General features: G+C 41.3%; 1 long non-coding RNA gene and 1 pseudogene across 1 annotated transcript; one reads left to right on the top strand and one right to left on the bottom strand.

Annotated features, from left to right (window-relative positions):
- Positions 1 to 32,434: 32,434 nt before the first annotated feature.
- Positions 32,435 to 54,044, top strand: LOC140209467 (uncharacterized). The gene is made up of 3 exons (XR_011888989.1): positions 32,435 to 32,569; positions 50,006 to 50,066; positions 52,084 to 54,044. It is a non-coding gene; the product is annotated as an uncharacterized lncRNA (long non-coding RNA).
- Positions 41,618 to 49,921, bottom strand: LOC140209593 (translationally-controlled tumor protein homolog pseudogene; annotated as a pseudogene).
- Positions 54,045 to 72,089: the final 18,045 nt, after the last annotated feature.

Here is a 72,089-nt window from a genome sequence, read left to right as displayed (position 1 = left end):
AGTTACAGAACCTGGTCCTCTATACCTCCCTCTGCAATTGGATCCTCGACTTCCTAACCGGAAGACCACAATCTGTGTGGACTGGTGATAACATATCCTCCTCGCTGACAATCAACACTGACACACCTCAGGGGTGCATGCTTAGCCCACTGCCCTACTCTCTATATACACATGACTGTGTGGCTGGACGTAGCTTAAATACCATTTATAAATTTGCTGATGATACAACCATTGTCAGTAGAATCTCAGGTGATGACGAGAGGGTGTACAGGAATGAGATATGCCAACTAGTGCAGCAATAACCCAGCACTCAACACCAGTAAGACAAAAGAGCTGATTGTGGACTTCAGGAATGGAACACATACCAATCCTCATAGAAGGATCGGAAGTGGAGAGAGTGAGCAGCTTCAAGTTCCTGGGCATCAAGGTCTCTGAGGATCTAACCTGGTCCCAACATAGCTATAAAGAAGGCAAGACAGCGGCTATACTTTATTAGGAGTTTGAAGAGATTTGGCATGTCAACAAATACACTCAAAAACTTCTATAGTTGTATCTTGGAGAGCGTTCTGACAGGCTGCATCACCGTCTGGTATGGAGGGGCTACTGCACAGGACTGAAAGAAGCTGCAGAAGGTTGTAAATATTGTTAGTTCTATCTTGGATACTAGCCTACAAAGTACCCAGGACATCTTCAGTGAGTGGTGTCTCAGAAAGGCAGTGTCCATTATTAAGGACCTCCAGAACCCAGGACATATCCTTTTCTCACTGTTACCATCAAGTAGGAGATACAGAAGCCCGAAGGCACACACTCAACAATTCAGGAACAGCTTCTTCCCCTCTGCCATCTGATTCCTAAATGGACATTAAATCTTTGGACACTACCTTACTTTTTTATAATTTACAGTATTTCTGTTCTTGCACGTTTTTTTTCAACCTATTCAATATATGTAATTGATTTACTTGTTTATTATTATTATTTTTAATTTTTTATTATTATTTTTTTCTCTGCTAGATTATGTATTGCATTGAACTGCTGCTGCTGCTAAAGTTAACAAATTTCTCGTCATGTGCCAGTGATGATAAATCTGATTCTGATTCTGATTCTAGACTATTGCAACCATTGTGAATACATTTTCCTTCTGTGTTTCCAAACAATAAGCATACCGTACTCTAGAAATGACCTAGCCAAAGGTTAATAAAGTTGTACTATGACCATTATGTTCTTACATTCTACACCCTGGCTAACGAAGGCAAGCATCCCCTGTATCTCCTTCACCACTTTATCCACCATATGGACTCGTATACCAAGATCTTTCTGCTCTTTTTGTGCTATCATGCCTATGTAAATCCATTAACTTATATATGCAACCACCAAAATGCTTGCAGCTATTTTTGCTATTTCTTTTCTGTATATTGCCTGTGTTCTCTGAATTCTTAATCTCTCCTGGACATTCACTGAATGGAAAAATGAGGAGCACTTACAAACGGTGTGAAATTTATTAAAGGGCTCCTCAAATTTGCCATTTAAATGCAAATGTTAAGTGACATTATCAATAAAAACTTCAAGTAACAATTGCTGTTCACAACCAATACTATGCATCCTGATTTAATACTAACATGGCAGACTGCTCATACTCAATGTTTGTCTCCTGTGAACCAATCTGATGGCCTGTGTCCCCATAAAAATACACAGAGACTGTTCCTGAAGCACCGATGTCTGGTGTCAAGATGGAAGAAAAGCAAGAAGAGGAAGAAACTAAGCCAGAAACTGTGGAACTAAAACAAGAAATTAAACAAGATGTTAATTGGACCTCTTTGGGGAGCTGGATTGTTACTCTCACCTAGTTCAGCACTGTGAATGAAAAAATGCATCTAGTTCCAATGGTGGCAGTAGGGAACAGAAACTCTAGGCAGTTTCTAGAGTAGGTTACATGGTCGACACAACATTGTGGGCTGAAGGACCTGTGATGTGCCATAGCTTTCTATGTTTTTTTTCTGGCAATGGTAGCAATATTTTAGCACCATTCCTGGTGACCAAGATGTTGGGTAGTGTAATAGCTGGTGCACTGTGCATATGCTACAAGTATACAGTACAGAAGCCGGCTGGTGGCATGCTGGCATCAGCGCCCAACTTTGCAGTGAAGGCTCCAGAGTTCAAATCCAGCCGGCTCCCTTGCATGCTTTCCATCCGTGCTGGGTTGAGCGTCGAGCTAGCAACTCGGTCTCATAAAAACAAGAAAGCCTGCTAAAAAACTTCCGTCATGACGGTATCCCGATGACTCCACTCAGAGTTAGGGGCTTTCTTCTTCTTCATGCAGTACAGACCAGTTAGTTAGAGCTAACTAACATTAGGTGGATTGAAGTGGCTAAGTTCTGAGGGCAGGTGTTAATTTAGCTTAAAATGAGGATTCCTAAGATCAGTTAACTGTTAGTTGATTGTGTAAATCCTCATTCTAAGCTAAATTCGCACCTGCCCTCATAACTCAGCCACTTCAATCGACCTAATGTGCAACTATGCACACTTCCAAAACCTGGATTCAACAGCAGCAACGGAGGCCACTAACTCCCTTCCAAAGCCAACCACCTCAACCAATCTGCTTAATGTTAAAAGATCTTCGGTAACCTACAAGTTTGTTGAGAAATAAGTTGTTTTGTTCGTCATACAGAGGTTTTCACTTTGGCCAAAGACAGGAGGAATTTTCTCGACCCTATGGGCCACAGTGATGGGCATTTTGATGTGGAACCAATGGACTAGTTACAGAGAAAGCCAGCAGAATGAACCACCCAAGCAGGAATACCTATTGCGACAGGGGAGGGGGAGAAATCCCCTGAACAGGAGGCCCAAACTACCGAGGAAATTTAATACGTGTATCTAATTGAGAAACAGTCACTAGAGAGGTTGTGTTTCACCAAGAAGGTGGTCAGAGAAATCTGCCAATTGCTGCAGGCACAGCTGCAACCACACAGCAAGACCACTACCACTCTGCGATTGAAGTAGAGGTCACAATAGTGTTGGATTTCATTGCACAGTATCGGGCTAGACGGCAGCTGCTGGTATTTGTCACACATCCCAGTGTGCAGTCCACCAGTCCATCACAGAGGCTCCTGTTCACCAGGACAGCAGAATTTATCTCCTTCTAAGGACAAACAGCAGGTGGCATGAAGCTTTGCCAGCGTCCTTGCTTTGCCCATCAGTCAGTAAGCCCAAGTGGAGGAACAACTGCAATCAAAGCTCACCCTCCGCACCCATCCTCCACCTCCTCCACTGCAAACCAACAACCATCTATGAGCCATGTCCTGGGATCTGAGGTCCTTGGAGCAGTATACTGTAAGTAGGTGGCATTGGCCGCATCTCCATGGAAAAAGAAACATACCTCACCTGTAAACCTGCCATCAGTGATCCACAGTCGGAGATTCCAACGTGGTCAGCTTGGTGTATCCAGGCTGAAGCCATTATCCTCAGACAACCTACTGTGCTCTCAATGGTGATCTGAGGGTTTCTTTAGTTGAATGATTAAAGCCACCACTATGTCATCTTACAGTGGACATTTAGAAACAACGACCTTAGAACTTATAATATTGTGAACAATCGATAGGTGTGTTGAAGCAATGAGTGGACACATCTAGAGAAATACTGCTGTTGCTGTGTCATCCAATATCCCCTGAGCTCAGCCATTGCCAACAGATAGGGAACAGGAGGAGGAGAAGGAGAAAGAGGGTCAAAGACAGCTCTATTCTGGCCAGGAAAAGACCTGTTATTTGGGGTAAATTTCAGCTATTCCATTTGAACACCCATGTCTGTTGCTGCACTCAGCTTACCCTCGCTCTAAACATCGTCACTCATGTCTTTTCATCCAATGAAAGAACAATAATTAATGCAGATGTCATCTACCCATTCTGTTCATTCCTTCCATATGGGCCTGTGCCTGTATTCCACTGCTATGCTCCCCTACTATTTGCAGCATACATCAGGGAACTTTGTGGATCTGGAGTCCAGGAGGCAGTGAACATGACTTCCTTCTGCAGATGGATCCTCAGCTTCCTCATCAGGAGACCACAGTCAGTGTGGATCATTAAATAACATCTCCTCACTGACAAACAACAGAGGTGTACCTCAATGATGCGTGCTTAGCTGCTACTCTACTGTCTCTACATACAGTACATGAGCAAAGACCCTCACCACCTGGGACATGCTCTCGTCACATTACTCCCATCGGGGAGGAGGTACATGAGCCTGAGGACCCACACTGAATGTCTTAGGTAGGGCTTTTTCCCTCTGCCATCAGATTTCTGAATGGTCCGTGAACCCATGAACACGACCTCATTATTCCTCTTTTCCACAATTTATTTATCATTGTAACAGCATAATTTTTATGACTTGTACTGTACTGAAGCCACAAAACAACACATTTCATAGCTCCAGGTGCACCGAGCTGCAGCTCCTCAGAGAACGGGTTAAGGAACTTGAGCTGCAGCTCGAAGGTCTTCTACTCACACAGGAGACCGAGGACCTGATAGATAGGAGCTCCATGGAGGCAGTCGCCTCTAACTTGCAAGAGGCAGATACCTTGGTGACTGCCGGGAGAGGGAAGGGAAGGAGGCAGCCAGCACAGACCGTTCCCCTCAATCACAAGTATACCATGTTAGATAGTGTTGACCTACCCGTGGGGGCGGGGGGAGGTGATGGAGCCACAGCAATCAGGTCTCTGGCACTGAGTCTAGCAAGGTGGCTCTGAAGGGAAAAAGGGGGTGAAGGGGACTGTACTAGTGATAGTGGATTCCATAGTCCGAGAAGCAGACATGAGGTTCTGTGAATGTAATAGAGACTCCCAGGTGCCAGGGTCTGGCTCGCCTTGGATTGAGTCCATAGCGTTCTAAAGGGGGAGGATGAGCAGCCAGAAGTGTTGGTACATATTAGCACCAATGACAGGCATGAAAAGCCTGAAGAGAGAAGGTCCTGAAGAGAGAGTTTAGCGTGCTAGGTAGAAAGCTGAAAAGTAGGTCCTCCGGGGTAGCCAGTATGGGTAGGAATAGGATGATGGCTGACATGTGGCTGAGAAACTAGTACAATGGGCAAGGTTTTGGATTTATGGATCGTTGGAATCTCTTCTGAGGAGGGTATGACCTGTACAAAAGGGATGTGTTACACCTAAACCAAGGGGGGACTAATATCCTTGCAGACTGGCTTGCTGGAGCATTTAGGGAGGATTTATACTGATTTGGCAGGGGGATGGGAACTTAAGTGATAGGGCTGAGGATAGGGTTGTTGGTTTATCGAATTGACTTTATTACTTACATCCTTCATATACATGAGGAGTAAAAATCTTTACATTACGTCTCCACCTAAATGTGCAATGTGCAATTATAGTAATTTATAATAAATATTATGTACAACAGGATAGTCAATACACATAAAAATATGGTTGTGTCAGCATGAATTAAGGAGTCTGATGGCCTGGTGGAAGAAGCTGTTCCGGAGCCTGTTGGTCCTGGCTTTCATGCTGCAGATGGTAGCAGCTGGAATAGTTTGTGGTTGGGGTGACTTGGCTCCCCAATGATCCTTTGGGCCCTTTTTACACACTTGTCTTTGTAAATGACCTGAATAGTGGGAAATTCACACCTACAGATACTGTCTGCACCACTCTCTGCAGAGTCCTGTGATTGAGGGAAGTACAGTTCCCATACCAGACAGTGATGCAGCCAGTCAAGATGCTCTCAATTGTGCCCCTTTAGAAAGTTCTTAGGATTTGGGAGCTCACACTAAACTTCTTCAACCGTCTGAGGTGAAAGAGGCTCTATTGTGTCTTTTTCACCACAAAGCCAGTATGTACAGACCACATGAGATCCTCGGTGATGTCTATACTGAGGAACCTAAAGCTGTTCGCCCTCTCAACCCCAGATCCATTGATATCTATAGGGGTTAGCCTATCTCCATTCCTCCTGTAGTCCACAACCAGCTCCTTTACTTTTGCGACATTGAGGGAGAGGTTGTCTTCTTGACACCACTCTATCAGGGTGATGACTTCTTCTATGTAGGCTGCCTCATTATTATTTGAGATTAGGCCAGTAAGTGTAGTATCATCTGCAAATTTAATTAGCAGATTGGAGCTGTGGGTGGCGACACAGTCATGGGTATACAGAGAATAAAGGAGGGGGCTTAGTACACGGCCCTGAGGGGCACCTGTGTTGGGGGTCAGAGGGGCAGAGGTGAGGAAGTCCAGCTACACAAGGCAGTGTGAAGGCTGAGGTCCCTGAGCTTCTTGTCGAGCCTGGATGGAATTATGGTGTTGAATGCCGAACTGTAGTCCAAGAACAGCATTTTCACATAAGCATCCCTCTTCTCCAGATGTGTAAGGACAGTGTGTAGAGCTGTGGCTATTGCACCATCTGATGATCTGTTGTGTTGGTAGGCAAATTGTAGGGGATCCAGTGTGAGTAGCAGCGTGCTGCAGATATAGTCCTTGACCAGCCTCTCAAAGCATTTGCTTATCATTGAGGTGGATGCGGCAGGACGCTAGTCGTTCAGATATGTCACCATGGTCTTTTTAAGTACAGGGACAATGGTGGATGTCTTGAAGCAGGAGGGCACTCTACACAGGGAGAGAGAGAGCTTAAAAATGTCTTTAAACACACCTGTCAGTTGTGCCATGCACATCCTGTGTGCATAAACAGTGCGTAATGAGACTTTGAGGTAGGACAGGTGATTTTAGGGCAAAATTGCAGTCAGTGGGATGAGTTGCAGTGTAAACGGAGGACAAAATTGAAAAGAGTGATGTATACAGGATTGAAGGCATTATATTTGAATGTACATAGTATATGGAATAAGGTAGATGATCTTGGAGCATAGTTAGAGATAGGCAGGTATGACATTGTGGACGTCACTGAGTCAGAGTTGAAAAAATATTATAGTTGGGAGCTTAACATCCAAGGATGTCTATTGTATTGAACGGACAGGCAGTGCCTCACAGGTAGATAGGGTAGTTAAGAAAGCTTATGGGGTGTTAGCTTTCATAAGTCGAGGGATAGAGTTTAAGAGTCGCGACGAAATGATGCAGCTCTATAAAACTCTGGTTAGCCCACACTTGGAGTACTGTGTCCAGTTCTGGTCGCCTCACTGTAGGAAGGATGTGGAAACACTGGAAAGGGTACAGAGGAGATTTACCATGATGCTGCCTGGTTTAGACAGTATGCATTATGATCAGAGATTAAGGGAGCTAGGGCCTTACTCTTTGGAGAGAAGGAGGATGAGAGGAGACATGATAGAGGTGTACAAGATAATAAGAGGAATAGATAGAGTGGATAGCCAGGGCCTCTTCCCCAGGGCACCACTGCTCAATACAAGAGGACATGGCTTTAAGGTAAGGGGTGGGAAGTTCAAGGGGGATATTAGGGGAAGGCTTTTTACTCAGAGAGTGGTTGGTGCGTGGAATGCACTGCCTGAGTAAATGGTGGAGGCAGACACACTCGTGAAGTTTAAGAGACTACTAGACAGGTATCTGGAGGAATTTAAGGTGGGGGGGTTATATGGGAGGCAGGGTTTGAGGTTCGGCACAACATTGTGGGCCAAAGGGCCTGTAATGTGCTGTACTATTCTATGTTCTATGTTCTATGTTCTATGAAGTCAGAAGGGATGGCATGGCTCTGAACAATCTGAAGGTAGGTAAGTCATCTGAACCAGATGGACCAAACCTTAGGGTTCTGAAAGAAGTGGCTGAAGAGATTGCAAAGGCATGAGTAATGATCTTTCTAAAATCAATGTATTCTGGCATGGTTCCAGCAGACTGGAAAATTGAAAATGTTATTCAACTCTTCCAGAAGGGAAGGAGGCAGAAGAAAGGAAATTATAGGCTAATTAGCCTGGCCAGTGGTTTGGAGTATGTTGGAGTCTATTATGAAGGATGCGGTTTTGGGGTACTTGGAGGCACATAATAAAATAGGTCAAAGTCAGCATTGTTTCCTTAAGAGAAAATCTTACCTGACAAATCTGTTGAAGTTAATTGGGAAAATAACGACCAGAATAGTTAAAGGAGCATCAGTGAATGTTGTGAACTTGGTTTTACAAAAGAACTTTGACAAGGTGCCTCACACGAGGCTGCTTAACAAGATAAGAGCCTATGATATCACAGAAAAGGTACCAGCATGGATAGAGCACTAGCAGGTTGGCAGGAGGCAAAGAATGGGAAAAAAACGGAACATTTTCTGATTGGCTATCGGTGACTAGTGGTCTTCCGCAGGGTCCAGTTTTGGGATTGTTTCTTCTTACGTTGTATGTCAGTGATCTGGATGATGGAATTATTGGTTTTGTGGTCGAGTTTGTGGATGATAGGAAGATAGGTGGAGGGGCATGTAATGTTGGAGAAGCAGGTTTGCAGAAGGACTTAGACAGATTAGGAGAATGGATAAATAAATGGCAGATGGAATACAGTGTTGGGAAGTGTGTGGTTGTATACTTTGCTAGAAGAAATAAAAGCATGGACTATTTTCTAAACAAGGAGAAAATTCGAAAAACCGAGGTGCAAAGGGACTTGGGAATCCTCGTGCAGGATTCCCTAAAGGTTAATTTGTAGGTTGAGTTAATGATGAGGAAGGCAAATGCAATGTTAACACTTGTTTTGAGAAGACTGGAATAAAATGCAAGGATGTACTGCTGAGCCTTTATAAGGCACTGGAGAGGCCTGACTGGAGTATTGTGAGTAGTTTTGGGCCCCTTATTTAAGAGAGGATCAGCTGACTGACATTGGAGAGGGTTCAGAGAGGTTCATAAGAATGATTCAGGAGTGAAGGACTCTTATAGTATGAGGAGCGATTGATGTCTCTAGGCTTGTACTGGCTTGAATTTAGAGTGATCTCATCGAAACCTATCCAATGTTGAAAGACCTCGATACAGTGGATGCGGAGAGGATATTTCCTATGGTGAAGTGCATCTAGAGCCAAAGGACACAGCCTCAGAATAGAAGGATGTCCATTTAGAACAGAGATGAGAGGGAATTTTTTTAGCCAGAGACTGGTGAATCTGTGGAATTCATCGCCACAGGCAGCTGTGGACAACATGTCATTGGGTGTATTTATGCAGAGATCGATACGTTCTTGATTAGTCAGGGCGTGAAACATTATGGGGAGAAGGCAGGGGAATGGGGTTGAGAGGGATATGGATCAGCCTTGATGAAATGGTAGAGCGAATGATGGGCTGAATGGCCTAATTATGCTCCTATGCCTTCTGGTCTTATGACAGTGATAGTAAACCTGATACAGATTCTGAAGCTGCTCTGGGAATGGAAGGCCCTGTTTCTGTCAGCCCCAGTAGCAGCAGTAGCCAGTGCTAGCAGGTTAATGAGCAGTGTAAAAGGATTGGTAGAATGTGAGGTTAAATGCTGTCACTGTGTGAGAGCTCAGCAGATCAGCAGACTCCACACTGGCACATCAACAATCCTGAGTAATCAATTGAAAAGCCCCAGATGCCCCGTTGCATTGAAGTTGCTGGCATTGTAAACAAGCTTTGGGCAGTGGATGTTTGTGTCAGATAGTGCTAAATGTGCAAGAAGTGGCTGCAAAACGAGAGTCATTTCCAAAAGCTGTTCAACGGAGATTGCTGTTTGAGGAGCGGGTTGGTAAGCAATGATGCATGAGCAATGTGCGAAGATAATGGTCAATTGTTCAGAGTGGGCGAGAGTAGCTGCTTTCTCTGAGGTTGACCACATGTAAACTTCTTCCTGCACTGTTTCCTGGTCCTTAGCTCATGACCTCTGTTATCAGCTTCCTAAACACTCACTACTCATTGCATCTTAAAGAGTACATTTCCTTCTGTGGGTAATAGATTTTGCTCCTCTCCCATTTATGTCCCAAGAGCAGTACAAGATAAACAGAGAACTTTCTATATTCCAGATTCAGCAATCATGAGTAGTGATCTGTGCAATGACTTCCAGCAACATTTGCAGTCACTATGCACCTCCCCATTAAGATGAGCAGGCACCAATTCAATTATCACTGGCTGGTTCTAATTGGTGCTCACCAACACATTTATTTCTACAACCAATAGCATGATTGGTGCTGGCTAATTATTAACATTAATAGTAATGAGGTATGTGCATGAATTTTCCATGCCACCAGTTCAGACAATATCAGGCCTCCCACACATGCCCAGTCTGACACTTTCTGAGCTTCATTCCCCCTTCCCCTATGACTTTCTAAACCAGAATGCTGTCCCTGGCACATTGAAAAAAAATGACAATGACTGCTAGATATAATGCCTACATAAAAACCTTGAGTGACTCAAACAAGCTCACTTTAATTGTCAACTCATATACGGTACAGTCGTTCAACTGTACTGTCGTGGATTTGGGATTTCCAAGTTAATATCTCTTGTTGTTTAGAGCTTTAATCAGGAGGTTATCCTGGTGATCAGTCATACAAGTAGTCTCATTACCTGTCTGATAGATAATAGTGAGCTTGGGCTTGGAAATAAGCAAACCCTTAAGAAAATAAATCTTCCTTAATTCCTATCCAACTTGTAAATGGAAATGCAAACTGGATGGTATGCGTGATTATAATTTAACTAGAAGCGGGGTAGTTTAGTGATGTGCACTGATTATTATGTCACTGTAAAATTATTGTTTTGACCTTACATTTATGAGGGATAATTATATCTAAGGAGGCCTTTTTATATCCAAAAGCTAATAAAATATTCTGAATACTGGTAATGATTAAAAGTATGAAATATTTATTTATTTAGAGATACAATGTGGAACAGGCTCTTCTGGCCATGCTAGCCACATCGCCCAGCAACCCCCAATTTAGCCCTAGCCTAATTATGAGACAATTTACAATGACCAATTAACCTACTAACCAGGACATCTTTGGACTGTGGGAGGAAAACTGGAAGACCATGAGAAACCCCGCGCATTCCGTGGGGATGATGCACAGACTCCTTACAGATGGCATCAGAATTGAACTCCAAAGTTCAACACCCCAAGCTGTAACAGCGCCGCGCCAGCTGTGACACTCCCGTGGTGCCCAGTTAAAGGGAATATGTTGTGGGAGTGGTTTCCAAGCGGTAGCTGTTAGTCCAAATTAAATGGTTGAGGAAATAGTTTATCTCTAAAGCATCTGAATTTCTCCCTAACCATTTCTTGGGACTTCTCAGTATTTAATCTTATGTTGTTCAAGGTCAAATGTACATTTGAAGTGCACTTCTCTAGAATGGAATAAGAGGACGCAGGGGCCTCGGGAGACAGGTAAGTGAGTAACAGTCAGGAGAGGGAAGAGCAAGAGTACGATACTATAGAGTACCCCAGTGGCTGTCCCCCTTAACAATAAGCATTCCTGTTTGAGTACTGTTGGGGGTGGGGAAACGGCCTACCTGGGGGAAGCAACAGTGGTCGTGCCTCTGGCACAGAGTCTGGCCCTGTGGCTCAGGTGGGTAGGGAAAGGAAGAAGATGGCAGCAGTGACAGGGGACTCTATAGTTAGGGGTCAGACAGGTGATTCTGTGGACGTAGGAAATAAACACAGATGGTAGTTTGCCTCCCAGGTGCCAGGGTCCGGGATAATTCTGATCGTGTCCACAATGTCCTGAAGTGGGAAGGAGAACAGCCTGAGGTCATGGTACATACTGGTACCAATGACATAGGTAGGAACAGGGAGAAGGTCCTGAAAACAGACTACATGGAGTTAAGAAGGAAGTTGAGAAGCAGGACCGCAAAGGTAGTCACCTCAGGATTACTGCCTGCGCCACGTGTCAGTGAGTATAGGAATAGAATGAGCTGGAGGATAAATATGTGGCTGAGGGATTGGAGCAGGGGGCAGGGATTCAGATTTCTGGATCACTGGGACCTCTTTTTGGGCAGGAGTAACCTGTACAAAAAGGATAGGTTGAACTTGAATCCCAGGGTGACCAATATCCTGGCGGGGAGATTTGAAAAGGATATTGGGGAGAGTTTAAACTAGAATTGTTGGGGGGTGGAACTGAACTGAAGACATGGAGGAAGAGGCAGTTGGCTCACAAATAGAGAAAGCTTGGAGACAGTGTGAGAGGGAGGTTAGGCAGGTGATGGGGAAGGGACGCGCTCAAACCAATGGCTTGAGATGCGTCTATTTTAATGCAATGAGTATTATGAACAAAGCAGATGAGCTTAGAGCGTGGATCAGTACTTGGAGCTATGATGTTGTGGCCATTACAGGGACTTGGATGGCTCAGGGGCAGGAATGGTTACCTCGAGTGCCAAGGTTTAGATGTTTCAGAAAGGACAGGGAGGGAGGCAAAAGAGGTGGGGGCGTTGCACTGTTGATCAGAGATAGTGCACGGCTGCAGTAAAAGAAGTCATGGAGGGATTGTCTAAGGAGTCTCTGTGGGTTGAATTGAGGAACAGGAAAGAGTCAATAACTCTACCGGGTGTTTTTTATAGACCGCCCAATTAGTAACAGGGACATCAAGGAGTAGATAGGGAGACAGATTTTGGGAAGATGCAATAATAACATAATTGTTGTGGTGGGAGATTTTAATTTCCCAAATATTGATTGGCATCTCCCTCGAGCAAGGGGTTTAGATGTGATGGAGTTTGTTAGGTGTGTTTAGGAAGGTTTCTTGACACAATATGTAGATAAGCCTACAAGAGGAGAGGCTGTACTTGATTTGGTATTGGGAAATGAACCTGGTCAGGTGACAGATCTCTCAGTGGGAGAGCATTTTGGAGATAGTGATCACAATTCTATTTCCTTTACCATCGCATTGGAGAGGGATAGGAACAGACAAGTTAGGAAAGTGTTTAATTGGAGTAAGGGGAAATATGAAGCTATCAGGCAGGAACTTGGAAGCATAAATTGGGAACACACGTTCTCAGGGAAATGTACGGAAGAAATGTGGCAAACGTTTAGGTGATATTTGCATGGAGTTCTGCATAGGTACGTTCCATTGAGACAGGGAAAGGATGGTAGGGTACAGGAACCATGGTGTACAAAGACTATTGTAAATCTATTCAAGAAGAAAAGAAAAGCTTACAAAAGATTCAAAATACTACGTAATGATAGAGATCTAGAAGATTATAAGGCTAGCAGGAAGGAGTTTAAGATGAAATTAGGAGAGCCAGAAGAGACCATGAGAAGGCCTTGGTGGACAGGATTAAGGAAAACCCCAAGGCATTCTACAAGTATATGAAGAGCAAGAGGATGAGATGTGAGAGAATAGGACCAATCAAGTGTAACAGTGGAAAAGTGTGTGTATGGAACCGAAGGAGATAGCAGAGGTACTTAATGAATACTTTGCCTCAGTATTCACTATGGAAAAGGATCTTGGTGATTGTAGGGATGACTTACAGCAGACTGAAAAGCTTGAACATGTAGATATTAAGAAAGAGGATGTGCTGGAGCTTTTGAAAAGCAACAAGGTGGATAAGTCACTGGGACTGGACGAGATGTACCCCAGGATACTGTGGAGGGCAAGGGAGGAGATTGCTGAGCCTCTGGCGAGGATATTTACATCATCAATGGGGACAGGAGAGGTTCCAGGGGATTGGAGGATTGCAGATGTTTTTCCTTTATTCAAGCAAGATAGTAGAGATTATAGACCAGTGAGTCTTACCTCAGTGATTGGTAAGTTGATGGAGAAGATCCTGACAGGGAGGATTTATGAACATTTGGAGAGGCCTAATATGATTACAAGTAGTCAGGATGGCTTTGTGAAAGGCAGGTCGTGCCTTACAAGCCTGATTGAATTTTCTGAGGACGTAGCTAAACATATTGAATAAGGTAGAGCAGTAGATGTAGTGTATATGGATTTCAGCAAGGTATTTGATAAGGTACCCCATGTGAGGCTTACTGAGAAAGTAAGGAGGCATGGCATCCAAGGGGACATTGCTTTGTGGATCCAGAAATGGCTTGCCCACAGAAGGCAAAGTGTGGCTGTAGACAGGTCATATTCTGCATGGAGGTCGGTGACCAGTAATGTACCTCAGGGACCTGTTCTGGGACCCCTACTCTTCATGACTTTTATAAATGACCTGGATGAGGAAGTGGAGGGATGGGTTAGTAAATTTGCTGATGACACAAAGGTTGGGGGTGTTGTGGATAGTGTGGAGGGCTGTCAGAGATTACAGCGTGACATTGATAGGATGCAAAACTGGGCTGAGAAGTGGCAGATGGAGTTCAACCCAAATAAGCGTGAAGTGGTTATTTTTGGTAGGTCAAATATGATGATGGAATATAGTATTAATGGTAAGAATCCTGGCAGTGTGGAGGATCAGAGGGATCTTGGGGTCCGAGGACACTCAAAGCTGCTGTGCAAGTTGACCTTGTGGTTTAGAAGGCACATGGTGCATTGGCCTTCATCAATCGTGGGATTGAGTTTAGGAGCCAGGAGGTAGTGTTGCAGCTATATAGGACCTGGTCAGACCCCACTTGGAGTACTGTGCTCAGTTCTCGTCACCTCACTATAAGAAGGATGTGGAAACCATAGAAAGAGTGCAGAGGAGATTTACAAGGATGTTGCCTGGATTGGGGAGCATGCCTTATGAGAGTAGGTTGAGAAAACTTGGCCTTTTCTCCTTGGAGCGATGGAGGATGAGAGGTGACCTGATAGAGGTGCATAAGATGATAAGAGGCATTGATCATGTGGATAGTCAGAGGCCTTCTCCCAGGGCTGAAATGGCTAGCACAAGAAGGCACAGTTTTAAGGTGTTTGGAAGTAGGTACAGAGGAGTTGTCAGGGGTAAGTTTTTTACGCAGAGAGTGGTGAGTGCGTGGAAAGGGTCTCCAGCGACAGTGGTGGAAGCGGAAATGATAGGGTCTTTTAAGAGACTCCTGGATAGGTACATGGAGCTTAGAAAAATGGAGGACTTTGGGTAACCCTAGGTGATTTCTAAGGTAAGGATATGTTCGGCACAGCTTTGTGGGCTGGAGGGTCTGTATTGTGCTGTAGGTTTTCTATGTTTCTAAGAGTTATCAACTGATATGATTGATCTACTGATATTGAAGTATGATATGAATTTACTTCAAACCACCCCACATCACTACACTTTGTGCTGTTCCATATTTAAGAGCCTCTGTCCGACATGCTAGACTATTCAATGCAGCACACATTTGGAAACGGTGCAGGATTGCAGAATCATCTCCGATGGTGCCCATTTGTCACAGCTGGAACATGGAAAACCACAATGATTTTGTGCTGGAATATAACTAAATATGCTAAACTGTGCTTGCTGAACAGCTGAGTGATTCTGGGGTCCATAGAATTCAATAATGGTCTGTCTTAGGAAACCAGTTCCCATCCATAACTCCGAGAACATAGAGGAGTACAGTACAAGCAGGGGTCTTTTGTCCCACAATGTTTTGCCTACCAATATAAACATATTCCATGATCAACCTAACCCTTCCCATCCTAAACAGTCCATAACCCTTTATTTTCCATACATCCATATGTCTTTCTTTCTGGGATTTAACAACTTGAGTTACAGGGATAGATTAGCACTTTATTACCTGGGGCACTGGAGAATGAGGTGAGAATTTATTGAGGTATATATATAAAAAAATTAGGAGCGGTATCAATAATGTGAATGCATGCAGACCTCCCCCCACCCCCCTACCCCTACCCCAGGTCAGGTAAGACTGGAACTAAAGGTCATAGTTTAGGATGGAAGGTGAAATATTTAAGAGAGGGGAACTATTTTCACTCTGAGGGCAGCACAGGTGTGAAGTGATAGATTAGGGTTCAGTTGTAACACTTAAGAGAAGTCTTGGATAGATACATAGGTGAGAGAGGTATAGAGGGCAATGGTCCAGGTGCAGGTAGATGGGTCTAGGCAGAAAACCAGGCCAACAGGGACTAGATGGGTGAAAAGCCTATCTCTGTGTTGTAGTATTCCGTGACTCTACATTACAATCTCAGAGTCTTTTAAATGTCCTATTGTATCAACCTCTACCACTACCACTGTAACTGTGTTCCAGGCACCTACCCTCTGATACCTCTCCTAAATTTTCCTTCACTCACCTTAAATAGATGTGACAGCATTAATATGTCCTTATGACTTTAAATGGAATGGTGCCAGATAAATTGTTAGTATTTGAAACTGTGAGCTGGTAGTATATATCAAGAACAAAATCATTTTGTGTCAGTTTAGAATATTTCCTTGTAATACAGATGGTAGAAGTTAACATGTACTTTAAGTAAATTTTTGCAAACAGTGGATAAAGTGTAAATGTTTTCCTTCCCTAATTATCTCCTATGAAAGTATAAATTCTTGTTGAAGTTGTAAACGTTTGTTTGCTGAATGACTCAATGTGCACAAGCTAGATGTATGTTCCTTTCTCCACCTGTAATCCAGTGGTTTGTTTCCTCATGGTTGTTATAGGCACGCCTGGTAATGGAGACAAGTTCCCACTACATATTAACTGTTCTCAATGGCATGCGACTCAAATAGCCTCTGACGACCAAGTCCAGCTCCTGGCCTTCATGTATGGCTTAGCTACTAAGCCCAGGAGAACTGTGTCCTTTGACAGAAGAAAGGGCAAAAGCGGGTTACTGGTGCCTCAAACCAGTTGCTTTGGGCAGATGGGGCTTGTCAGCTGTGGGTGGCAGCTCATCTAGGAGAAGGTAAACACTGATCTCAAACCTCCGCTTCTTGCGACTATGTTCGCTCTGGGAAAGGCTTCGGGAGTAAACCCCAAGGGAAAATCCGGAGCTGGAGTTCCTAAGGCAATCCTATGCTGAGTTCAAAATTGACAGGCGAAATGTATCGGTCTCTGCCATCCTTTGGGTTCATTAGTTACGTGGAGAGGAGGAGCTTGCTGCACGGGCAACAGCTTGCTCTCCATATCATACTGCTCTGGCTTACATATCTAGACAGCTGGGATGCAACATCCAAGGGTGACCCTGACTGACGGAGGCCTCACTAATCCAGTGGTTTAAACAATAGGTCAGAAATGGAGATGCTTGATCTCTGTTGCTCTGTGCCACTGAAGCAATGAATCTCTGAAGGTGCAACTTGTCCATTTTCTTTTTGAGTATTTATTCGATTAGATTAGCTTTACTTGTCACATGTATATCAAAAAATCGAAACAGTCTGAGGATCTGTTTAGGGCAGTCCACAAGTGTTGCCATGCTTCAAGCACTGACATAGCACACCACAATTTATAATTTCTATACAGGTGGGAGGAAACCAGAGCTCCAGGAGGAAAACCACGTGGTCACGGGGAGAATGTTCAAACTCCTTATAGACAGCAGCAAGAATAGAGCCTCGATCATTGGCGCTGTAAAGGGTTACACTAACTGCTATGCTACAGTGTCTGAATTGTTGTTAAAAATATACGACCATTACCTCAAGTAACGAAGTAACTTTATCTAAGTGAACAAGAGGATTGGTAATAATTATTCCTCATATTTGCTCAGATTCAATCAGAATTCCTTGTAAAGCAATTGATTTTGCAGAAGACAAAATTTAACATTATAGCTGGTCAGAACAGTTTCCATTTGGTATGAGGAAGCTTCCAGGGTCAGAAGCTGTGCTCCAGAGATGGGTACAAAAGTTAAATATTTGAATGAAACTATAGACCTCCAATAAATTTCCCTACTTCAAATTTAACTGCGAGCTTCTGGACTTCCAGCCTTGGGTTGTAGATGGGAGGGCAAGCACTGCTCGGGAGTCTGGAGGATCAGGTATGCTTTCTATCTTCTTTGTCTTCTCGTGATCAGACCACCCAGCGTCTGAACTGGAACACCCTTCATCCACCCTGTTAAACCCCTGAAGGTTGACTCTGCCTCCTCAGCGCTCTATCTGCTCAGCAGCCAACCAGTCTCTTAATGTTAAAATAAAATCAGACGACAGTCACATAGTCAGTGAAACAGGTTCATGGTAGCCCTATACATTAATTCAGTACAGTCTTGTCAATATTCAACTCAGATCCTGTTTAGGCCCCAATATCTAACATCCCAAGGAATATGCTTTAGTAGATGTTTTTCTGATCTCTTTCACTGTCATACAGCTTTATCTTCACCTCCCCACATATTGAGAATTGTAGATTCTGCTGACCATAAGTTTCCCTTCATTAATTTTAATCGAGCTGAAATACTGTCATTTTTCAATATGTATGCTTAGTTAATGGGAGTGCAAAGAAGGAAGAACGTCATATTGTTTCATTTGAGCAAACACCCTTTAAAATATCTCTTAAACTTCACTACCAACTAAATCAATTATATGAGATAATCTATAGTTTCTATTAAGATTTCTTTTTATTAATTAGGTACTTCTTTTCCTTCTCTTGCTTGCAATGAAAGTGACATTAGACACATGTCCATATTCCAGCCAGTCCTGCTCTGAGCAAACAACACTTCGAGTAAAATAATGCCTTTAAAACAGTAAAACATTCCAGACTACTTAGAGGGCACAGAAGGGGATAGTATACTAGGGGTGATTGATAAGTTTGTGGCCTAAAGTAGAAGGAGTCCATTTTAGAAAACCTAGCACATTTATTTTTCCTACATTTACACACTTAGTCCAGCGGCCGTGGAGCATACGGATCCCTTCTTTATAGAAGTCGGCGTCTTGGACCTCCAGAAAGTGGTCCACAGCAGGGGTGATCGATAAGTTTGTGGCCTAAGGTAGAAAGAGATGAGTTATTAACTTCAAACTTTCTGCATTTTCTCTCAAAGAGTTGAACTGCACGTGTTTGTAACAAGAGCTGTATAACTCATCTCCTTCTACCTTAGGCCACAAACCTATCAATCACCCTTGCTGTGGACCACCTGGAGGTCCAAGACGCTCTTGTTACATACACGTGCAGTTCAACTCTTTGAGTGATAATGCAGAAAGTTTGAAGTGAATAACTCATCGCCGGCTACCTTAGGCCACGAACTTATGAATCACCCCTGCTGTGGACCACTTCTACAGAGAAGGGATCCGTATGCTCCACGACTGCTGGACTAAGTGTGTACATGTAGGAGGGGACTATGTTGAAAAATAAATGTGCTAGGTTTTTTTAAAATTGACTCTTTCTACCTTAGGTCATGAACTTATCAATCATCCCTTGTAGAAATAGGCTCTTCAGCCCTCTGAGTCCATGCTGTTAACCACACAATCCAACTTCAATCCACTGTTTATTCTCCACGTTTTCATGGATTCCTCGCAGATTCAAGCACTCACCTTCACGTTAGGGGCAACTTACAGTGGCTAATTAACCAACCAACCTTCAAACAACTGGGATGTGAGGAAAAATTGGAGGAGCTGGAGCAATCCCATACTGTCACAGTGAGAAAATGTAACCTCCACACAGACGGCATTGGAGCCAGGGGTCTCCGGCTCTGTGAGGCAGTGGCTCTACTGATTGTGTACTATGCTAATATCACAGTGTTCATAGAGAAATGGATATAGAACCATATCAGCAAATATTAGCAGTCTTGAGTCAAAGTCACAGCTTCCGAGGAGTACTTTAGAAGAAGATAGCGAGACAGAGAAAGAAGGAGAATCCCAGACAAAAGCAGTGAAGTTGTAAATGAGTGAGGAGAAGATGGGCGGTTATCAGGAGCTAGCCCCCGAGTCAGGATGTAGATTCAGGGTTAACAATTTTCCCTGATCGTATCTATGCTTCCATAAGCTAAATTCGGGAAACAGAATAAGTTGAATTATACAACTTCTCCCTTGTACCAAGGTGCTACAAGTTGGAAATGCACAATATTGTGCCAGAATCAGCACATTTATTGTCTTTGCTTTGCTGACAAATGAACACAGAGCAAAGCTACAATTATGTCAAATTTTCTCTAATTATAAGATCTCATATCTTAAATCAACAGACAGTGACTACTGATGTTATTTGTTTACTGAAAAGTATTTTTGTCTTACGTTACAACATAGGTTGAAGCGTAGGAACGTGCAGAGAAACCAAAATGACCTGACATCTGATTATTTAGGGACGTTGGATTATTTAAGGAACATGGGAGGGATACAAGTGACATCACTCATGGTACTATATTTAGTCACCAGTACAAAACAAGGAAGTGGTGTACCGTGGAAATAATTCAATAAGGAAAATACATTCAAGGATGAGAACTTCTGGTCTTGGCACATTTCACAGTCTACATGGAAAATGATTGTTCTCCACACTCACTTTTAAAAATAAAAAGGAAAGTTAATCCAACATTGATGTACTGCCTCAGTCAATTCAGTGAATGCAATAGTAATAAATTAACATTAATTTCTTTATTTGTAATATATTCAATACATTTAATTGCAATTCTACTTAATGGTCATGTTTCTTATATTTGCAACCCTTGTTTAAATGTTTTATTCTAAGGCACTATTTTTGAAGTGTCCTTGAATTTTTTATTTGACTTTGACCAGGTAGAAATTTAAACCTTGTGGAAGAAATATTTTGCTTGTGATGCATTGCTCACACACTGATTTTTTTTTTTGTCTTTTGCTATGGGAATTGAAACTATTCTCATCATTTTAATACTATCTTTAGCCAGTTTTTAAAAATTTACTCAGACGAGTATGATCTCAGTGATTTTGTGGAAGGATATTTTGAATTTGAGTGATTTTGGATTCTCTGAGAAATAGTAGAGTAGGGAGAATATCAGGAATGATATCTTATCTCAGAGTTTTCCACAGGTTCTCCAAAGTCAACTTCCACAGGAAATCACATTGACTTCATTTCTTGTTCCCATTTCCCTTCTGTGATGACATCACTTTAAACGTCAGATTGTGGGATGATGCCAAACATCCTAAATCTTTGCTAGTTCTACCTCAGTGGCAATGCAAACCAGCTAAACCACATGCCAGGACCAGATCATGTTAGAACATCAGCCTGGCATCTTTGTATGAATCTCCTTTTCTACTGTTCCCATTGTAACACCAACATGTCATGACAAATTCACTCTGTCCTCCTTAAAACATGAGTAATGATTGTCTGGGGTCACACGCCTGTCCTCAATATGGAGATCAGTTTGACCCCAGGAGTCTAATTAAGGTAAGGAACAGAGATGAAGTCTGCAGAGGTGTTTTCATTGACACCCATCAACAGTGTTAAAAAGCCACCCCACTATCTGCACATTATGGATACAGTTTATACTAAGCCATAGGTTCATGTTAGCAACCCACCATCACTTCTTTGACAACACTTCCAACAAAAACAGTACAGTACACACTGTTCGTTTGTCAGCTGCACATCCTCCTGAGTTCAACTTGTATCACCATTCCTTAAAAACTAGGTTAACATCCTGGAAATCCTCATCTAATATTTTCAGCACACAGACAATGGTACTTTGAGAAATATGTTCACAGACACCATTTCAAACTTTGCTGGTGATCCCAGAAATGAAAAACAAAGTGGTTTTTTTAGCAGCATAGTTTCATCAGATGCCGTATATATCAGCCAATCTCATGCTTGCCACCCAAGAGGTCCATTTAAGCTAATCATATTTGCTGCATTTAATGCATGTCCCTGCAAACACATCTAATCCATGTACTTGTCCAAATGTATTTTAAGTATTGTTAGTTCGACCATATCTTCTGGTAATCTTTTCCATGTACATTCCACCACCCTGTGTGAGAAGAAGTTGCCCCCCCCCAATGCCTTTTTAATCACCCCACTCTCACAAACCTATGCTGTCTAGTTTTGATTCCCTTCCATAGGGAAAAAAAAATGACTGTGCAATATGAGACCTTATAAGACTGTGTGCTTTCGCCTCCGACTTCTACGTGGTCTGACTGTCTGATAGGTCGATAACTAGTCATCCTAAAAAGAGTCAAGAATCCATATTTAGTAAATCTCAATTTGTAATACAGAGCAACATGAAATGTCCTTGTGACTGCTAGATCTACAGTATAATATAATAATCTTACAACATAATTTTACCTTTATAATTATGTGCTTTAAATTTGTTTGGTGCTATAATTTAATTATATAAATATTGACAATATTATTACAGAATGATTACATCAGCAAAGTTTAAATTTTATTTCTGTAAATCTATTTACAAATTGCACAATGCAGAGTTTTGGAAACCACGTTTGGCAGAAGGACTTTTCATAGGGATGCCCTCAGAACTTAATGGCACATCACCTGCATCCTCTCTTAATGATTCGCTGACATTCCCCTCAAGACAGCCTTGAGCTGCCTGTCACGGATGTTTGATTGGCATCATCCTAATGTAGTGAGAGATTTGCACACTATTTGATGGAAGTTATGAAAAACATCTGCAACGACAACTGTCCATAATATCACAGTTTTTACTGCACAGTACTTGGGCCGATATGGTATCTGTGCAAACCTACAACTCTTCTGACATAAAATGTTAATGATACTCTTCCTATGAGTTAATGGATTATTATGAGATAAAGGAAAAAGTCACAGCTATTGTACGCATGGGAAAATCCTTCCTTAAGAGAGAATATTTTTTCAGTTACACTGCAGTACAAAATCTTCCTCATATGGTTTCTTGTTACTTTACAGACTGCTGACTTTTCCCAACACAACAGTTTCCTCAGGGGAATTGACACTGTGGCACTGCTATCTTTCAAAACATTTTGGATGTATTTATGACGACATACGTTGAAGAATTGCTTATTTTCAACAAAACTGGGAATACTAACTTTAAAAAAACTTGCATCTGTCTTGTGACAACATAGTAAAATCAAAAATACAGGAGAACCAGCAGATCCTGGAAATCGAGAGCAAAATATATAAAGTTCTGGAAGAACTCAACAGGTCAGGCAGCATCAATGGAGGAGAGTAAACAGTCGATGTTTCGGGCCAAGACCCTTCATCATGACTGGAAAGAAAGGCGGAAGACACCAGAATAAAAAGTAGGGGGAGGGGAAGGAGTACAAGCTAGAAAGGTGAACCCGGGTGGGTGGGGGAGGGGAGTGAAATAAGAAGCTGGGTGGTGCAAAGTGGAAAAGGTAAAGGGCTGGAGAAGGAGAAATCTGATAGGAGAGGAGAGACTGGCCATGAGAGAAAGGGAAGGTGAAGGGCACCAGGGAGAGGTGATAGGCAGGTGGAGAGAAGAGGTAGGAGACCAGAATGGAGAATTGAAGAAAAGGAAAGGGGAAAGGGGAAAAATCACTGGAATTGGAGAAATTGATGTTCATGCCATCATGTTGGAGGCTACCTACCTGTCCAAACTGAGAGTGGCCCCATCACAGGAGAAGAGGAGGCCATGGACCGACATGTTGGAATGGGAACAGGGATTGAAATTAAAATGGTTGGCCACTAAGAAATCCTACTTTTTGTGGATGGAACAAAGGTGATCATCAAAGCAGACCCCAATCTATATTGGGTCTCACCAATGTAGAGAAGACTGGATCAGGAGTACTGGATACAGCAGATGACATCAAGAAATTCACAGATAAAGTGTTGCCTCACCTGGAAGAACTGTTTGGGGCTGTGAATGGAGGTGAGGGAGGAGGTGAATATGCAGGTGTAGTACTTCTTCCACTTGCACGGGTAAGTGCCAGGAGGGAGATTAATGGGGAGTGTCAAATGGACAAGGGAAACATGGTAGGAGAAATCCCTCTGGAAAGCCAAGTGTGGGGAGGGAGGTAAAGATGTACTTAGTGGGGTAGGGTCCCATTCAAAATGGCAGATGTTGCACAGAATGTCGTGTTGGCTGAGAAGGCTCATGGGGTGGTAGGTGAGGGCAAGAGAAATTCTATCCCTGTTATTGTGGCGGGAAAATGTGGTGAGTATGGATATCCAGGAAATGGAGGAGACACAGATGAGGGTAGCATCAATGATGGAGGAAAGCAAACATCATTTTTTGAAGAGGGAACACACTTCTGAAGGTGGTGGAGGGAACTGGTTAGGTCTGTTATCGAGAAATGCCTTCTTAATGGGGGTGGAGTGTATAGGGACTGGACATCCACGGTGAAAATGAGGCAGTCATGGTCAGGGAATTGGAAATTGTTGAAGATATTAAGAGCATGTGAAGTGTCATGGATGTAAGTGAGAAGGAACTGAACCAAGGGGAATAAAATGGAGTCAGGGTATGAGGACACGAGTTCAGTAGGGTAGGAGCAGGCAGAAACAATGGGCCTATCCAGACAGTCAGGTTTGTGGATCTTGGGTAGGAGATCAGAAAAATCAAACAACATTGACTACAACACTTTAAATAAACTGGAAGAAAAATGTGTAGATCCTCTACTGATCAAAAATCAGACAATTGCAAACTTTGTTCAAAAAATAACAGTGAAAACCAATGGAGGTGGGAGACAGGCAGATTCCTCTTGCTGAAGCTGGTACATTAGGATTTAATCTTTTTTCTAGGCACACTAAGGCAAATTATCAATGACTTTTGTGGCTAACCTTCTTGCATTTTATGCTGTTTATTAGCTAATAGGGGAAAATATTAACTCTTACTGTCTTATCTTATTGTAATATGGAATGTTAATCATAGTCGATCTAAAAAATCAAAGTTGACCAAAAATTTGGCATAATGACATTATCTTAGTACATTTAATAGTTTTAAGATATTCAGTGTTATTGAATTTGCTACATTCACTATTTACAATTGAAAGATGCCTTCATAATCCTCTTACATGAATAGGGATTTCATGTCTTTCAGTCAAGAGCTCACTACTTCAAAAATGGAATATAAAATATTCCTAACATATTATCTGCATGCTTTAATTTTTTCAGTTGAAGGTAATAGAAGCATAGATCGCCTTCAATAATTGAAACCATTCCAGACAGTTCACTTGATAAACAACATTTAATCATATCATGCTATTATCTCAAGAATGTCTGGTGATGTTCTAACAAAGTCCAATTAATCAAGTTATCTAAATTGCACCATATCTATCTGCACTCCTACATATTCTGTCCCATGCCTTTAAGTTACCTTTTCCAAAACAGTTATTTTATTTGTAAATGAGTTGAACATGTACCAGGTATTCTGTACCATCAGTAGAGGGAATTAATTCCCATCAATCTGTTATCTTATTCTCATACATCAGGAGCAAAATGCTGTCTTCTCACAATTTGTTTCCAATTTTATTGAATTTGCTACATTCACTATTTACAATTGAAAGATGCTTTCATAATCCTTTTATATGATTGGGGATTTCATGTCTTTCAGTGAAGTATTCTCTACTTCAAAAATGGAATATAAAATATTTAGCATATAAGTAAATCTACATTTGCCTATATTACTTAATCAAAACCTGTGTGGATGAGTATGTGCCTTTGAGCACATATCAGAAATACCCAGCTCAAAAGCCATGGATGAACAAGGAGACTCATAGTCTACTGAGGGCTAGATCTGTGGCATTCAGGACCGATGATTCAGGACTATGAAGGAAGTCCAAGTGTAATCTATGGAAGCTACCTTACGAGCGAGAGAACAATTCCAATTGAAGTTAGAGATGGAATCAGATGCACATCAGTTCTGGCAGGGATTACAAGCCATTATTTCCTACAAAGCGAAACCTGACATCATGAATGGCTGTGATGCTTCTCTCTCAGATGAACTCGACACCTGCTATGCATGGTTTGAAAGGGAGAATAAAACTACATCTATCCAAATGGCTGCACATTCTGGTGACCCTGTGACCCGATCTCTGTCTTGAAGACCGATGTCAAAACATCTTTCAAGAGGGTGAACTCTTGCAAGGCATCAAGCCCTGATGGTGTACCTGGTAAGGCTTGGAAAACCTGTGCCAGCCAACTGGTGGAAACATTCAAGGACATCTTCAATCTCTCACTGCTGCAGTCGGAGGTTCCCACCTGCATCAAAAGAGTGACAATCATACCAGTGTCCAAGAGCAGGGTGAGCTTCCTCAGTGACCTTCACCCAGTGGCACTCATATCTACTGTGATGAAGTGCTTTGAGAGATGGTCACGGCCAGAATCAACTCCTGCCTAAGCAGAGACCTGGACCCACTGCAATTTGCCTATTGTCACAAAACTGCAATCTTACTAGCTCTTCACCTGGCCTTAGATCACTGAACAATACCCATGTCAGGCAGCTGTTTATTGACTACAGGTCAGTGTTCAACACAATCGTTCTAATCAAAAAGCTCCTAAACCTGGGCCTCTGTATCTCCCTCTTCACTTCCTCACCGAGTGACCACAGTTTGTGCACACCGGAAATAACACCTCCTCCTCGCTGACATCAAAACTGGTGCACCTCAAGGATGTGTGCTTAGCCCACTGCTCTGCTTTCTCTACGCCCACAACTGTGCAGCTCAAACTCCATCTATAAACTTGCTGATGACACAACTATTGTTGGCAGAATTTCAGATGAGAGATGAGAAGGCGTACAAAGGTGAGATAGATCAGCTGGTCGCACAATAACCTTGCGCTCAACATCAGTAAGATCGAGGAATTGATTGCAGACTTCAAGAAGGGTAAATAGAGGGAAGACACACCAGTTCTCATCGAGGGATCAGCAGTAGGAAGAGTGAGCAGTTACAAATTGGGGGTCAACATCTCTGAGGATCTATCTCGGGTCCAACATGTTGATGCAATTACAAAGAATTCATGCCAGTGGCTATATTTCATAGGAGTACAAAGAGAATTGATAATGTCACCAAAGACACTCACAAATTTATACAGGTGTACTGTGCAGAGCATTCAAACTAGTTGCATCACACTCTGCTGTGGTGAGGCCACTGCACAGAACCGTAAAAAGCTGCAGAAATTGTAAACTCAGCCAGCTCCATCATGGGTACTAGCCTCCTCAGCATCCAGGACACCTTCGAAAGACGATGCCTCAAAAACGTGGCATCCATCATTAAGGACCCACATCACCCAGGACATGCCCCCTTCTCATCAAGGAGGAGGTACAGGAGCCTGAACACGCACACTCAATGTTTCAGGGAACAGCTTCTTTCCCTCTGCCATCAGATTTCTGAATGGACAATGAACCCATTAAGCCTTCCTGGGTACTTTTCTCTTATTTTTGGCACCACTTATTTAATTTATTTTTTATATTTAATTTTTATTGTAATTTATTGTTTTTATTACTACGTATTGCAATGTATGGCTGCCGCAAAACAACAACTTTCAGGACATATGCTGATGATAGTAAACCTGATTCAGATTCTACTTATGAACAATGAAAATACTGAAAAAACACTTTATTTCACCGATTATATTGTGTACAAGTTTTTTCTTCATTTCAGGACACGATTTGTCAGCATCACTTATTTTTTCACATGCTTATTTCTGCGAAATTGCTTCCCTGAAACTCCATATAGTTATTTTTGACTTGATTAATGAATGTAGTTCCAGTCATCTATGGCAGCCTATTCCTCAATACCATACCTGCTTTAACTACTTGGACAGTTCATTCACATTTGTGTTAATACATGTCTTTAGAAAAGTGGTTAAAAGTAGCTTTTCAAATCTTTCATGAATGAGATTTTTGTTCGTCTGCAGTGTAGACAGTGTAGTGTTTCTAATACAAGCAGAAAGCATGAATGTCAGACCACATGAGTGTTTGGTGAGAAGAGCAACATCAAGAGAGGTGCTTTTGTGGATCCCTAACACTTAGACTTGCTCTGGTAGTAAAATGGATCTAAAATTAAAACTTTACGGGCAACAATTAGACATAATGTTGACAGCCAGGTGATTAATTTTGCAGACAAAAGTGTAGCTTTCAGGAAAGATGTTTCAAAATCTAAAGTATTTTCAATGGCACTGGTGCTCTGGAGTACATCTGAATCCAAAGCCCATTGCAGTGTTTTATCCCTGAGGAGCTGGGATTCTACAACTGTGTCAGGGCTGGGAATTCTTGGTTCACAATTCTTCCTTGTTTTTTTTAATTCCATAGGCTCCAATGTTTACTTCTCGGCTGAAAACCTGGTGGATAATTCATGACAATATTCCCACCATATGGCAATGATCAACATTTTTTTACACTTTTTTCTGGCATTGCCAAAATGAATCCTTCAGCTTGCAAATTTCTGTGCTAAAGCAGACAACAAAAACAGCTCTGAAAGTTCCTTTGGGTTTTGTAAGGTCACACATTCAGATGAACTTTTGTCAGTGTTAAGAATAATGTACATGTTACGCAGCTGCATTTTATTGTTGATGTGGTTGGTGAAATAAGTTAGCGCTAAAGGTTTATAGTGTTGTGAAGACCAAGTATGTGTTTTGACACTTGAATAACTTATTTTTAACTCAATTTTCGTATCAATGATGAAACTTCAGACATTCCACTTTCTGAATATCCTGCACCACAGTTTCTGACAACTTGAATTAACTTTATGACCCTCTCTAAAGGTTTATGGTTTTCTGTTCTCTTATCTGTCGATACCCAAATCCGCCCTGTGACCATATCTTCTCTGAAGGACTAGAAATGCAAGAATTTTATGATGGTGTGAATATAGAGGGAGAAGCTATTTTAAAATAATGGTCTCGACTTCAGCAAGGAGAAAAATATTTGCCGTTTAATTTTGAAAATTCTGTCGTAATGTTGAAAAGAAAAATACATATTGCTCCAAGTCAGACTTCTTATTAAATTTGTGTGTGTTACCCTGAGATAGTTTCTTCATCCTATGCAGATAAATAATGCTCTCAGGATCAGGATTTTAAAAGCTGACTCTTGAAAGAGCCCTGACATCCTAGAATAAAAGTTTTGCCAACAATATCTTTACTTTTCAGCACAAAAATTCAAAGAAAACACATGCTGTTCCTAATTTTCCTGTCATAAAAGGTTAAACAGGGTGTGATTACAGATTTTACTCTAGAGGACAAATAAAATGTACTAATGCTATCTCTGTATCTTCCTAGAAGGCCACAATCCGGTTGTGGTTTGCAGGCTTGTGTGCCTCAATGACCTGAAGAGTTACGTTGGCTAGAGTCAGTGTTTTATGCTTTGGCTCTTGGCAGGGTCACCCATTCCTGGCAGGTCAAGGGGTAAAGGCCAGACTAAGAGTGGTTCACCGGTCCTCCTGGTTCAGGGCTTCAGCTGATAAAACAACTTTTTTACAGAAACAGCAATGTAGAATCCTTCTGCACCTGAGTGTGATGATATTCCTGAGTCCCCACCTGGGACTTGCATGAATGACAGTAGTGAAAACCAAGAAGAAGCTACTGACATGATGAAGGAATCCCTGAACCCCATCAGAGGTGGAAGACCTTCATTGCTGCCCTCAACACCAGTGGCGCAATGGGCAATAACTCTGTATAATAATTGCATATTTCTGGTATGGTTTGTCTCCTTAAAAGAATTAAAAGGAGTACATGTATTTCTCAGCACACTGTCCTGATGTGTATTGTGATATTCGGAGTCATTGTTACAAATCAAAGTGCTGGGTTCAATCTTGACCTCGGGTGCTGTCTATGTGGAGTTTGCACATTCTCTCTGTGGTGGGTTTAGTCTAGGTGCTCTGAGTTCCTCCCACATCCCAAATATGTGCTAGCTTTAGTGGCCACTTCAAATTGCTCCTACTGTGTAAATCAGTAGCAGAATCTGGGAAGAGCTAATGGGAGTAAGGGAGGCGAAAATGGAATTATTTAGGAGTTTTAGATTGCTGCTTGGTCAGTGTGGACTCAGTGAGCCAAAGGCCTGATTCTATGAGAAACAGGCTCTGTGACCATCCATGTCCATGATAATCATTACGTACCTATATATATAAGACCATTAGATATAGGATCAGAATTAGGCCATTTGGCCCATCGAGTCTGCTCTGTAATTTCATCATGGCTGATCCATTTTCCCCCTCAACCCCAAGCTCCTGCATTCTCCTCATATCCCTTCATGCCGTGACTAATCAAGAATTTATCAACCTCTGTCTTAAATATACCCAATAACTTGGCCTCCACTGTCGCCTATGGCAATGAATTCCATAGATTCACCATTCTCTGGCTGAAGAAATTCCTCCTTGTCTCTGTTCTAAAAGGATGTCACTCTATTCTGAGGCTGTGTCCTCTGGTCCGGTCTATCAGCAATATACTAATCCCTTTCACCAACACTTTGACTGTTGCCATCTATGCTTTGCCATCTTCTTTTTTCTTGTACTGTCATCCCTTCTGTTATTTAATCTTTCTGCAATATTTTCACTTTGCTACTTTGATATCCCCTCCTGTCATTGTGTCCTCATTTGAAAGAGCTTCATATTAACATATTCCAGGTGTGATAAAATATCACTTCCCTGAAACGCTAATGTAACCCTCAGCCTCGGCCAGCACGTGTTCGTCTAGGGGAAAACAACTCCTGGCCCCGCCAAAATGAGAAATCTCGTTTGTGTGGATGCTGCGTGATGTGTTGCCCGGTTACAAATCCGCAGTGCAAAATATCAAACAGTGCACAATATGCGATTAAGTGATTGAACTTTATAAATCTTAATCTGAATAGAGGGTTAGTAAAGAAAATAAAAAGTAAAAGGGTCCATTTTAAGGAAAAAGTCTATTATGCATCGTTGGAGCTCACTGTTCACTCATTTGTTCCCGTCGACCTCCGAGCGTAGCCGGCCCTTGGACCCTCGCTCCTCAGTCCACTCCGTCCGGTGGTCTTCCAACTCTTCATTCGCATCCTCTCTCTCCATCGCGCCCAGCCAAAAGACCGCAAGTATCCGGCTTCCAGACACACAAGAAAGAACAACATTTCCTCATTGGCTCACCCCTGCATTCCAAAGCCCCGTTATCTCTAGCCGTAACCCAAACATTGCTGCGACAGAGAAGCCACTTCCTTAGCAGTGGAACATTACATAGAAGCCATTACATTAGCCTTAACAGTGAAACCTTACAGCGTGTTACGCTAAGAACATTTTTCATGCCAGAGATGCTGCTTGAGCTGCTGAGTATTTCTACCACTCTGTTTTTATTTTGCTAAACTATGAAGTACACTAGAACACTCAGACTTGAATGTGAAGACAATGTAGGAATACATTTCAGCAAGAAGAATGATCAGACTATCTGCTTACAAATGCTTTTGTGAGTTTTAAGTACCACTGACCAGAATCCTTTAACAAAACACTGACATTCATACAAGCTGATTAAAAAAAATACCGGACCCAACTGAGGTATACAAAATCATGAGGGGTATAGATAAGGTAAATGCAAGCAGGCTTTTCCCACTGAGGTTGGTGGGACTACCACCAAAGGTCATAGGTTAAGGGTGAAAGGTGAGAAGTTTAAGGGAACATGAGGGGAAACTTCTTCACTCAAAGGGTCATGAGAGTGTGGAATGAGCGGCCAGCGCAAGTGGAGAATGCTAGCTCGGTTTAATGTTTAAAGACAAGATCGGAGAGGTACATGGATAGTAGGGATATGGAGAACTATGGTCCCGGTGCAAGTCGATGGGAGTAGACAGTTTAAATGGTTTTGGCATGGACTAGATGAGCCGTAGGGCCTGTTTCTGTGCTGTACCTCTCTATGACTCTAATTTCCTTTGATGGCTTAGTGGTATTACAGGTAGGACAACACATCATAAGTCCAGCAATCCAGGTTTGATTCTGACCTCTGATGCTGTCTCTGTAGATTTGCATGCCTTCCCAATGATTTTGTAATCTACCAACAATGAGCTGATTGTCAGGTTAACTGATTACTATAAATTTTCACTCTTGGATTTAAGGGGCGTATCTGAGAGAAAAGCTTACAGGGAAACAAGTAGGATGATGAGATTTTTCTGAGAACTAGTATAGTCTTAATAGGCTGAATGGCCTTCTTCTATATTCTGGATGTGGAGGCATTGCTGACTTACTTACAGGTATGCCATAATATAATCTAACATCTGGCAATTGAGTAATATTAGGAATCAGAGGTGAATATTTTACAATTCCCGGCATTTGCTGTGGAAAAAGAGTTTACCTTTCTGTAACATAATTCTTTATTTGAAGTCCATATTCAAAAATATCAGTTTTTCTTTACCATTTAACGGCAACTCCTAACATAATGACCTCACTAAATGAGCAAAATGATCACCAAATATGATTGTTGCACAGAACCGTGTCCATTGGGACATAAGAGATTGTGTTAACAGTCATGGAGATATTTTTGGGATAAAGGAGTCTGTGAACGATTGTATGTGACAAAGGAAGGTGGAATTCACATGAATTCATACAATGAGTTATTCAATTTAAAGTTATTAGCAATAAAAGGACATTTTAAGCAGTGTACTAAAACTGGGCTTTCCCCACCTCCTGTGAGTTTTATAAAGTCGCTGTGCACAGTACAATTCATTTAATTTTCACACAAAAGGAGAGAAAGTTCATGAAAAAAGGTATTAAAATTTGACTAATACCACTGATCAACACTGCATCATTCCCTCAAGTACTTCAGAAATAAAATATACAAATGTGGGCAGGGAAAAATCCTCTAAATGACCACCATGATGAATAGTGACACCCTTTCCATGGTGCCAAACCACCAAGAAAGGAAGTCAGTAAATGCTGTAACGTGTCTAACCTTTTAACAGTAAGCATGAAACCCAATCTACTTCCACGAATTTGCCTTGTTCTTGCTTAGTTTATCTGGCGGGTTGCCAATTTAACCATTAGCGTAAGATCCTCAGAATACAGTCATTAGAAGTGGCTGTCAAGTGCACTTCCTTTTTTATTTGTTAGCATTGAAAAGTCTGTAGCAACATCATTTAAAAGCCATGGCTACCTTGAGAGTTTACTCTTCATCATGGAGGAAGCATAATAGGTAAGTGAAGTGAATATATTTGTTCCTTTGTCTTGTAACTTGCCCACCATATTTTGTAGAATTATTTCAGACAATCTCCAACTAGGAAAAAGAAAAGTTTACAATTGCATAAGTGATTCTGCAGATGCTGGAGATCCAGAGTAGCACAAACACACAAAATACTGGAGGAACTCGGCAGGTCAGAGAGCATCTATGGAGAGGAATAAACAGGTGACGTGGCTGAGGATTTGTCTGTGATCTTATAGAAAGGACGTAGCGTCAAAGCCTTTAGTGTGCATGAACATATGAAAAATTGTATTTCCTTAAGAACTATTTTGATAAAGGAGGGAAAGGACCTTTTATTCATTTGTTCAACTTTGGAACCTGGGCTTCATTGGAAGGCTATCATTTATTTCCCATCCATATTACCATGAAACATAGAAGCAGAATTAGGCCATTCAGACCATCAAGTCTGTTCTACCATTCCATCATGGCTGATGCCGGATCCCACTCAACCCCATATATCTGAATTCTCGCCATATTCTTTCATACCCTGATAGATCAGGAAACGATTAACTTCTGCCCATATGCACAGACTTGGCCTCCACCACAGTCTCTGGCAGAACATTCCACAGGTTTACTACTCTCTGGCTAAAAAAATTCCTCCTTACCCCTGTTCTAAAGGGTTGCCCCTCAATTCTGAAGCTGTGCCCTCCATTTCTGGTTACCCCCATCATAGGAAACATCCTCTCCACATCCACCGTATCTAGCCTTTCCAAGAATGGGACCTGCTCTCAGGGCCTCATGACTGGCCACTTTTTGATACCTCAAGGATGTGACCTGGAAGACTAGCACACCTTCAGGGTGCTGGGTTTTTGTGGCTCTGGAACTGGGCTGATTCAAGGCCAATGCCCCTGACTGAGGCATTGGGGAGAACACAGAATGTTAGGAGCAGCGGGTTAGCTGACCTGTGTGTCCAGAGACCTGAGCTCTCAGGATGCAGAGCTTGGAAAAAGCAACGCAACAGACTATTAACATCATAAATCAGCGAGTTGTTTATTATGTCTCCCCTCTCACTGTGACATGGGGACATCTCTTTTTCCCTTATTAGGGAGAGAGAGAGCCTGTGGCATGTTGAATTATCGGGTGAACGAATAGCCTTTGGGGTACTGCAAGTCTGTGTACTTATTAATGCTTTGCTGCACGCTTGAGTGCTCAGTAGGGGGTGCTGATGCTTTTTTTGCTGGTGGGGGAGGGGGGTCATTGCCTTGTTGCTGCTTGTGCGTGGGAGTGGGGAGCTTTGGGTTTCTAACGTTTAACTGTCATTCATTCTTTGTGGCGCTCCTCTGTTTTCGTGGATGTTTGTGAAGAAGAAGAATTTCAGGTTGTATATTGCATACATTTCTCTGACATTAAATGTACTATTGAACTATTGAAGTGCAGCCTGACCAATACCTTATAAAGGCTCAGCATTATCTCCTTGCTTTTAAATTCTATTCCCCTTGAAAGAAACGCCAACATTGCATTTGCCTTCTTTACCACAGACTCAACCTTTAAATTAACCTTCTGGGAGTCGTGCACAAGGACAAAGTTATGCACATCTGTTGTTTGAAACTTCTCCCCATTTAGATAATTGTCTGCACTATTGTCCCTTTTACCAAAATGCATTATCATAATTTCCCAACACTGTATTCCATCTGCCACATTTTGGCCCATTCTTCAAATCTGTCTAAGTCCTGCTGCAAACATATTGCTTCCTCAGCACCACTTACCCCTCCATGTATCTTCATATGATCTGCAAACTTTTCCACAAAGCCATCAATTCCACTATCTAAATCATTGGTAAACAATGTGAAAAACAGCAGTCCCAACACTGACCCCTGAGGAATACCACTAGTCACTGGCAGCCAACCAGAAAAGCCCCCTTTTATTCCCACTCGCCGCCTCCTACCTGTCAGCCATTTTGCTGTCAATGCCAGTATCTGTCCTGTAACACCATAAGATTTTATCTTTTTAAGTAGCCTCATGTGTAGCACCTTATCAAATGCCTTCTGATAATCCAAGTAAATGACATCCACTGCCTCTCCTTTGTCCACCCTGCTTGTATTAGATTAGATTAGACTAGATTCAACTTTATTGTCATTGTGCCGAGTACAGATACAAAGCCAATGAAATGCATTTAGCATCTGACCAGAAATGCAAAGAATAGCGTTATTTACAAAATAACTGCGAATAAAAATAGTGCTACAGCACACAAATATAAAAGTACTGAGACAGTACAATATGGAGGCAATACTGCTTAGCACTGTGATGTGAGGTTCAGCAGTGTCACAGCCTCAGGGAAGAGGCTCTTCCTGTGCCTGCTGGTGCGGGAACGGAGGCTCCTGTAGCGCCTACCGGAAGAGAGGACAGTAAAAAGTCCATGGTTAGGGTGAGATGCATCCTTGATAACACTTTTTGCCCTGCCCAGGCAGCGTTTATGGTAGATGTTCTCAATGGTGGGCAATTGGGTGCTGATAATCGGCTGGGCAGTTTTCACCACATGCTGGAGTGCTTTGTGGTCCGATACGGGACAATTGCCATTCCACACTGAGATGCAGTTGGTGAGTATGCTCTCAATGGTACAGTGGTAAAAGTCCATCAATATCCTGGGACAGAGGTGAGCTTTCTTCATGCACCGCAGGAAATAAAGGCGCTGTTGCGCCTTTTTGATCAGGATGGAGGAGTTCAGGGACCAGGTGAGATCCTCAGAAATGTGGACACCAAGGAATTTGAAGCTTGATGCACACTCCTCCACTACAGTTCCGTTGATGTAGGTGGGGACGTGAGTGTGACTCCTGGCATGTCTGAAGTTCACAATGATCTCCTTGGTCTTCTGGGTGTTAAGGGCCAGATTTTTATCATCACACCATGCAGCCAGGTGCTGGACCTCATCCCTGTAGGCCGTCTCGTCATCCCCTCTGATCAGACCAACCACTGTGGTGTTGTCTGCAAACTTGATTATGGAGATAGAACCATGTACAGGAACGCAGTCATAGGTGAAAAGGGAGTACAGAAGAGGATTCAGCACACAGCCTTGAGGCACACCGGTGTTCAGGGCGAGAGTGGAGGAGGAGAGGTTGTCTAACTTAACTGATTGGGGTCTGTTAGTCAGAAAGTCCAAGGTCCAATTGCAGAAGGATATGGTGATACTAAGCTGGCAAAGTTTGGTGATCAGCTTGGAGGGGATCACAGTATTGAATGCCGAACTAAAGTCAATGAACAGCATTCTGACGTAAGAGTTGGGGCTGTCCAGGTGGGTCAGGGCAGAGTGAAGTGCCGTGGAGATGGCATCCTCTGTTGACCTGTTGGTGCGATAGGCAAATTGATGGGAGTCCAGGATAGTGGGCAGACCAGATTTCAGATGTGATAGAACCAGTCTTTCAAAGCACTTTGCAATGATGGGGGTGAGTGCAACTGAATGGAAGTCATTAAGGCCCGTGGCAGTGGAATACTTCGGCACTGGCACGATGGTGGCGATCTTGAAGCTAGTGGGAACAACTGCCTGGGCCAGGGACAGATTAAAAATGTCTGTGAAGACCCCGGCCAACTACCCTGCACAGACTCTGAGCACAGGGCCAGGTATTCCATCCGGACCAGCTGCCTTCCGTACATTCGCCCTGCTCAGGGTGGCGCAAACATCGGAGGTGGAAAGTGAGAGAGGCAGTTCACCAGGTGGGAGATCCGCTTTGAGGGTGACCTCCTTGTTCTCTCGGTCAAAGCGAGCGTAGAAGTAATTGAGCTCGTCAGGGAGGGAAGCACAGCTGGGAGGGGGCACAGTACTAGGTGGTTTGAAGAAATGACCTGTATGCCATGCCACATGTGCTGGGGGTCCGAGGAGTTGAAATGCTCCTCGATTCTCTGTTTATATGTGTTTAGCCTGAGAGATTCCCCTCCTCAGGTTGGCCCTGGCTGAGCTGTAAGCCTCCCGATCTCCAGACCTGAAGGCTGAATCTCTGGTTTTGAGCAGGAGGCAAACTTCTCTGTTCATCCATGTTTCTGATTGGGGAAAACTTTTATTTGTCTTTGTGATGCCACTATCTACACACTTGTTGATGTGCTCAAGGACAGAGTTGGTATATGAATCACCGTTAACCTGAGAGTCTGTGGTGGCATGGGCAGCAAACGCAGCCCAGTCTGTGTGCTGGAATTGGTGCTGAAGAGCAGATCTTCAACCAGATCTTAATTACCTCAAAGAACTCCAACAGATTTGTCAGGCAAGATTTCCCTTGACGAAATAATGCTGACATCGTTTGTCTCCAAGTACCTCAAAACCTCATCCTTAATCCTCATCCATGTTGTCCTTGAGAAGTTGGTGATGATCCACCATGTTGAAACACATAGTTCTTATGGTGAAAGTGTTCCCACAATGCTTATGGGTATGGAGTTTCAGGATTATAAACAACAATACTGACAAACTTACAATATATCCTCATATCACAGAGATATAAAATTAAGAGAAGCCTGCAGTCGTTAAATGGTAGATCACTCAGTGCAGGAGACCCAGCCCCTGATACTGGTTTTCTTTATAAGTCTTTGTGGTGACAAGGAGACGAAATAGAGAGGATGGTCAAGTGGAGTCACAACAACGGAGAAGTTGAACAATAAAGGGTACATAAGTCACCCGGGCTGGATGAACTCCACCCTAGGGTTCTGAAAGAGATAGTGGTAGAGATTGTGAGGCATAAGTAATGATCTTTCAAAAATCATTGGACACTGGCATGGTGCCAGAGGACTGGAAAATTGCAAATGTCACTCCACTCTTTAAGAAAGGAGCAAGGCAACAGGAAGGAAATTATAGACAAGCTAGCCTGACCTCAGTGGTTGGGAAGATGTTGGAATCAATTGTTAAGGATGAGGTTATGGAGTACTTGGTGACACAGGGCAAGGTAGGACAAAGTCAGCATGGTTTCATTATGGGAAAATCTTGCCTGACAAACCTGTTGGAATTCTTTGAGGAGATTATACATACTATAGATAAAGAGAATATTGTGAATGTCAATTATTTAAACTTTCAGAAGGCCTTTGACAAGATGCCACACATGAGACTGCTTACCAAGTTAAGAGCCCTTGGCATTATGGTAAAGCTACTAGCATGGTTAGAGCATTGATTGATTGGTAGGAAGCAGCATGTGGGAATAAAGGGATCCTTTTCTGGTTGGCTGAGCGTGAGTAATGGTGTTCCGTAGGGGTCGCTTCTTTTTATGCTATATATTACTGATTTGGTTGATGGAATAGATGGCTTTGTTGCCAAATTTGCAGATGATACAAAGATTGATGGAGGGGCAGGTAGTGTTGCGGAAACGGGTAGACTGCAGAAGGACTTAGACAGATTAGGAGAATGGGCAAGAGAGTAGCAAATGAAGAACGATGTTGGAAAATACATGGCCATGCACTTTGGTAGTAGAAATAAATGTGCAGACTATTTTCTAAAAGGAGAAAATCCAAAACTCTGAGATGCAAAGGAACTTGGGAGTCCTTGTAGAACACCCTGAATGTTAACTTGCAGTTTGAGTCAGTGATGAGAAAGACAAATGCAATGTTAGCATTCATTTCAAGAGGTCTAAAATACAAAAGCGGAGATACGATGCTGAGGCTTTATAAGGCACTGGTGAGGTCTCACCCTGAGTACTGCAAACAGAAAAGATGTACTGGCATTGGAGAGGGTTCAGAACAGGTTCATAACGATGATTTTGGGAATGAAAGGGTTATCATATGAGGAACGTTTGATACCTCTGGGTCTGTACTTGCTGGAATTTAAAAAGATAAGGGGGGATTTCATTGAAACCTTTTGAATATTGAAAGGCCTAGACAGAGTAGATTTGGAAAGGATGTTTCCCATGGTGAGGGAGTCTAGGACAAGAGGGCACAGCCACAGGATAGAAGGACGTCGATTTAAAACAGAGAAGCAGAGGGTGGTGATTTTGTGGAATTTATTACTGCAGGCATCTCTGGAAGTCAAAACGTTGGGCGTATTTAAGGCAGAACTTGATTGGTTCTTGATTGGACATGGCATCAAAGGTTACGGGGAGAAGGCTGGGGAGTGGAGCTGAGGAGGGGGAAATAGGATCAGCCATGATTGAATGGCAGAGCAGACTCGATGGACCAAATAGCCTCATTCTGCACCTATGTCTTATGGTCTTATGGTCTTAAATCCTCATTGAGTTGTCATCGGTGGAAAGGGTGAGCAGTTTCATGTTTCTGGGCATCAGCATCTCAGAGGATCTATCCTGAACCGACCATATTGATGCTATCGTGACAAAGGCAGACCAGAGGCCATACTTCATTAGGAGTTCGAGGAGATTTGGGATGTCACTAAAGACTCTAGTAAATTTCCTCAGACATACCATGGAGAACCTTATGACTGGTTGCATCACTGTCTGCTATGGGACGCCAATGCACAGGATTGTAAGAGGCTTCAGAAAGTTGTTGACCTTGCTAGCTCCATCATGGACACAAGAGACCCCACGATTGAGTACATCTTCAAGAGGTGTCATCTACGATCAATGCCACCTCAAGAAGGCAGCATCTATCATGAAGGACCCATGCCTTCACTGGCATGTACTCTTCTCATCAGGGAGAATGTACAGGAACCCGAAGGCTCATACTTAGTGTTTCATGAACAGCTTCTGCCCCTCTGCCAAGAGATTTCTGAATAGTCTATGAACCCATGAACATTACCTTGCTAATCCTCCTTTGCACTATTTATTTATGTATTTTTATTGTTTGTGAGAGTAATTTGTTATGCCTGCACTGCACAGCTGTCACTAAACAACAAGTTTCATGATTAATGTCAGTGACGATAATTCTGATTCTGAGTCTCCAATCAATAGTGACCCTAAGGTTATTGTCGACAGGGATTCAGCAAAGGAAAAGCCATTGATTATCAAAGGTGGTTAAGTCCTTTTTTTTACTGGAGATGGAAATACCTTGCAGTGACTGTTTTGTAAATGTTATTTGCTACTTTAGCTTGTGTCCTAATGTTTTCTATATTGGGCTGGAAACATGGGATGCTTCATTTACTGAGAAGTTGGGAAAAGAATTTAGCATTGTACAATCCTCAGAACATTCCCACTTCTGACTTTGGGTTGAAGGAAAGCTCTTGGATGAAGTAGCTGAAGATATCTGGGTCTAGGGCGATGCCTTGACCGACTCCTGCAGAGATGACCTGGGGCTGAGATGATAGATGGTTAGCAGTCACAACCATCTTCCTTCTATGTGGTTTGACTCCAAAATTGATGAGCTTTCTCTTTGATGCCCATTGACCACGCAACCTTTATGCCACACTCAGACAAAGGACGCTTTGATGTAACGGGCAGTCGCTCTCACCTTCTTGCTGGAATTTAACTCCTCGTTCCACTGTTGGAACAAGTCCACCATGCGCTCTAGGGCTGAGAAGTCCTGTGGCATTCCTATCTGAACACTTGTGAGTAAGTTATTGGCGAGCAGGTGCTGATTGATAGCAATGGAAAATTCCATCACTCTTCTGCAAGCAGATTGATCATATGGTAATTCGGCAAATTGGATTTCTCCTGCTTTTTTTGTGAAAAAGATCTAGCTGAGTAATTTTTCATATTGTCAGGTGATACCAATGTTATAATTAGAGGTGCAGCTAGTTCTGGAGTACAGGTCTTCAGTCGTACAGCTGGGATGTTGTCTGTTCCTGCAGCCTTTGCATTGCCCTATGCTTTCGGCCATTTTGTGATATCACATGCAGTATATTGGATTGGCTGGACACTGGTTTCCACCATGGTGGAGATCTCAGGAAGAAGCCAAGGTGGATCAGCTGTTCCGTTCACACCTGCATGCTAGGGCCCACCAAGGTTGATGATGAGATATTCAGCTGTCCTGGATTAAGAAGAACACATAGCAGGCACTTAATTCTCATCATCTTAGGAAGTGAAGAGGTTCAAGGGAAGGCAGCATTGTGTCTGGCAGTGAAGGTTACCTGTTAGCACTCTCTTGCCTTTGATGTGAAGAATGGGCTACGTTTCTGGGGCTGGGTGCATCTGTAAATGATATCATAGCTTCACACACTGCTGTTGGAGTATTTTTATCTTCTCTTACAAACTCTTCGAAAATCAATGAGCAGGAGCTGTGAAAACACTTTTGGTTTCTGTGATGCTTTGCTGAACATACTCTCTCATTTCTGAAATCTGGGTTTGACTCCTATCCTGGTGAGATCAAAAACCCTTGTCACTGAAGACACTACTGAAAATACAACTAGAAATAATGCTGGGCAGATTATCTTCAATACTAGTGTCTGTGAGTCCACAATTTAAACTGGCTACCAAGATAGCACTTCCCTCCAAAGGTTGCCAACAATCCCAGTATGTTCTGGTGCCCTTAAAATTTCAGAGGAGATTCCAGAATAAGCAGTTTATGCAGGAAAATCAGAGGAATAGTAGCAATTCTGTGTTTCAGCTTTCTTTGAGTGTTAGCTTAGGAAGTATAAAAGGTGTGAAGAAAAAATTTTTAACATTTTAACATTTAATCTAATCAGGTAAAGAAGATCCTGATCACTTTCCAGCTCCTGTAGAAAGACAATCTACCTTGAAAATAGATCAAAATAAGGGAAAACTACTGTTGAAATAAGGTCTAAATTGTAATTTTTCTTGCAGTTTAACATTCTTTATGCTCGCTTACGTGTTTATATAATCACCTGCTTGTTCTTAAATGCTCAGCTGGTTTTCATTAATTTGTAGTATTGCTGGTTCTTTTTCTTTTGTAGTTTATTTGTTTGTAAGGCGCAAGTTCACAGCAGTATAAATCAAGCTGCTCTTGTTGTCTCATAGGCTGTTCTTATCAAAAGGATACCCTGATCTGTCCAGTTTGAGCCTGTTTTCAGTATAAAGATAGACTATCAGGCAAGATTATTTGTTCTTTCTTTTCTTCTAACTTACAGTAGAGCAAGTTGGTTACAGTTAGAGTTAGCTACCTCCACCTGTGCTTTACTATTGTATTTTTTGTTATGAACATCAAATACAATTGCTATAAACACAAAATTTTCACCTCATTTTTTTTCAGTGATACCAGTTCCAAGTTTATTGCAGGTAATATGAACATTAAGTCATTGTGACTGACAAATTCAACATGATGAGTTGCAGGCAAATTTAGCATTTTTCAATTTCCAAACCATCCTTGAAGAAAACCATATATGGAGTACCTTCAGAACGGTAATTTAGTAATCCAACCATTCCACCGATATCCATACTCTCACCTATGTAAAACTTATAGTCTGCAAAGTTTTTTAAAATATCTGCAACTACACCCTTAGTACTGTCAGTAAAATTTTCCAATGCTTCTGGGTTTTCTTTTTGAATTCTTTCTTTCAGGCGTTTCATGTACTCCTTTATGGAATTTCTGCAATCATTTTTGCTGAAATAATTGATATTCCACATATTGATTGGGACTCCCATACTGTTAAAGGTCTAGACAGGTTAGAGTTTGTAAAATGTGTTCAGGAAAGTTTCCTAAATTAATATTTAGAGGTACCAACTGGAGAGGATGCAATATTAGATCTCCTATTAGGAAACGAGTTAGGACAGGTGACGGAAGTGTGTGTAGGGGAACACTTTGGATCCAGTGATCATAACACCATTAGTTTCAACTTGATCATAGATAAAGATAGATCTGGTCCTTGGGTTGAGGTTCTAAACTGGAAAATGGCCAAATTTGAAGAAATGAGAAAGGATCTAAAAAGCGCGAATTGGGACAGGTTGTTGTCCGGCAAGGATGTGATTGGTAAGTGGGGGGCCTTCAAAGGAGAAATTTTGAGGGTGCAGAGTTTGTATGTTCCTGTCAGGATTAAAGGCAAAGTGAGTAAGAATAAGGAACCTTGGTTCTCAGGGGATATTGGAACTCTGATAAAGAAGAAGAGAAAAATATATGACGAGTATAGGAAACGGAGCAAATAAGGTGCATGAGGAGTATAAAAGTGCAAAAAAATACTTACGAAAGAAATCAAGAGGGCTAAAAGAAGACAGGAAGTTGCTTTGGCAGTTATGGTGAAGGATAATCCAAAAAGCTTCTACAGGTATATTAAGAGCAAAAGGATAGTAAGGGATAAAATTGATCCTCTTGAAGATCAGAGTGGTTGGCTATGTATGGAACCAAAAGAAATGGGGGAGATCTTAAATGGGTTTTTTGCATCTGTATTTACTAAGGAAACTGGCATGGAGTCAATGGAAATAAGGCAAACAAGTAGTAAGATCATGGAACCTATACAGATTGAAGAGGAGGAGGTGCTTGCTATCTTGAGGCAAATCAGAGCAGGTAAATCCCCAGGACCTGATAGGGTATTCCCTTGGACCTTGAACGAGATTAGTGTTGAAATTTCAGGGGCCCTGACAGATATATTTAAAATGTCGGTATCTACTGGCGAGAGGCTGGAGGATTGGAGGATAGCTCATGTTGTTCCATTGTTTAATAAAGGCTCTAAAAGTAATCCGGGAAATTATAGGCCAGAAAGTTTGATGTCAGTAGTAGGTAAATTATTGGAAGGAGTACCAAGAGATAGGATCTACAAGTATTTGGATAGACAGGGACTTATTAGGGAGAGTCAACATGGCTTTGTGCGTGGTAGGTCACGTTTAACAAATCTATTAGAGTTTTTCGAGGAGGTTACCAGGAAAGTGGATGAAGGGAAGGCAGTAGATGTTGTCTACATGGACTTCAGTAAGGCCTTTGACAAGGTCCCACATGGGAGGTTAGTTAGGAAGATTTAGTCGCTAGGTGTACATGGAGAAGTAGTAAATTGGATTAGACATTGGCTCAATGGAAGAAGCCAGAGAGTTGTAGTGGAGGATTGCTTCTTTGAGTGGAGGCCTGTGACTAGTGGTGCGCCACAGGGATCAGTGCTGAGTCCAGTGTTATTTGTCATCTATATCAATGATCTGGATGATAATGTGGTAAATTGGATAAGCAAATTTGCTGATGATACAAAGATTGGAGGGGCAGTGGACAGTGAGGAAGGTTTTCAAAGCTTGCAGAGGGATTTGGACCAGCTGGAAAAATAGCAGATGGAGTTTAATACAGACAAGTGTGAGGTATTGCACTTTGGAAGGACAAACCAAGGTAGAACATACAAGGTAAATGGTAGGGCACTGAGGAGTGCAGTAGAACAGAGGGATCTGGGAATACAGGTACAAAATTCCCTAAAAGTAACATTAAAAGTAGATAAGGTTGTAAAGAGAGCTTTTGGTACATTGGCCTTTATAGATCAAAGTATTGAGTATAAGAGTTGGAATGTTGTGGTGAGGTTGTATAAGGCATTGATGAGGCCGAATTTGGAGTATTGTGTGCAATTTTGGTCACCAAATTACAGGAAGGATATTAATAAGGTAGAAAGAGTGCAGAGAAGGTTTACAAGGATGTTGCCAGGACTTGAGAAACTGAGTTACAGAGAAGGTTGAATAGGTTAGAACTTTATTCCCTGGAGCATAGAAGAATGAGGGAAGATTTGATAGAGGTATATAAAATTATGATGGGTATAGATAGGGTGAATGCAAGCAGGCTTTTTTCCACTGAGGCTAGGAGAGAAAAAAAAACAGAGGACATGGGTTAAGGGTGAAGGGGTAAAAGTTTAAAGGGAACATTAGGGGGTAGGCTTCTTCACACAGAGAGTGGTGGGAGTGTGGAATGAGCTGCCAGATGAAGTGGTAAATGTGGGCTTACTTTTAACATTTAAGAAAAACTTGGACAGGTACATGGATGAGAGGTGTATGGAGGGATATGGTCCAGGTACAGGTCAGTGGGACTAGGCAGAAGAATGGCTGGGCACAGCCTAGAAGGGCCAAAAGGCCTGTTTCTGTGCTGTAATGTTCTATGGTTCTATGATTCTAAGTTTCTTTGAGATGGTGATTCAAAATAATGTCAACTCCACTAATCGTTAGTATATCAGACAGCTCAGCAGGACGTTCTTGGGAAGCATTGCCACCAATTACAAGTCATTAATCCCTCCTTCTGTTCTGCGAAAATACTTCCCCTCCACCTCGTAACTGATACCCTTCGGGCCTTCCTTGATCTAATAGATGTCGGAGAACATCTCATCTCCTGAAACGATACACCAAAAGAGCCTCGTGACGATGGAAGGCCCCAACGGCCCCACAATCCTGACCGAAAAAAGCTTCACCCAATTCTTGATGCCTGAAAAACCATCTTGACCATATAGTCTCCAGCCTCAACACCACAAAACTGCTAGAAATCTGACACACAGAGAAATAAATGTTGAAAATATTCAACGGGTCAAGCAGCATCTGTGGAAAGGAAGTTAACATCTTGGATCAGAGACCCTTCATTGAAAGTCATGCAGAGTTTTCAGCCTGGAACATTAACTCTGTTTCACTTTCCAAAGGTGATGCCCGACCTGCAGAGTGTTTCCAGCATTTGCTAATTTCATTATTGAAGATGGTGCACCATTTGACCTACAGAAAGGGCAGTGCTGAGTTATGGGCAAGGCTATTGAAATAGGTATTTTAGGGGAGATGAAACTGCCAGGAATGGGTTTGGAAAAATTCACTGCAACTGTGACATGGGCTCTTCTATATTGTGGATAAATTATTACAGCAGGATAACTCAACAGGTAGCTGCAGCGTGATTTAAAATATTCTTGCACTTTTTTGCACCAACAATTTAAAGCCAGAGTGACTGTTCGATTATCTCTGTCAACAAAACGTGTCACAGGCAGCATACTTCTAAATCAGGCGCTCCCAACCTGGTGACCATGGACCCCTCGGTTAATGGTAGTGGTCTACGGCATAAAAAATGTTGGGAACCCCCCGCTCTAAATGCACACCAGTTTGGATGAAAACTTGCATCTCAAAAAGACAGAGGAAAACAGCAGTATCATGTTGGTGTTAAGCAGATCCCACTGTGTTCAGCTCAATACCGAGATGTTGTATTCGATTAGGAGGCCTTGTGAAAACCTCAAAAATTTGTGGTTATTATCAAAAGTGCAACAAAGCATCCAGCAGCCAGCAGGGGCAACACTTTTCACATCACATGACCCAGTTTAACATTGTGTTTTTTTGAAGTAATGATGAGGGTAGTTTTGACACAAAGAATGTGGATTTAGATAAAATGAGAAGGTTAAAAATGTAAAAAACATCAGGACTATTACGGAGGAACTGACTGTTCAATTGCCTGACTTTTATTTCACTCTGGTGAGGAAAGTCCATCTGTAAAACATTTTTAGAAGAGATCGCCTATCTTCATTTTCAAACTTCAAAGTTTAAAGTAAATTTATTATTGAAATATGTATATGTCACCATATACTACCCTGAGGCATTCAGGGAAATACAGCAGAATCAATGAAAAATTATACTCAAAGACTGACAAACAACCCGTGCAAAAAAAAACTGCGCAATTTAAAAAAAATAATTAATTAACAATACTGAGATCATGAGTTGTAGAGTCCTTGAACGTGAGTGTGCCTGCTCTGACAATCAATCATAACTGATTTATTTTCCAACCCCATTATCCAGACTTCTTCCTGTAACCTTTAACAAAATCAAGAGGCTGTCAATTTCTGCTTTAAATACACCCAGTGATGGCATCCATAGCCCAAATTCCATAGATGCACAATTCTCTGGCTGAAGGAGTTCTCCTTCATCTCAGTTTTAAAGGGACATCCTTTTATTCTGTGCCCTCACACTCTAAATTCTCCTACTGATGGACTAATAGTCTTTCTGACTAATAGATAGGATACCAGCCAAATAGATAGGCCTTCAAGTAGAGAATTGTACTTTCAAATCATCCTCTCCTTCAGCATCCCTTCCCTGTTTCTCTTATCCTGATCTGAGCTCATCATATGGTGTCTTTCTCAAGGCTCTGAGACCCTTAAGAGCTAGGAGATTATATCTCTGTAACCACCTACCATGTGAAGTGCAGATATTTCCCAAAGTGATTCAGTGAGGAGGACATCTAAGTTATCACAAAAGGCATTGTGAAGCAGCAAGTGTCCATGATAAATTCTGCTGCAAATTCATTAAGTAAGAGCCCATAGACTGTGGGTGACAAAATCAAAGCTGAATAATGGAAAATTATTTCTTCTAAAACTGATTCAAATAGTATTACTGTAACCAACTGTGTGTACCAGAAAGGCACCCACTTAGCACAACGTGGGTGAACTTTGGTCTAAGGTGATCTTTTGACTACGAGTGATGATGAAGAGCTGAGCCAAGAGACATTGTTACTTCATTTCTATAACAAGGGACACTGCACTGTCAGAACAGCAATTCTGTACTCTCAATTGTATGAGAAAGTTCTAAAGGCATCATTTGAAGAGGGGCAGGGAAGGTCCCTTATCCCCTAATCAATGTTCACTTCATAATGAAACAGATTATCTGATCAATGTTCTCCATTTTTGAGACGCTATATTCTACAAAATTCATCCTATGCTCCAGGTTGATGCAATACTGGTCTTCATAACTGAATAGTTAAACTTACAAACTCAGGTTTTCTACATTCTGAACAACTTTCTGTCGTAGTTCAGTTCTTTCCACTAAGAATTTCTTTTTGAATCAAGGAATCGGGGACTTCCTTTCAATATTTTAGCTTATAATTAATTTAATCCAATCACTAAACGTAGTCATGCAAAACAGTAATAGGCTTTGCAATCTAGTTTTAAGTAACTGCTTATAAAACAAAGATCCTACTTTTGCTATATAAAATTCTACCTTCATTTGATTATGCTATATAATTTTAAACCTTGTTTTATTATTTAGAAGATAATACAGAAATTAAGTTTTGAAGTTTGAGAGGTTGGTCATGACTAGACTGAACTCCTGCCTCAGCAAGGACCTGGACCCATTGCATTTTGCCTATCGTCACAATAGGTCAACGGCAGATGCAATCTCAATGGCTCTTCACATGGCTTTAGACCACCTGGACAACACAAACACCTATGTCAGAATGCTGTTCATCGACTATAGCTCAGAATTTAACACCATCATTCCCACAATCCAGATTGAGAAGTTGCAGAACCTGGGTCTCTGTACCTCCCTCTGCAATTGGATCCTCAACTTCCAAACTGGAAGACCACAATCTGTGTGGATTGGTGATAATGTCTTCTCCTCGCTGATGATCAACACTGGTGCACCTCAGGGGTGTGTGCTTAGCCCACTGCTCTACTCTTTATATACCCATGACTGTGTGGCTAGGCATAGGTCAAATATTATCTATAAATTTGCTGATGATACAACCATTGTTGGTAGAATCTCAGATGGTGACAATAGGGCGTACAGGAGCGAGATATGCCAACTAGTGGAGTGCTGCCACAGCAACAACCTGGCACTCAATGTCAGTAAGATGAAAGAGTCAGTTGTGTACTTCAGGAACAGTAAGTTGAAGGAACACATAGAGGGATCAGAAGTGGAGGGAGTGAGCAGTTTCAAGTTCCTGGGTGTCAAGATCTCTGAGGATCTAACCTGGTCCCAACATATCGATGTAGTTATAAAGAAGACAAGACAGTGGCTATACTTCATTAGGAGTTTAAAGAGATTCGGCATGTCAACAAATACACTCAAAAACTTCCATGGATGTACCATGGAGAACATTTTGACAGGCTGTATCACTGTCTGCTATGGAGTGGGGGTGGGGGGGTTGCTATTGCACAGGACTGAAAGAAGCTGCAAAAGGTTATAAATTTAGTCAGCTCCATCTTGGGTACTAGCCTAGAAAATACCCAAGACATCTTCAAGGAGTGGTGTCTCAGAAAGACAGCGTCCATTATTAAGGACCCCCAGGACCTAGGGCATGCCCTTTTCTCACTGTTACCATCAGGTAGGAGATACTGAAGCCTGAAGGCACACACTCAGCAATTCAGGAACAGCTTCTTCCGCTCTGCCATCCGATTCCTAAATGGACATTGAACCCTTGGACACTACCTCACTTTTTAAATATCTATCTGTTTTTCATCTATTCAATATACGTATACTGTAATTGTTTTACTTATTTATTTATTATTATTATTTTATTTTGTTTTTTTCTTCCATATTATGTATTGCATTGAACTGCTGCTGCTAAGTTAACAAATTTCACGAAACATGCCAGTGATAATAAACCTGATTTTGATCCTGAAGTAAAACAGGACAGAGGAATGAATATAGGTGATAACTCCGAATGAAGCACTGTTAATGTAAACTTCCTAGCAAGTGGGTATCCTCTTGCTTGTCTAACCCCAGTGATTTCCTGAACCTACCCCAAGGACCTCTGAATGCTTTTGCCAAGCACAATGGTGCTAATTTCATGTTCATGTGAGTCCACAAGTACAAAAAAGCTACCACTTAGGCAAATACTGAAACTAATCAGTTTAGGAAGGGAAAGAATTAATAAGTAGTTGTTTCTTATAAGGAACAATTCCACATCCCTATTTAAATTGATTTACCTAAATAAAATACACATTGCATTAAAGTGGAAACAGCTGGTTAGGAATTGAATACTGTCAACTTGGTCCCCCTTCATCATCCTAGTAAATAGTCAATTTTAGTGATTGGGGCAATAAACTTAAGGGATACAATCTGAACAAATTTTGTGTGATTTTTCCATGCTCGTGCCAACATGGAATAAAAATCTATGGTGTGAAAGTTCAAAGATGCGCCTCCACTTTCTTCTGGTCGTACCATATGAGCATTGGTGCTTTCTGGAGGCAATGTGATTATTATGGCTTCCAGGGCATATAAGCTCATTACGAAAAATGGGACTGCACAATTCCTGCTGCATTCAGATCAGCTCATCCTCATCAGACACATGTAATGACATTGCTTCTATTGCCATGTTCTGAGGAGCAGCTGTCATTCCCAACACATTTGCCCAGTGATGGAGGTTAAAGAAGGTCTTCTTGAACAGGTCCCAGCTTGGAACTGTGAGCTCAACTCAAAGAAGTCCCCTTTAATTTATATATTCAGTTGCTCTTTTTTGGCTCCTCTAGCCAGCTTCACAATAGAAGCCCAATCCACCACTCCACCAGCTCAAAAAATTCACCCAATCCAAAGCCGGCCACTGATCTCCTGTCTTCTGGCCTCAATTATGGCTACTGACAATTCCATCCCATGCTCTTTGACAACATCTAGAGTCCTCCAGATTATCATGGTTGACCCCAAATTCTGATCACTGTCCACACCCCCAATCATCACCAAACCCTTGCACTGACTTTTCCACTTCAGGTGCAATACCATCCACACCCAGACCCAGCTTTTCTCCCAAGAGCTGATCATGACCTTAGATTTTCCCACTTTGTGGCATTTTGTCTGCTGTGGAACAGTATATGAAAGAAAGGCCTTACCCTTGTGAGCACCATTTCAAAAGCCCCAATACTCTGGGCCTAGGATTCATCTGGACTTTTGCAACTAAAATGCTTGCTAATATGTCATAAATATAAGTTATGTGAACTTATCCATGGTGTTTTCTATTATTCAGCATGAAGTCACCTCTGATAAGCAAACTCTTGATTCCAACTGGAGAGTTCAAATTTAAGCAGGTAAATGTATTCAATGCAGCAGCCTGGTTTAAGTTTATTGAATCCATCAAATGCCCTCTTGTGATTCTGCACTTTTGAGTATAGTTGAAGCCAAGTTCTTAGAGTAGGCCTCAAAACCAACCAGTTTAGTCCACAACAAGGAGCAGCAAAGATCAATATCAGAGTCAAAATTATATACAAACAATTATTCCTGCTCAGGTTTTCAGTACTGTGACTTTTGCAATAAAATTCAACACAAAGTTGGTTCTCTGCAGAATGGACTTGATGGCTGAATTTCTCCTTCAGTGCTATTAGGAACTACAGAATGAGAGGGAGAGGACTTTTCCCAGTTAACGCTTTTAATCCCAATTCTGCTGCTGAATTTCCCATCCAGAATATTGTTTCTCTTCCACTTACTCATTCCAGGCGTCTCCCTCAATCCAGACTCTGTAAAGATGTGATGCAAAACTCTCCCACCTCAGTTCTAAACGCACTGAGTTCTATTTATTCTTCCCAGTGGTGTGCACTGATCTGCACTGACAAACCTCAGATTTAAACTCTAAACTCAAAGATTCTGCAGTAGCTGAAAATCCAGAGCAACACATACAAAATGCTGGAGGAACTCAGCAGTTTAGCAGCATCTGTGGAGAAGAACAAATAGTCAACGTTCTGGGCTGAGACCCTCCATTGGAATTGGAAAAGAAGAGGAAGAAGCCAGAATAAAAAGATGGAGGTGTGGTGGGAGAGGGGAAGGAGTACATGCTGGCAGGTGACAGGCAAGACTGGATGGCGGGGAAATATGGTGATGAAGTGAGAAGTTGGGAGGTGATAGGTGGAAGAAGCGAAGAGCTGAATGAAGAAGAAGAAAGCTGATAGGAGAGGAGAGTGGACGATGGAAACAAGGGAAGGAGGAGGTGCACCAGTGGGAGGTCATAAGAGGGTGAGTAGAAGAGAGGGGGTGAAAGGGGAGCCAGAATGGGGAATGTGTAAAAAATATTACCAGAAGTTAGAGAAAGTCTCCTCTTTTTCTTTAGAATCTCCTCTTTGCTTTTCCTATACCTCAATCCTGCAAAGTATTCAATAACACCAACATGATCATCTTTGAACTTAAATGCTCTACTATTGGCAGTTATTTTCATCTTTTCCTTCCGATAGTGAAGGAGGCCATTTGGCTCATCAAGTCCATACCTGTGCTCAGAGCATTCCCATCAGTCCCAATGCCCCGCTTACTCCCCCTTGCCCTCTTCTCTCTCACTAATGCCCCATTAACTCTCAGTCCTTGTTCAACTGTCAATAGCCCTTTAACCTACCAGCTTCAGGATATGACAGGAGGAAGCCCATGCAGTAACAGGGATAATGTGTGTACAACACATGCACATCACTAGAAATCAGTATCAAACCCAGGTTGCTGGAGTTACAGAGCGGAAGCGCTAACTGCTTCCTCATGAGATTCAACATTCTGGAATTTCCCATCACCACCAGCACCAAACTTTTCTTTCCTTGTTAAAGATGTCCCTTAAATCTGTTTGTTTGCTCAGATTTTTGTTTGTCAATCAAAAATCTCCCAGTGTGTATCGGCACCATTTTTTTTAGACTACCCTCTGGTGGAGCAGATGCCCAACTCAGAGTCTCTGGCCCACGATAATCAAAGCAGAGGAGAAGCATCCGGTGAGGAACTGGGAATTGGGAGTCTGCACTGGGAACACGCTGAACCTTCAGTATTCCTGCTCAATTGTCTTTGCCCAGCTGTAACAAAATCTGCAGCTCCCACATTGGGACCTGCCACCTCTGAACCACACAACTGGAGCAAGAGTAGCTCATCCTTGATCTGAAGGACTGTCTAAACAAATCTGACTATTGTACTTCTCTGTCTGTATTTGTTCCTGATGTGGAGCATTTCCTGGGTACATTTTATTCAAGATTATTCAACGGTATTTGTTCTGTTAATCTTTCATTCGCTGATAGTATATAATGATTACCTTTAAATAACAATGGAAACTAATCCTCAATTTGTCCTTACTTCCTTTTCTTACCACAGGACATGTGACCCACCAGTGCAAGATGCAAGATACAGGAAACTTGCATACTGGTCTTGAATAGGAGCCAGCTCGGAAGTTAATGATGGTGGCTACTTGCCAGAATATAACAATAGGAACATTACTAAAGATGTTTGTGCATTGGAAAATCTCAAACCACAGAAGCTGAATAGTAATAAACATTATCAACCCAAGAGGTCCTCATGTAGCAGTACTATAAAGCATCATTGCATGGTTCTGTTCTCTATTCAGTTCCTCATCATCCTTCTGCAGGGAAGTTAAAGTGTTAATCAACTTTTATTAAATCAAATTGGTTCAAATTCACACTCAGTTGTAAAGAATATGCATATTTGAAAATGCTGTTGTCAATCCTTCCATACAATTCCAGTGTTACATTGTCTGAGAGGTCAATGCACCTGAACAATCTAATTAAAAGTGCTTTTCTGTTGAGTAATATTGGGCAAAAACAAGTACGTAGTTTCTCTGAGGTAGTATTGGGTTAAGATTCAAGATTGCATAGTCATTTCCAGTGCAAAAGTGTAAAGCAGAACAAAATAATTGTTACTCCGGATCCAATGCAGCACAATAAATATAAATACATAAAATGGCTTATACACATAGTTTGTATATACATAAGGTGATACTAGGTACTGGATGTCTGTTAAAAAAAAAAGGTGACTGACAAGAAATGATTAAGAAGTCCTGGTAGGAGAAGTGGAGGGGTGTGTTAGTGGGTGGAGGTGTTGATCAGTCTTACAGCTTGGGGAAAGTAACTGTTTTTGAGTCTGATAGTCCAATACTTGAGATTTAAATCTTCAACAACTGGGACTCAACCAAAATATCGATTTGATTATGTTAACTGTGCAATACAGAGAATTTAAAAATGTCATTAATTCTCTGTATCAGGCAATGATTATATTAAAGAAGTATTTCACATAAAATGTTGACAGAGATAGTAGCACCCAAATTAGGACATGTGCTCAATTATTAATGTGTTGGTGAATAAACAAGGAACACATACGCTTGACAGAACAAATACTACAAATCTCACGTGGAATGACAGAGAAACAGATTTTAACCTGAGCGTTCCATGTTGTGAACTCACGTTCCCAAGACATTTCTTAGTGGATTGTCTGCACAGTTGCACCCTATTGAAGTGCCTTCTATTGTTTGGTTTGGAGGTGGTAAATCTTAGAAGCCACAGAAATTTAGCTCCTGGAATGACAGACACTGTTAGAGCCTAATCCATCAACATATGAATACTGCCTGCAGTGCGGAGAAAATAGATCACGAAAATGGGAGGTTCACTGTTGTCAGAAATATTCACAGAGAATGTCTGTTTTTGTTTATCTCATTTGTTCTGAAAAGTCAGCATAAACTTTTCTGGCTCCAAGGAGAGAAGGAAAAGAAAGATAATTTAAAAGCAGAGAAGATGAATATTAGTCTCACAAATTAATATTGCTAATAACTTCATTGGCCTGATGCACTAGTGGATTTGTCAACCTGCTGTCTAATTTCCATCTCTAAGATTTAGATCCATTACCTAAATTAGCACTTCGGTGTGCTGGTGAAGAAGTGCTGCATTATTAGAGGTATTGCTTTTCAGATAAGATGTATAGCCAAGAAACTTATTTCCAATAAAATGAATGCTAAGGACCTGACCACATAATTTGTAGTCCCAGAGTTACCATTTATCCCGAGTCAATCTCACTGATGTAGATTGGAGTAGAACTACAAATTTGGTCACTGGTGCAAGAGCATTGCTGCAAGAGGCTTTACTCTACTTCTGAAATTTAGTTCTATTGACATCAATTTTTAGCATAAGTAATCAAGAAATTCTGCTCCTATTATCTGCTCACCCATCTGTTTTACTTGTGGTGTTTTGCTGTTTGTAAGTTGGCTGGTCTATTTGGCTACATGACTGTAGAGTTTTTACTTCAAAACCACTTCATTTTGGAAAATATAAAAGATACAATAAAATAAAAAATAAATATTTTTAGTCTACTTGTTAATTTAATTTTTTCAGTAAATATAGTGTCATAGCATACTATGCCATTTTAGGAAAGACTACATTGACAGAAGAGAAAGGGTAAGTGCCTTTATCTATCATTAAATGATACAATAACAAAATGGTTACAGATGTCCACTTTGAAACTTGTAATTTCATTCATATTATTTTGTTGTGGGAGTGTAATCCTGCAGCTATGACCAGGCTGAGGTACTGACCTCACCCTTGACTTGACATCCTTTGGCAATGCACCCTGACAAAGGCTTCCTTCTCACTTTAACAGTGCCAATGGACGTACTTGTCTAACATAATAAACTGATGTACCAGTTGTACTTTTCATCTGGCTCCGCATCTTTATGCCAGACTGAACTGGATGAAGATCATAAAAAGTTACTTCAAAATTCCTGAAGTTAATAAACCTAGTTAAAATTTCATTGCGCTTCTGCCTGTTAAAACATTACTATGATGTGATATTTTTTAAATATTAAAAAAATCAGGTACAGTACATTTTCAATTTTGTATAAATAGGGTAGTTATTTACCACCAATGGAGATAACTTCATTCAACTTCACTTGCCCCATCACTGAACCGCTCCCACAACTTGTGGACTCACTTTCAAAAACTCTTCATCTCATATTCTTGCTATTTATTGCTTATTTATTTATTTATGATTATTACTTCTTTTTCTCTCTTTGTATATTTTGTTCTCATTTGCACATTGGTTGTTTATCCATCCTGTTAGGTGCCACATTTCACTGATTCCATTATGGCTTTTAGCTTTTCTGAGAATGCCAGCAAGAAAATGAGTCACAGGGTTGTATATGGTGATGTACATGTACTTAGACCTCAAGACCATAAGACATAGGAGCAGAATTAGGCTATTCAGCTCATCGAGTCTGCTCCGCCATTCCATCATGGCTGATCCTGAATGCCACTCAATCCCATACACCTGCTTTCTCGCCAAATCCTTTGACGCCCTGACCGATTAGGAAATGATCAACTTCCACCTTAAATATACCCAAGGATTTGGCCTCCACCGCAGCCTATGGCAGAACATTCCACAGATTCACTAAAAAAATCCTCCTTACCTCCATTCTAAAAAGTCACCTCTCAATTTTGAGGCTGTGCCCTCTAGTTCTGGCTGCCTCCACCATAGGAAACATCCACTCCACATCCACCCAATCTAGTCCTTTCAACATTCAATAGGTTTCAATGAGATAATAAACTTACTTTGAATTATTGTTCTTGACATAAAGCTGAGGAGCCAGATGTGAAGTGTATCTGCCACCTCAGATTATTATGTTCCATGAGTGAGTTCAGTGGTCAAGCTCTGTGCTTCACTGCAGATTACAGATGTCAGAGACTACAGGTAGCCCAGCCCCTGATGAATCACTTCCCACAATGAGGCCCAGTGATATTTTAGTATTTCTCAATTCCTGAAGAGCCACTGCTGGCAAAGAAGAATGGTCCTCTGGCTTGAGAACATGTAATATCTTCTTCAATGATAAATGCCCATCTTAACCTTAGGCCCTATATACAGTATGATTCTTAGCAAAGAGTTTCTTGGACATGCTGGAAAGTCGCTCCAGTTGTAGAAAAAAGAATAAATGGTGGGAAAAAATGGCAGGAAATTGGAACGTTGCATCCAGTTTAAGATGGCACTGGTGGTGCCCAGCAACTACTTACAGGTGGCAAAAAACAAAACAAAGGAAACTACTATATACCTTATTAATAACGATCAATGCCAACCATGGAGAGGTGAGCAAAGTGCGGTCAAGGCAAGCACTGGTGCAGGTGAGGCACAGTTGTGGCAAGCAGAGATGAGCAGTGGGAGAGGCCTAGGGAAGGCCTGGTCATGGCCAGTGAAGTCAGGATCGGAGGAGAGTCAAAGCATTCCCTCAAAGCGAGGAAAGTCCCGATGTCTGAACAATTTAAACACCAGGCTGAATTGGAAAGGTCGGGTGTGGGCCCCAGTGCGGGCCAAGAGAGAAGAGCAACCCAATGTTTGGATGATTTATATTCTGGGCTAGAATGAAAAGGCCAGGGTATCGGGACTGGAGGTGAGGCATGGGCTGGTTCTGCTCATTGATCCACAATGTTTTCTCAGATCTAAGCCAAAGTGCAGTGCTGGCTGCAATGATGCCTGGTTTCTCATCTGTGATCTCACAACGTTTACTCGGCTCTACGATGAACTGTGGCTGTTGTATGCACCAACTACAGTCACATCTGGCTTCCTGTCTTTCATAAAACTCTAGTTCTGAAGCTATTTGCTTACCTTTATTGTTTGCACGATTATTTTTTTTATCTCTCTCCCTGCACTTTGGATGCTTGATTTTTTTAATGGGTTCTTTAGGGGTTTCTTTGTTTTGTGACTGCCTGTAAGGAGGCAAATCTCAAGGTCGTAAAATGTGTTCCTATGGTACATGGAGCTTAGAAAAACAGAGGGCTATGGGTAACCTGAAGTAATTTCTAAGGTAAGGACATGTTTGGCACAGCTTTGTAGGCCCAAGGGCCTGTATTGTGCTGTAGGTTTTCTATGTTTTCTAACATATACCGGCAATATTAAACTCGATTCTATCACCAAGGAGGACATCATCAGAAGGTGCATAGGAATACCACCACCTACCAATTACCTCCATGTCGCACACCATCCTGATTTGGAAATACATTGTCTTTCCATCTTATTACTGGGTCTAAATGTCAGAACCTCCTCCACAACAGCACAGTGGGATTACAACTCACCACCTCCTTCTCACAGTTGAGGATAGGTTACACATGCTGCCTTGCCATTACTACCAATGATCCCATCAATAAGTAAATCGATGTAAAAAAACTACATTCTCACTCTCCACACTTTTCTAATTGGCAGCTAATACAATAAAGGTCTACCAATGATGCAAACTCAGCATCTAATTTACATCACTTGATTACTTGCTCAATTAAAAACATATATTGTGGAGGAATGTCAGGAGACAATTTTCAAAAATAAATTAATTGTGACCAGAGGGCAGAGACAACAGTTTGCAACCACGTTTTTTAATTGTTTAATTTCTGTTTTAATACAGTCATGTGCCAGCAGCAGACCTGCCTTAGAGCTAAGGCGGAGGGGGACAAGGTAGTGTAGTAGTTAGCACTACGGTTTACAGAGGCGACCGGGGTTCAATTCCCGCCGCTGCCTGTAAGGAGTCTGTATGTTCTCCCCGTGACTGAGTGGGTCTCCTCGGAATCCTCTGCCTTTTCCCCCGCAGTCCGAGGACATACTGGTAGGCCATTGCAAACTGTCCCGTGATTAGACTAGGATTAAATGAGGGGATTTCTGGGCAGCGTGGCTGGAAGGGCTGGAAGGACCCATTCCACACTGTATCTCAATAAATAAAATAATGGGATTAACTTGGCCATCTTTTACATCACTGAACTTTCAGTCTCCCCTCAAAGTCTCCATGGTCAACAACATCTAAAATAAATACTGGGTGATGTCAAATGAGTAGACTCCAAACAACTTTTGTAACATCAACCAGAGATAACTCTTCCCACCGATAATTCTTCAAGAACTATAAAGATTTCGAGTGATGTGTTATATCGGCAGAAATGGTGTCAGTATACAAGGTGAAGTCAGAACATTTCCTTAAAGTTAACAAAGTGTTTGCTGAAATAGTTGTCAAGATTACAACAGTAAATGATCCCAGTGATGGAGTGCAACTAACAGTTTGTTGAAGAATGCTTTTAACAACTGCTCCTACATAGAGTGCAAAAAGGAAAATGATTCACAACATTATATGTTACTGTGCAAAAGTCTTAGGTGTATAATATTTATACATAGTTAGGGCTCTGAAGACTTTTGCACAGAACTGTAGTAATTTTATTTATGGTGCTGTTTTGCTCCTGTAAAAACAAAACAATTTCACAACAAACATGAGTGATGATAATCCTGATTCTGATGTGGGTCATTATTGGGGGCTGAGAGTGGGAAGGGGCCAGGAGAGGGGAATCATGGTTGGGAAAAGAGAAGGGAGAGGGAAGGGAGTGGGAAGCCCTAGAAAGACATTCTGTAATGACTAATAAACCAATTGTTTGGAATCAACTGACCTTGCTGGTGTCTCAGGGCTGGGTATGTCTGTACCCCATGCCCCGGAATTCCTTCTCCACCACCTGTCCCACAGCACTCCACCCTCACCATTCCCAGCATCCTTTGCTCCCACCAGATTTACGGACTCGCTCTCCATTCCATGTTGACAGATACAGTACTGCGTAAGAGTCTTTGGCACCCAAGCTGTGCCCCATGATTTTTGCACAGTACTGTAGCTATATCACTGTTACTGGTTTCTAACTCCTTCATGATAGTAATTCAACCCTCTGACACCCAGCTTGTCTGCGTCTGTGCTCTACAACCAAAAGGCCAAAGTGTGCTGGAAGTCAGATGCTGGTAAACTCGACTTCCCACTCTGCCACAGGTCTTGTCTCCGAGTCTGGGTGCTGTTGGCATACAATCACTGGTGCTAAACTTCATTAGCAAATTGTTCATTTTCTCTTAATTTATAGTAGATCGATATAGTTTAACTAAACATTAATTAGTTACTTCTATTTTCTTAAGTAGTTTAAAACGCATCCTTTTATAGAGGCATTTAGAAGCAGTGAGAATATGTGCAACAGTGTTCAGCTGTCAGGGGGCTATGTGGATGGTCCCGTAGGTGGAGACTCGTTACTCACCAACCACAGCTGCCTCACCTGACAGGACAGCTGAAAAAATGGAGGCCTCGTGCTGTTCAATCATGCATGTGCCACAAAGTACAGTCATAAAAATAGTTCTGGTGGTTGGTCAATCAACTCCTTTTACCATTTATATTATAGTTTTCTATGGCATAGAAGGAAACCATTTGACCTATAATGGCTTTCGGATCTTTCCAATCAATCCTATTCCCTCATTTATTTCCCTGTGGCTATGTCTCTCTCAGGCCGATAAGTCCCACACGATTCTTCTGCCACAGATCTATATTGAGGGTAATTTGTTAACCTAACAACATGTTTGGGATACAGGAGTTAAACCAGAGCTCTTTGGTGGGGTGGAGGGTGGGGAGAGGAATTTATACAGACAGCACCTGAAGTCCGAATCAAATCCAGGTCACTTTAATTGCACAGTGGTATCATTAGCTGCTGAGTCTCTGTGCCCTGATCTCCTGCTTCTTATATATCCTAGGATATACTTGGTTAGTTTAAAATAGCTCCCTTTGTCCTTGAAGGCTTCTATAGTGAAGAATTCTCACACATTAAAGGAAGGTTCCTTTGATGCAAAAATAAGTCATTATCCCTTTGTTTTATTATGAGATTTCATCGACTTGTCTGACCTTATAACTGTTAGAATGTATTTATGCCAGCTAATTTAGTCTGTTTAAGTCTCACTTGTAATGAAAAACTCAAATTAAAACCAAAGTGCAATATTAAAATGCCTCTGGAAATAGTACAGAAACAAGTAGATGAGATGCAGAATGCTCCTGAGCAACATTTGCGTTTATGTGATAAAAGCAAGTTTCTGGAATTGTGCATTCTTCATAGAAAACTTAACTGTAAATAAGAATTCACCGCAAAGCAATCTTTCATCCAGCTGAAGATTTTAAACACAAGATGTTCCTGTAGATGTTGAAAATCCAGAGCAACACACACAAAAAACTGGAGGAAGTCATCAGGCAACATCTGTGGAAATGAACTAACAGAATCAGATTTAATATCACCGGCATATGTCACAAAATTTGTTAACCTTGCAGCAGCAGAGCAATGTAATACATGACAAATATAGGAAAGCAAACTGAATTACAGCAAGCATATATACAGTATAATATATATAAATACTAAGAGTTAAGTTAACTAGTGAAAAAGCAGAAATAAAAAAAAAGTAGTGAGATAGTGTTCATGGTCTCAATGTCCATTTTGAAGTCGGATGGCAGAAGGGAAGAAGCTGTTCCTGAATTGCTGAGTGTGTCAGTGATATTTCACTGTCGACTTTTGGTCCTGATGAAGGGGTTCATGCCAGAAAGTTGACTGTTTATTCATTTTCATATAGATGCTGCCTGACCTGCTGAATTCTGCCAATTTTTTTTGTGTATTACCCGCTGCTTTTGATCAATTTGTACTAAAATGGATTTTTACTTGCTCTAATTATGTTCTTTATTGTAAAATTGTGTTCAGTTTATATTTAATTTTTTAATTTACTTTTTTTAAAAATTGTAAATACTGCTTTATAAAGCTAAATGTGTGTGATGCTGTTGCAAGTAAGTTTTTCATTGCACCTGTTCATACTTGTACATATGATATTAAGCTCGACTTTTGGGGCTTTGTCCTAATGTTACATATTCCCAATTATACGGCTACCAGCACATTTTCCATGCTGACCTACAAATCAGCCCAGCCACTGATTCAGCTTGTTCTCTCGGACAGATAACAAGGCAAGATAACATACTGCCTAATTTCTCTGCTTCTTTTAAGATTCTGGGCTATAATTATCAAGGGTCATTATTCATTGGGCAACTTACATTCATGAAAGGGACCATTATGTTACCACTTACTGGCCAAGTACAACATTCCTCAATGGTCAAAAGTTCATTGATTTTAAAAAAATAAATAAATGAACAGTTTGCAATGGGGCATGTTTTGAGAGAACTTACTTGGTAGAACATGTGTTGTCAAACTGGTAGCATTTTCCTTGTGTTTATTTTGAGTCTAAGCATTAGTGATGCTTACATAGCTCCAGTTTGAGGGTCGTTATTTTTCTTTATGGTCTTTGAGTTTACAATTTATGGACAAGACGAAACAAAAATCCATAAACCAAATTGTACATATAATCAAGATAAAACACATCTATGTCTAAATCTATTGAGTAAATCCTCAGTTCCCAATTCTGTCCTATTGGTTCTTGGAGGATGAGATTGGGGTATGAATGATGAGAAAGAGAGAATTAGCAGAGACTAAATCATTATTTTGCCTCTATTTTCGTGACAGAAGGTACTAAAAATGTCAAAAGATTAACATACAGTGTAATCAAGCTGCTAAAGAGAGGGAAGGAATTAAAACAATTTCCATCACTAGGAAAAAACACTAGAAAACGCTGATAAAACAACCTATTATAATTGAGGAAGAGAATCTACAAAATGTTGTGTCTCAAAAGAACCTAGGGTTCCTGACACCTGAATCAGGAATATTAGACAGTCTTCAGATGCTGGAAATCAAAAAAAACACACAAAATGCTGGAGGAACTCTGTAAGTCAGGCAGCATCTATGAAAATGAATAAACAGTTGACGTTTTGGGCTGATACCCTTCTTCAGAAGCAGAAGTAGCCTGGAGTATCACATAGAGGTTCAATCTATGTATTTAAGGAAGGATGTGCCACCATTGGAGATTGTGCAGATATAGGTATACAGACATCCCACCCTGCAAAAACTCATATCAGGGAGGTAGCACCCCTGCCCCCCGCAACCCCGTATCCCTCCCCCACCACCCCCCACCCCCCCCCGGCCCGGATGACCTCCAAGGGTATATGTAATATTCGTCTACCGGAGCAACAGGTCAACGGCAGATGCCATCTCTTTGGCCCTACATTCCTCCTTAGAACACCTGGAGAATAAAGACGCGTAAATAAGGCTCCTTTTCATTGACTACAGCTCTGCCTTTAATACCATCATTCTAAATAAACTGATTCCTAAGCTCCGGAACCTGGGCCTTAGCACTCAGATCTGCAGATGGATCTTCAACTTCCTCACAGACAGGACCCAGGCTGTAAGAATAGGGGACAAGCTCTCCTCTACAATCACTCTGAGCACCGGTGCCCCACAAGGCTGTGTACTCAGCCCCCTGCTGTACTCACTGTATACCCATGATTGTGTAGCCAAGCTTCCATTGAACTCAATATATAAGTTTGCTGATGACACAACAATTGTAGGCCGTATTTCGGGTAATGATGAGTTTGAGTACAGAGAGGAAATGAAGAACCTGGTGGCATGGTGCAAAGACAACAACCTATCCCTCAACTTCAGCAAGACGAAGGAATTGGTTGTTTACTTCAGAAGGAGTAACGGGCCGCATGACCCAATTTACATTGGTGGTGCGCAAATGGAACAGGTCAAAAGCTTTAAGTTCCTCGGGGTCAATATCACAAATGACCTGACTTGGTACAACCAAGCAGACTCCACAGCCAAGAAGGCCCACCAGCGCCTTTACTTCTTCAGAAAAGTAAAGAAATTTGGCCTGTCCCCTAAAACCCTCACTAATTTTTATAGATGCACCATAGAAAGCATTCTTCTAGGGTGCAACACAACCTGGTATGGAAGTTGTCCTGTCCAAGACCGGAAGAAGCTGCAGAAGATTGTGAACACGGTGCAGCACATCACACAAACCAACCTTCCATCCTTGGACTCACTTTACACCGCATAGTGTTGGAGCAGTGCTGCCAGGATAATCAAGGACACGACCCAACCTGTCAACACACTTTTCGTCCCTCTTCCCTCCGGGAGAAGGCTCAGGAGCTTGAAGACTCGTACGGCCAGATATGGGAACAGCTTCTTTCCAACTGCGATAAGACTGCTGAATGGATCCTGACCCAGATCTGGACTGTACCCTCTAAATATCCGGACCTGCATCTCGGTTTCTTTTGCACTACCTTACTTTCCATTTTTTTATTTTCTAATTATGGTTTATAATTTAAATTTTAATATTTACTATTGATTTGTAATCCAGGGAGTGGGAGCGTAGAATCAAATATCGCTATGATGATTGTACGTTCTAGTATCAATTGTTTGGCGACAATAAAGTATAAAGTAATACTTTGTTTAGTGATTTGTAAACCAAGTTGGGATATATGCAGAAAATGTGACATTAAAATATGTACTTATATTATATTATATTATCATGGAGTCGTTTTTTTATTCTATTACAACTTTAAGCAAGTCTACAGGGAGTTTGGCCTCATCACGTAGGACGTCAATAGCATAGCTCCTTAGCAGCTAGCCAGCTAGTTTAAATAATGTTAGCTATGCTAATGAACGAATGACACCTGTTAAACTCACCTCAACATGTTTTTTACATTTTAACCCACCATGGGCAATAGAAAAGTCACTGTTGCAAACAGTGCAGCGGCAACACTGTCATTATTTTTGAGGTCAACTGTAAAGCCTGCCCACAGAGAAAACTGATAGGTCTACTTAGCACAAAGAGAGACCAATCAGGATGCTCCCTCTCCCTCTCCCTCTCGCTCTCCCTCTCCCTCTCAAAAAAAATCAATTTCCGGGATATTGTATATAATTTGCGGGCGTCAGGGAGCCGCTATCAATATGTGGGAGACTCCCGGAATTTCCGTGAGGGGTGGGATGTCAGGGTATAGAATAGGCTGAGCATCACCAGCAAAGTTAGTATCTAATGCCCAAGCCTGACTGTGATTGAGGCAACACTGCTGCCTTCATAAGCCAATAAAACACTCTGCAGGAAGGTACTCCCAGAGTTTGGGAGTTGTGGCAAATTGGAATAATTTAGGCTTTTGAAACTATTTCATAGGGCAGTCAGGATTCAGCTGCATTCCTGTACGTCCATCACCGTGCCTAGTCCAAATTGTGGAAGAAATGCAGATTTTCTCCTTAAAGTTGTATTACTGTCACAGAGAGTTTCCCCAACATGTGGTCACCCTCACAGATGCTTGATATTTCTTTTTCTAATTCCAGGATATTTGAACAACTGAATTTAAGTTCCTCAGCTGCCATGGAGGATTTGAATACATCTCTGCACCTTTTGTCCTGGATTATGAGTCTAGTAATTTACCCACCGCACGACTGTCTTTGATATTTGAAACAGGCACGTGACAGGCCTGGCAATGCACCACAGATTTCAGAATCAGAATCAGGTTTAATATCAATGGCATATGTCTTGAAATTTCACAAACAGTTCTGCCGAAGGGTTTCGGCCCAAAAAGTCAACTGTACTTTTTTTCCATAGATGCTGCCTGGCCTGCTGAGTTTCTTCTGCATTTTGTGTGTGTTGTCTTGAAATTTGCTGACTTTGCTCAGTAGTTCAATGCAATACATAATAATAGAGAAAAATCTGAAAAACTGCAAAATACATGTTAAATAGTTAAATTAAATAAGTAGGGCAAAAACAAAAATAAAAAAAGTAGTGAGGTAGTACTCACGGATTCAACATCCATTCAGAAATCAGATGGTGGAGGGGAGGAAGCTGTTCCTGAATCACTGAGTCTGTGTCTTCAGGCTCCTGTACCTCCTTCCTGATGGTAGCAATGAGACCAGGGCAGGTCCTGGGTGATGGGGGTCCTTAACGGTGGATGCCTCTTCTTTGAGGCACGTATTTCATACTTCAGGAAGAGGAAGTTGAAGGAGCATGAACCAGTCCTCAACGAGGGACCAGCAGTGGAAAGAAAGGGTGACGTGTTTCATGTTGTCAACATCTCTGAAGACCTATCCTGGGCCCAACACATTGACACAATTGCAAAGAAGACATGACATTGGCTATATTTTATTGAGTTTGAGGATGAGTATTCGGCAATTTTGGTGAGTGCGAGCCTGAAGAAATGGCAAATGTGTAAGGGTATTGTGGGATATCTCAAAAATTGCCGAGTGATGGAAATCATTGCACCAAGCAGTGCTTGAGAGCAGTGGGGTGGTTTGTTGATATTTCCTGTTTGTAGATTGCAGTCACCTCATCCACATCCTGACGCTACAGCTTAGCCCTGCCTCCACTTGGCTACATAGCATAGAATTATAGAAAATATTAGCACAGAAGCAGGCCCTTCGGCCCACTGAGCCCATGCTGAACATCAAGCTCCCACCTTTATAAATTTCCTACCCTAATCTTTCCTGTCATCACCACATTCACATTAACACCAGATTCTATCATTCATCCACACTCGAGTGGCAATTACAATGACCAACTAACTTACCAACCCAATGCCTTTGGGAAGTGGGAGAAAACTGCAGCAACTGGTGGAAATCTCTGCAGTAGCAAGGAGAAAGTGCAAGCTCCACATAGATAATGACAGGTTAGGATTGAACTTGGAGTGCTGGAGATGGGAAGGATCAACTCCACCAGCTGCATCGCTCTGCTGCTTTCTTTGAGGGGTCTTTGCTGGTTCTCTGTGATATAAGTATCCTATTCCTTCTGCCTGCCTCATCAGCTAAGGCACCCAGAGGCAAGCCTGAAGATCCTCACAGATTTTCTGCAAGCTCTTCCATAAGGCTTCCAAAACCTGCAAGATAACTAATAATAAACTTCAACAGGATCTGGATGAAACAAAGAATGGGCCCAAGAATATCAGATGGAATTTGACTTTGATAGGGAGGAGGTCTGACATTTTGGCTGGTTAATCTAGGGGATGACACAAGTAGGGGTGTCACGTTACAATTATACAAGTCATTGGTGAGACCATACTTTGAATATTCTGGTCACTCAGCTATAGGAAGGATGCCATTAAGTTGGAAAGGCTGCAGGCAAAACTCATGAAGAAGTTACCAAGGCCAGAGGGCCTGGGTTAAAAGGAGAGGCTGGATCTCTTTCACCTCTGTAGCAAAGGAGGTTGAAGAATGACCTTTTAAAGGATCATAAGACCATGAGGAGAGTAAATAAAATGGATAGTCACAGACCATTTCCCAGCAAAGGGGAGTTTAAAACTAGAGGGAATAAATTTTAAGATGATCGGAGAAATATTAAAAGGGCTGGAGGGACAACTTTTCTACATAGAAGGTGGTGAGAACATAGAAATAGTTGCCAGAGGAAGCTGAGGAGGCAGGTACAATTGCAATGTGTAAAAGACATTTAGATGTGCATGTACAGTAAACAGGAAAGCTTTAGAGGGTAGGACCAAATGCAGGCAAATTGGACTAGCTCAAATAGACAAGGTCAGCATGGATGGGTTGGGCTTTTGTGCTGGATAACTTTTTGACTTTATAACTGGTTACAAGAATTGCAGAGGTACGACTTCACTTGGCATTGGCTACCCTGAAATAGTGCAGGATTTGCAATGCCTGGATCCTGCACTCACAACAATAAGTTTGGAGCAGGAGTCTGACGTGTGTTCTACACTGTGAACAGTTCACATTTTCCAGTGATGTCCAATTTAGCGTCCTGATGCTCCTGAAGGGCAAATGAGATTGTTTCAATGTTGTTGCATGAGACAAAGGCTTAAGCATATTGCTGTTCTGCAAATTCTACAGATGCTAGAAATCCAGAGCAACACGCACAAAATGCTGGAGGAATTCAGCAGGTCACCAAACCCGTTGAAGGATCTTAGTCTGAAACACCCCCAGTTGATTATTTCCATAAACGCTGCCTGACCTGCTGAGTTCTCCCTGCATTTTGTGTCTGTGCAGTGCATTGTCATTGCTGGTTATGGAAGCTTACTACACATAATAGTTACAATGATTGGTGTGTTTCCTGCATTACTGTGATACATTCATTATGAAAACACTACTAATTAGCTGGAAAATCGAAGGTGGAATACTTTGATGCCATAAAACACCTTTACTCAACGATTCAGGAACAGCTCTTCCCATCTGTCATCCAATTTCTGAAAGGACATTGAACCCATGAAAACTACCTCAGACTTTTTTACTTTCTATTTTTGCACCACTTATTTAATTTAACAAACTATATATTATATAGATATACATAATAAATACATACACACACATATTTATACACACACGCTTACTGTAATTCATGTTTTTTTCTGTTATTATGTATTGTATTTCAACGCTGCCGCAAAGACAACAAATTTTATGACGATGTTAAACCTGATTCCTTTAATTATCTCTAATAACTCTATGTAGTTTCCGAGCATACTCCACAAAGAGGCAAATATCTTCTCTCTTAATGCTAATGGTTACACCATGGCTATGGGCACTAACAATATTTTTTTTACCAAGTTGTCACTGGTCCCATAGGCAGAGACTTCAGGGCAAAGTGGCCTCCATTTAAGACAAATCATCCATCAAATAAAGCAATTCTCTTTACATGTACACTTTCTGTTTTACTCTACAAGCCAGGATGGTTTCAGCAAAAGAAATTAAAAATTAAAGAAGTAGCAACTGCAGAAGGAAAAGAAATGATAGATTAATTTGCGTAGATTGAAAGTACAAGCGTGCATCCCTAGGCATTCATTGCACTAGATATCATGGAGTGGAAAATCACAGCGTAACAGTTGGAAATTCCCTTGGAGAAAGGTGCCACTGCAGATTGCAACTAGAATACTAAGATAAGATTACATGAAGGACAGCTGTCAAGATCAATGAAGGTAACAAATGGCAAGCCAGCAAATGTGGCCGTCCCGAGCAGACTCCATTGCACAGGAGTTCATTGCAATAATGCAGGCTGTGCTCAAATAAGGAAGTACAAAGAAATAGACTTTATATATGTGTTATTAGAAATTATTTTAATCTTTGCATCATATAATTTCAAAATTTTTAATACTAGTAATCAGCTACTTATGAGTTCAACGTAGTAGTAAGATAAGCAGATTAATATTAAAACAACCAAGTTATTTCATGCAAAGCCTGCAGATAATTTGTTATAAATGCTACATAATACAATTGCAATGAATTATATATAAAAATGAGGTTACTTTTCCAAGAGGAACATTAAAAGACAGTTAGGTACTTTTAACAGTTCAAGGTACATATTGATCATCATTTACTGTTGATGTTTGAATTGAAAGCTTAAAAAACTGATACCATGTGAAATTAATAAAGGTTGCAATGTAGATCTCAAAAATGACAAGGCTTGTGAACCAGATGCAGTGTTTAGTTTCATTGGTCGATTGTTAAATGGAAGACCTCTGTCTGCATTCTTTTCCCATAACTGATATCATCTTCATGAAATCAGGAACAGACAGATTAAAATACAGCAGCAGGCAAACCTTCTTACCTTCTCCCTATGTCAGAATATGATGCAATTCCCCGTGAAAATTGGCTAGATGATACAAATAGGAAAAAGGATTTTTTTTTTGCTTAAAATAATTGTTCAAGTGACTGAGTAGATCAAGTCTGGGAACTTCTTGTCTGGTTTATTTGAGTAAACTTGCTGAGCTTGTTTGCTTTATTCTCATGAAAATTATATTTTTCAGTATTTTATTATTTGATGTCAGTCAAAACTATAATATATGTTATTAGTACTGATAGTAGGAAGGGTAATTCGCAAATGCTCCTGATAATTATCCAATGCTATTCACTGGAGAGCTACTCATAAAAAGAAATAGGTTTGGTGGTAATGATTATGAGGAACATCACAAGGGACATATTATCAAAACAAATGACAGAGTGTCTACTTGACTAATAATGCATGAGCTCATAGTACAGGCCTCAATAAAAAATCAGTATCCTGATACTAAGAGAAAAGATGTTTTTTTTAACTTGACCAGGAAACTCAACAACAAAATGAAAAAAATAATAAGAGATAAATATTGTCCATTTTTCCTGCACTTGCCAAAGTGTGGCTAGAATAAAAGTATGCAAGATAAAATGCATGGGTTCATTTTATAGTTGTTCAGCCAAACTAATCATTAACCACAAGTGTCTTAAAATCATAGCAAAATTAATTATGGTTTTAGACATATGTAAAAAATCTGAAAAGTGAAAATGCTTTAAAAATAATGAAAAGTTTCTAAATATCAAAAAAAAACCATAAAGTCAGTAAAAAGTAAAAAAACTAAATCATATCAATATTTAACCATCCTTTGCCTTTGAAACAGCATCATTTCTATTAGGTACACTGACATGCAGTTTTATAAGAAAATTAGTTGGTAGGCTGTTCTAGGCATCTTGAAGAACTTGCCACAGTTCTTCTGCAGAGTTTGGCTGTCTTGTTTGCTTCTGTCTCTCCAGGTAATCCCAGGCAGCCTCGATGATGTTGAGGTTGGTGCTCTGTGGAGGCCATATGAAACCATAAAAAAAACCTGGGGTGCCTAAGACTTTTGTACTAAACAATGTAAATACACAAGTCTAAGAAAAAAAAATGTCAGGAAAACTATATCAGTCATGACAAAGAGATCAGTATATAGAGATGGCACAGCTTCAGAAAGAGAACTGCCTAGTTATTGAATAAAAATACAAAAACATTTAATCTTTGTGACATATTTAACATGTATGAATTACAGAAATAACACTTCCATCCCTTGCGAGCTTCTAAAAATCATTATGTTGTGTTGGAAATTCCTTTTGTGGGATATGGTGCTAACTCAATCCAATATCAAACACCTGTCGACCGCTTGTCCATTCACCAGACAGCATGGGTTACAGCCCTTAAAAGGGCTGCTGCAACATCATCTAACACTTGCTGCAAGTGGTGTGTATTTGACAAGTAATCTTGTACACCTCACCAAATAGCAATGTGCGATGGTTAAAGCGCTGCACTGTTGATTAAGAGATTTGAGTTTGTATCCTCCAAGGGCAGCTGGGGAACTTAAACCAAAGTAATCACATTTCAGAAATTATACTGGTAATTGTCATTACCATTTTAAAAAAACACATCTGGTTCTACCTTTCAGGAAAATAAAATCTCCAGTCTTGCTGTATGTTACTGCTGAGCCACAATGTGATTAATTAACTAACAGCTACCAAGCGAAGTGGAGGAGCAATTCAGGAACAGTTACAGGGATGGAAAATAAAAGAATGGGCAATAAATAACCAATGTCACCAAGGCGCACTGACACCTTCAGAGAATTCTTGAGCATTGAAAGATGTGGCTGGAGTGCAGGTGGTGTGAGAACAAATTCAAGGGGTAAACCTCTGACTTCACTCTTATCTGTTGAAGGCTCTGTGCCTATGAACATAGAGATAGAAATAACCAGTGCAAATATCTTGTGTGGCCAACATCCTGTTTTTGCACTGGGACCACTCACCACTACACCATACATGACACTAACACTCTGTTAAGTAGGGTAGATTCAGAATGATCTAACAGCTCAAAACTGGGCATGCACACGGGTGAAGAAGCATATTCCGCTATCACCTATGACCTCAGTCAACCATTACTATCAATAAGGCCAATTACTCCCATGGAACAGCAAGCCAAGAGTAACAACAGCCAGTCCAAAAAAATAACAACCACAACACAGAGAGGAGCTTGCACACTCTCCCTCTGACTGTGTAGGTTTCCTCAAAGTACGCCGGTGTCCTCTCACAGTCCAAAGACGTACCAGTTGGTAGGTTAATTGGTCATTGTAATTCGTCCTGTGATTCGGCTGGGATTAAACTGGGGGTTTGCCGGGTGGTGTAGCTTGAAGGGCCGGAAGGGGCTATTCCACTCCGTATCTCAATAAATAAATGAAGTAAATGAAGATTTATATTTATGCTAAACGGTGGAAGAAGCAAGCTAACACATGAATCGATGTGATACAACAACAAACTGATCAGATCAAAGCTGTGCAGCTCTGCATCATACAGTTATGAATAATAGTGATCAATTAAGCATTCAATAAAGAGAGGAGGCCCATGAACGTCACTATTCTCAATGACTACACTATGCAAAACCTGAATACATAAATAAAAGCTGAACAATCTGTAACTATCTTCACCTTGAAGCAGGAAGATTTGGAGAGAGCAGGCTCAAGACTTTACAACCATCTGAAATATGGGGGGAAAATCCTACAAATACATAAATAAAAAAATAGTCTTCTTGTTCCCTTCTGTGCTTTCTCCAGGTCAAAATTATAAACAGGATTCAGATGGAGCTAAAGTAGTTCTTTATAGAAGTTGACAATTACTGGGGCTCTTGAAAGAACTTATCACTGACCTCAAGATTTTTTGCATAATTTATGCTGCAACGCATTAATAAACTATCCAACTGTACCACCATTTCCTTTCTCCCTGTTGTGTTCTGTAGATCTTTACTTTCTAGGCAACACTTCTCCTCTGATCATAGTTAGCTATATCCCCAACACATCTGGATTCCTTTGTATTTAGCCCTCCTACACTCTCTTATTTACTGTCATTCTGTATGGTACCTAGACCATATCGGTCCTTATGAATTGTCTTGGTCTGAAACGTCGACCATACTTTTTCCAGAGATGCGGCCCAGCCTGCTGAGTTCCTCCAGCATTTTGTGTGTGTTACCATATTGTGCCCGCATTTTCAAATGAAGTAAAACGTAGTTAGTAATGACCTTGACATCATTCACCAAAATGCCCTGATGGCATTTGGTTAATAATTCCTTTACTGTGATATATGTCTAAGAAAACAATCACTAGAGTGTCACTGGTGTTGACAGCTAATTATGTAAGTATCCAGCGTGCATAATACATCTAGCCAGCAAACTGATTGGAGTAATCAGACTGCTTATTACCTTAATTGCATCTTCTAACCACCCAGTTTCCTTGTAATTCCAGAAATTCCACTGTTGTTCTGTAGTTGCAGATGACAGTTTACAGCTACAAACAATTTTAGAGACTTACAAATCTTAGCAAGTTCTGCAATTATTCTCACAGTGTAAAAGACTAACGTAAATATTTATTTCTCATTTTCCACATTCCATCCATGAGTATTTTATGTCCAAGAGCTATCAACCCATCTAACACTAAATCACCATTGGTTATCTTAGAAAAAAATCAATAAAGCAGCTCTTATCTGAAAGTCTGCAGAGGAAAGGCCTTTGTTCATTACTAGAATGTCATGTTCAGTTCATCTCAGATGTCCTTTTGTATAAACTGAGGGAGCCAATCAATTTAATAACATCATTGTTAACAATATTAAATTACTTATTTGACAAACAATTAGTTTGCCCTCCTTTCACAAAGATTCCCAATGAAAGGGAACTGTTTCGTAGGAAATTAATATTTTTCAAGTCTTTGCGAAGACAAAAAAAATGAATGACCAAGTAATCAACAAATTAGGCATAGTTTTTTAGCCACAATCTGCTTCAATTTCCTGATCCAATGCTGCTTAACTCCTGATTATGTAATATCTAAATGATAATAAACAAGGATATTTAATTTCCATTTAAACATTATCTACATCTGTCCCTAA

Source organism: Mobula birostris, chromosome 14 (genome assembly GCF_030028105.1).
Source record: "Mobula birostris isolate sMobBir1 chromosome 14, sMobBir1.hap1, whole genome shotgun sequence".
Taxonomy (NCBI): Eukaryota; Metazoa; Chordata; class Chondrichthyes; order Myliobatiformes; family Myliobatidae; genus Mobula; species Mobula birostris.
Note: the sequence above shows the minus strand (reverse complement) of the source record. Positions and strands in the feature narration are given on the sequence as shown.